Below are 72089 nucleotides of genomic sequence, written 5' to 3'. Positions count from 1 at the left end.
TTTGCGTTGCTCTTCAACAGTAGTATAGCTCCAGCATGTTGTGGTCTTAAGCCACCAGCATCGTTTGCCAAAAGACGACTACTTATCATGCAGGTGGTGTAAGGTGAGCGAGGTGATCTGTAGACGACAATGAAGAAGAAAAAGAAGCAACTAAATATCCATACAAACAATATTCGTGTTGTGCTACTAGTGGAGAGGAATTAAACAAAAAAAAGAAACTAAACATGACATCTTAAAATGTTGTTGAGGTACACGTACCCTCAGCCTTATGGTGTTGGCAGCATTTTATTTTTTTGTTTCTGTTTCGTTTCAGCTGATAACTTTGGTGTTTGTGTTTTTGGTGTATAGTTTTGTTATTTCTAACATGATCATGGCCAAGATGAGCCAGCTTCATCCATTGTATCGTACCATGTACATAGTTATACAATACAATTTTGTTGTTCGGAGTAATGCATGTTTATGTTCACATTTACAAGAGCATGTACTTTGCTGGAGTACGAGCAGTATTCATGCAATTCCAATGATGTTATTGTTAAAACAAATAAAAAAAAACTAACTTTTTTTGTATGTGGTACCAGGACTGAGGTCGTTATTAGATGCTGTTCAAATAGTTAAAATAAAAACAACGGCAACAACAGCAATTTTAACTATTTGTTAGTTTAATGCTTAAAGTAGTGTTCATAAATGGTGACACAAAACATTTATGTCGACATGTAATTCGAGGTGTTCTTTTGACTTTTGTATGTTATACGAATGCATGTTCAATTTTGTTTTGTAGCAGCCACTTGGAGACATGCCATAGTAATGCCACCGCAATACGAAGTGCTGCAAGTTAGACGATGATTTTGTTTGATTATACCCTACGTGATGTAAACACTATTTTATTTAGCTTATTTGTCTGTAATTTGTTTTATTCAGAACTCGAGTAAGGTTCTGGAAAAATTGTTAACTGAGATTTTATTAACATTGTTCAAAGTTGCCCCGTGTTCAAACGAGCCCCTCTCCCATAATGACAATTACTGTCTATAAGAGACAGATTGAACAAATGGACACGATTTGGAACGTGGAATGTCCGTACGCTTTTGGACAAGTGTGTAAATAATTTAAAAAAAATAATCTGCTCTTTATGGGCATTTGCGAAACCAGATGGCCTGAATCTGGGGAGTTTGCCACACCACATGGCCTAATTCTCATATACTCCGGCAGACCAACACATCAACCAAAAATTAGTGGGTTAGGCATTCTCTTATCAAGAAAGGCAAAAGATAATCTACTCCTAGGAGTTGATTAGTCCAGTATTTACAGTAGCCTCTGTAAATACTGGACTTGAGAGGGCAAATGGACAAGGTCATGGTAGAATGACCGAAAATGGAGAGCTCTTCCTGGAAACATTAGTGAAGAATAAATTGGTCATTGGTGGAACGTTATTCACTCACAAAAAGCTGTACAATGTTACCTGGATCTCCCCAGATAACGTCACCGAAAATCAAATCGACCATATTGCCATTAGCCGAAAATGGAGAGGCTAGATGGCCTTAACAAGCCTTAAAGAGCCTACTGCGCAGTGACCATCACCTTTTAATTAGCATAATTCGTTTGAAAGCCCAAAGAAAGTATATCGTCGATAATTTGAAGAACTCAACAATAAAAAATAACTACATAGATTCTCTCTACGAAAATAATGAATCTCTGACAATACTTGGAAACTCATATCCGAAAGAAGTGACACAAAGGGGTTTTTGAATACCGCTAGCACATATAATCTCTCAAGTCATCAATAAAAGGCTATCAGCAGCACTCGATCCGCTTTTTCGCAATGAACAGGTTGATTTTCGTCCCCGCAAATCATGCATTAATCATGTCAACAGTTTACGGATCATAATTGAGCAATCTTGTTGAGTGTAGCATGCCGCTCTACTTGATATTCATCGGCTTTGAGAAAGCATTTGATATGCTTTCCCATTCAGCCATATTGTTAAGGCCCTATATCACAACGCAGACTGTCGAATTCTTAATGGTGGCTGTATTGGTGACTCATTCAGAATTAAAAATGGAGTGAGACAAGACTGTGTTCTGTCGCTCCTACTTTTTAATATCGTCCTGGACAACATAATGAGAAGAGTCTCGTAGGAACAGAGGGGAATAACTTGGGGATTCAACAGAAGGCTAGAAGATCTCGACTATGCCGACGACATATGTCTACTATCCCACAACTTCAATGATATGCAGGTTAAAATCAATGCAGTACAAACTGTAGAATTAATGCTTCTAACAACAGAGCATTCGGAATTGACGAGAAGAATCAAGAAGGCGTATCAACGTTCGGCTATCTCGGAAGTCTTCTGACTATAACAGGTGGTTCTGCAGACGACGTTAGAAAGCGAATTAAAGAGATCAGCACATACATATTTCGAAAAGAACCAAGATAAACATATTAAATTCCTGCATAACATCATCTATTCTTTATGAATGTGAATCGTGAAATGCAGCGCAGAAGCACAGGTCTTCATAAATCGCTGCCTGCGGATAATTTTAAAAATATTCTGACCAGTTACGGTATCAAATGAAATGCTATGGGTGCAAACCTCCCAAAACGCCGAACATGTCGAGATCCGAACAAAAAAATGGTTGACAATGTCATAACACAATCTATCGAATAGAGCCCACAAGGAAGCCGTAGAAAAGGAAGGCCATCACACACCAGCAAAAATCAATTTTGAAATGCCTATAACTCGGAAATTATAAGAGATAAATAGCACATGCAAGCATGTTTTTTCAAGATCGTTTTCCAAAAATATAAAAATGGTTGGTGTTTAAAAGTTTTACATGTCGAAGGTGTCCTACTTTGAGCTCACATAGCGCCGCCCCTGGAGCATTTGTAGGGACCATTTCTAGAATAACAAATCTGATTATTATATTTATCTTAACCTTTACTCTTCTAGCAATACTGTATCCCCTATTCGACTAGAATCTAACCTTTGTTGTCTAAGTTGTTTTATTATTTTTCGTGCTTCTAAAACAGATTTTGTTACCATCTCATGATGTTTGTTTTGTATCTAGTGTTTGTTTTTTTTTTTCATTTTGCCTTCAACTACAATAGTTTGGCATGTTAAATAGTTTCGTTACCATTTGCTACTGCTAGTTTGAACTATGTATTGTTTTTTTTGTTTGCAATTTCTGTTTCTTCTTCTGTTGATTGTTTGTTGTTCGTTACCAAATTGTCATTTTCACACTTAATGAAAATTGTTATAACTTTGTTAAGACATCGGGAATTTGTTTACATGTTTGTTGTTCATTTTTGGTAACTACACACTAATATCTCATTAACACACAGGATAACAAATATATTAGGATACAATTTGTAAAATATAAAATGTAGTAAAAGCGATTTAACCTATTTTATTAAGTGGGTCACTCAGAGAGTCATGCGTTTAAGTTTAGACCTTTTAAGTATAAACTAAAAATTATATTCTTATTCCGCTTCTTGTAAATCCCCTTCACGGTATAATTTTTAGCTTGTATATATCGATCTACAATTCCTAATAGGTTTTCTAAGCCATTGAAACCTGGCGATGGGGCAGGTCACTTCAAAACATGTACCTTAGATCGTACCTCCAAAAAAAATTCTCCGTACACCCCCTAATAAAATGCAGTTCTGCAAGACAGTTTGTAATGTATTTCTGCAAGGCAGTTATGAAATATTTTTTTTGCCGAATGTAGAGGGTCTTTTTACATTTTTCGTTATATCTTTGGCATTTACAGTCGGATTTTCTCTAAGGGCCATTGACCTCAAGTATCCTGTTTTACTATTTATCCACCAGATCTTTGTTCCTAACACCCTAATGTCAAAAAATTAAAGCTCGCAAGAAATCATTAAACTTTTGCTAACGAAGAAATTCAATATTACCTCCAGAAAAGTCTGCATTTGCCGTCGGATGTATAAGTATGATGTAATAGGGTGGTACATTAGGGTGGTAGGAACAAAGATCTGGTGGATAAATATTAGATCGGGATACTTGAGATCAATGGTCATTAGAGAAAAACATTGTTCTACCCGAGACAAAAATCATTGATCACTTTAAGATCCGATTGTAAATTGCAAAGATATAACGAAAACTGTAAAAAGGGGGTGTACGGAGCACTTTTGTTTTTTTCTTGTAAGGTGGTACACTCCAATGTACCTCATTGGATTGCTAATACTCAGTTACAACCCTAAATGTATGTTTTGGATCATTGTCCTGCTAAATCCTGCAAACTAAGGCCATATTTTCCTCAGCGTATTGATACATTACATCGTTTAAAATGTATCTGTATTCCAGTCCAGTCATTGTATATTTTATGATATGAATTGGACCCATATCTTGACCTGAAAAAAAGCGCCACACCATGATATTTCCACCGAGAATCTTGATTGTCGTATTTGTGTACTAGGGGTTCAGTCTCTTTCTCTTCTGTACTGCCTGTTCCACGATGTCGAAAGAAAAATGATCCGAAAAAAATTTGTATGAAAAACCAATTTCGGATACTATGTTCTAAAGTGAAAAAGTATCCCATTCTGCTTCGATCGAAACAGATAGTAGTCGGACGGGGCAAGGTCTGGACTATAAGACGGGTGAGACAAAACTTCCCAACCACTTCTTTCGAAATAGTTTTTAACAGGTATTACAACATGTGGCTTGAGCTATGTATTTACTCTTGTCAGTTAACAACATACTGTTACGTTTTAACCTTTTCAAAACGTTGGTTTATTTCCTTTAAATAAACCGGCTACTTCTGATTGCAAATAAAAGCCGTTTAGTAGTTTAAAAATTGTAACAACTCTTTATTTATTTAAAATGTACAACAACAGAATTAAATACTCACTCAATGTTTTTTTATACACGTTTACAAATTCGCAGAAATACAGACACACTTTATAATGTACACGAATTCACTTTAAAATACAGCACACTTTAAGGCACTCAGTTGATGTTTATTCGAAAGGCGTCTCTGATAAACTCACTAACGACTGCAACCTCTGCCACTATTTATAACACTGCCATCTGCACTCTAGATTGTTCTTTAACTGTCAAAGCTCGTATATTCTAGAGCTTTCTAATACATACGCCTTCTGTGGTGAACTTTTTACAATGTTCTTTAACTGAATATTCGAATTCGAATATACGGTCGCAGCATTTGCAAATCCCGCATTTTTGAGTCATACACCCAATAGGTCGCGTGCATTCCTTCTATATGAAATATTATTGTGTTGAATTTTTTCTGTATACCAAAAATTTTATGAATTTTATGCTCTTTAAAGTAATTTTCGGAAGTGGGCTTTATATGGGAGCTGTGTTCAATATGAATCGATCCGCACAGAATGTTTAGGTGGGATGTATTTGTATATAAAACTTATTTGAGGAGCAATTTGTTTGGATATCTATATTTCGGGAGGACATTTTTATAATGTAGCAGTTGGGACAATTCAGACCCTTCACCAAATTATACTTTGAAATAAAAATTTTAAATATTTTTAAGTAAACAAATATTTTTTTAATTTTCATTTCAAAATATTTTTGAATTTTTTTAGTAAAAAATTTTTTTTTTCAAAATTAATTTTTTAAAGTTTTCTCAAAACTAATTTTTTAAAAAAAATTTTTTATTATTTTTTTAGTGATAATTTTATGCCAAACATTTTTTTCAAAAATTTTTTTTTAAAATTTTTGCAATTTTTTTTTTAATTAAAGTTTTGTAGACATGAACAATTAATTCGGTCTCTATAATTTCTTGTTATAACCGCGTCTTCACTATCGTCGAACAAAAATTCACGACATAACGTTTTAAAAGCTTCACTAGTTATAACAATATGAATTTGTAAGGAGATAGTTTAAATTGTTGACAAGCTTATCAAAATTTGCTTTGTAAAAATAGAATTTACAGTTTTTGTGGAACGAAAGAGCATAATTATTTGCAAAATCTTTGTAAATTACACTTTTCAATATTAACTTTGCACTTTGAACAAATGAACGTACGTTGAACAGAAATTGCAAAGAGAATATAAAATTGCAAAAACTTTGCAAATTACACTTATCAATTTCAACTTATCACTTATCAAATTTTATAGTTCTGAGGAACATAAAGTTTGGCAAATTAACCAAAAATTTGATAAGTGCAAAGTGAAAAGTTGATAAGTTGTTTTATGGAATAGGGCCCAGTACTTTGCTCACATGTTTACAGGAACCAGCCAGAAGAACGTACACCGTTAAACCGACTCAGAAAGTTTGTGAGTAGATCGGTATATTTTAAATGGACAAAAAGGACTACAATGGTATGATGGAGGATTTTATATGCTTAGAAAAAATTAAAAAAAGAACCGAGAAATTGGATATCCTTTATCATGCCTTACTTTCGATTTCTCCAACATCTACAATCAGTGAGACATTTTTTTAAGTCATGTTTTGTTAAAACAAAAACAAAATAGTTTAAAATTAGATCATTTATATTCTTTTTTAAAATATTATTTCAAAAAAAAATTCACATGTGTATATATATTTATTTATTGTTTTGTTGAATTACTATGTTTTGTTTGTTTTTGTTCTTTTTATTAACAAAACGCTTGTGTGTATAAGTACGCAAAATTCGAGTTTTTATTTTCAATTTATTATTAACCGATTAAATCTAGACTCCGATTAATTATTTGCTCGATTAAACCAGAAACCCGATTATTTGAAAACCCTAGTAAGAAGTACTGTTTTGGAAAATTTAAATTACAGAATATAATTTTCAAAAAAGGTATTACATGTATATACACTGTATAGAGTTGTACCAATTTGAATTAAAATTAACTAAAACGCTTTTCACAAAAACTAGAGGTATTTTCTGAATCACTAAAAAATATAGTTTTAAACAAAATTCACATGGATACGGAAACAATGGCTTATTCTATCATTATATTATGCTCCATCTATACGTCAAATTGAAAATCAAAATGTCATGTTGCCACACAAATTAACATAACTTTCGTAAAAAATGTCAAAAATGTGTTAACACAGGGCAATTCACTTAATTTTAAAACAGTAGTCAGTCAGCCATTAATTAATAACGGCCATTTCAAAGAAACCAACTAAAATGACATCATGTTTTTATTATTACACAATTACATAATTTTTGATGAAATCAAACAATTTATTAAACTTTTTCAAAGAATGTTTATAACAAAAAATGTTCTTATATTAAACCTGTATAAGTTCCGTTAATGTTAAATTTTTAATTTATTTTAGATTTAAGTTTATTTTAATATTTTTCCTCTTTAAATATTTTAGCCCCGGAAGCAAAGACAGATTAACATTTATGTTAACACTAATAAATACAAAGAAATATCAATTCCACTTTGAAAGCGTTTTCATTGCGAAAGAAATTTTCGTTTTACTTTTTCTGAAGAAGCAAAATGCGGAATTAATTCTACTTCCGATCGAAATGGAATTCTGTGACAGGACTGTAAATCTTCACCCACTTTATAAAACTCAATTGGTTCGTTATCTTTCATATCGTCAAAATAGTCAGAATCACCTGCCCAGCACAAACCCAATTCGTTTTTCACAACAACTTCTTGCCAAAATTCAAAATATTTTTTTTTCAAAAGTTCATCTCTCACTTTCGGTATCCAATCATTGTAGTCCCAGGGACAATAAAATACAGCATCTCGTTTATACTTTTCTAAAAGTTCGGCTGCCGTCTTACTGTTTTCAACTGTTAATGAGGGTTCACCAAACAAAAGCAGCCACACCATATCTCTTGCCTGTGAAAATGTATCCAAAAAGGAATTTTCATCGTAGTCACCAGCATAGACAGGTGAACTCTCAGTTTTCATATTATATACGTAATCCTCTACTGGAGATCTTAGCGATATTTTCTTTAAAGTTTTAGTTACAGGAACATTGGAAGATTCTACTAATTCTACTGTATTGTTTTGTTGTAATTTCGCTAGATCTTTGGCAACAGTTGTAGCCATTTTTATGATAAATGCCGGTATCAGTTGATGAATTGTTTGGATTATTTTGAATTGCTGAGTATTTCATAAATTATTTCGTTTTGTTACTCAAAAATAAACAAACAAAAATATGGCGAAAACAGAGTGAGTCATAAAATATTTTAATGATATATTTTCTTCAGTGTTGCTTATTATAAGATTTAAATCGCTTAAACTAATACCCTGCCCAATATGGTGGTGTAGGGTATAAAAACGATTAAATTTACTATTTTTTCATAGAAAACCATATAAATTTTAATTTGGCTTATAAATATAAATTTGTATGTATTAAAAAGTGAAATATATTAATCAAAATTCACTTGGATACGGAAACAATGGCTTGTTCTATCATTATATGCTCCATCTATACGTCAAATTGAAAATTAAAATGTCAGGATGTCACACAAATTAACATAACTTTGGAAATAAATGCCAATGTGTTAACACAGGGTAATTCACTTAATTTTAAAACAGTATATTTATATATTTTAAACAGTAGTCAGTCAGCCATTAATTAATAACGGCCATTTCTTAGAAACCAACTAAAATGACATCACTTTGTTTTTATCACATAATTACACAATTTTTTATGAAATCAATCAATTTATTAAACTTTAAGAAAGCAATTTTATTGTTAATCACCCCTATCCTGTAAGTCGTTATCGACACAAAGTCACGTCGACACCAAAAAAATGTCAATGTTTCGTCGATATCGATAAAAAAAAATGGTTACTATTGACAGAATTTTTTAATTTTATATGTAATAGTCATTTTACCCTAGAGCACATCTAACATCTACCATCAATTTGCAAAGATGTTAACATCTTCCCTTAACAATTACACAGGACTTGGAACTCCACATCTTTAAAAAATATTCCATCTCATTTTGCTCCACGTAACATCTTTCTATTATTTTTCAACATCTTTCATACGTAAGTGTAAAAACCCTTTTAGTCGAGTGTACCATTTTTTTGGTGTCGACGTGACTTTGTGCCAACAACGACTTACAAAATAGGTGTAAATATCAGTTGGTAATAAATAAATAAATAAATAAATAAATAAATGTGTATAAATGCAATTGAGATTCTGTATAGCTATGCTTGTAAATAAATATTTTATTTACCTATCTATTGTTTGATTAAATCCTCACCCATTTTATAAAACTCAATTGGTTTGGGATCTTCCATATCGTGAAAATAGTCAGAATCACGTGCCCAGCACAAACCCAATTCATTTTTCACTACAACATTTTGCCAAAATTCAAAATACTTTCTTTTTAAAAGTTCATCTCTCACATTCGGTATCCAATCGTTATAGTCCCAGGGACAATAAAAGACAGCATCTCGTTTATACTTTTCTAAAAGTCCGGCTGCCTTCTTACTGTTTTCAACTGTTAATGAGGGTTCACCAAACAGAAGCAGCCACACCATATCTCTTGCCTGAGAAAATGTTTCCAAATAGGAATTTTCATCGGTGTCGTTATCATCATAGTCAGGTGCACTTTCAGTTTTCATATTATATACGTAATCCTCTACAGGTGTGCTTATGGATATCTTCTTTAAAGTTTTGTTAGTTACAGGAACATTGGAAGATTCTACTAATTCTTCTGTATTGTTAAGTTGTAACTTCGCTAGGACTTCGGTAACAGTTGTAGCCATTTTTATGATAAAAGCCGGTGTCAGTTGATGAATTGTTTGGATTATTTTAAATTGCTGAGTATTTCGTAAATTATTTCGTTTTGTGACTCAGAAATAAACAAACAAAACATATGGCACAGGGTACACTTAGAAAGGTGACTGCATCACTACAACAATACAAAAACAAGTGTGCCCTGATATGGCTAAAACAGAGTGAGTCATAAAATATTGTAATGATATATTTTCTTCAGTGTTGCTTACTATAAGATTTAAATCGCTTAAACTAAATTCCATAGAATTAAACCTTTAAAAATACATTCATAAAATGTGGTTACAGTTCTTGGCAGTTGCAAAACAGTGAAAACTATTAAATTTTACAAGAATGAAGACTAAAGCAGAAAGAATATGTAATTAATTCAATATTTATATTCGAATTTTTTTTCGCTTAATAAGTAAAAATGGTTAGAGTCAAGATTTGCGAAAATTTAGACACCAAATAATTTTAGATTTCCGTACTAGATTAAACAAAAAACTACCTGTCATAAATATTTAATAATAAATCAGCCGTTTCCAAACTTATAAACAAATTTCGTGAGACAGGTACTATATAAACTCAACACTTGGGCAGAAGGAATCGAAAAACTACTATGAGACAAAATAATTTGATAGCAAATCTGACAGACGACTTTTATCGAATTTTCGAATTATAAATAACGTTTTTCCTAACTATAAGTTCATTTCGAATTTGTTAAGCAAAATGTGGACTCTGAAAGGAATTTACCTCAGAAATGACATTTAAAATTATTCATAAACAGGGCGCCACAAAACTGCGTAAAATAACATGAAAAACTCCTCTTAAATAACAGGGCGTCACATACAAAAATTATTTTTAAAACAAAAGCCAAGCTTTCAAATATTAACGGTCACTTAATTTTTACTGCGTAATATGATGTCATATCATTAGTACAAACATACATAATTATTTAAACAACTGAACAATTATTGCTTTATTTTTAAACTATGGGAATTATTCTGAATCATTTGAATTACCAGCAATGAGGAAATTAAATATTTTGTACATAGGTATATTATTAATTAAACAATTTTATTGTTTATTTATTATTAACTGGTGTATAAAATACAGGGATAAATATTTATATGTGTATAACAAAAAGAGATTACTATAGCTAGCCTCGTAAATGAAAAAGCAATTATTTTTTCTGTTTTTTGATAAAATCCTCGCCCACTTTATAAAATTCCTTTGGCTTGGTATCTTCCATATCATCGAAAAAGTCAGAATCTCGAGCCCAGCACAAACCCAATTCCTTCTTCACTATTACGTCTTGCCAAAAATCAAAATACTTTCTTTTTAAAAGTTCATCTCTCACTTTTGGTATCCAATCATTGTAGTCATAGGGTCCATAGAAACATGCGTCTCGCTTATATTCCTCTAAAAGTTCAGCGGCTTTTTTAGCGTTTTCGGCACTTAATTTATTTTCCCCAAACAAAAGCTGCCATACCATATCTCTAGCTTCGGCAAATACTTGCTTGTAGCCATCCTCATCGTCACCATCAATTTCGCCCTGAGCTTCCACATTATGTTTGTAATCGTCTAATGGTGTTTCTGTAGATATTTTTTTTAAGGTCTTGTCAGTTTTTGCCGGCTCTGTGTGTAGCAGTGAAGAAGCTACTAAATCAGCAGCGTTCTGAGCAGCACCCACAGCTTTGTTTTTTAACCAAGGTGCCTCACAATCGCCATACTTGTAAAAGTTAGCTGGTTCAGGATCTTCCACGTCATCAAAAAGATCAGAATCTCTAGCCCAACAGGGTCCCAATTCTTTTTGTACGACTTCATTCTTCCAGAAATCCAACATTTTCCTCTTTAATAATTCATCTCTCACCGTAACAATCCATTTGTTGTATTCGGCAGCTTGATAGAAACAAGCATCCTCCTTGTGCATTTTCAATAATTCCGCAGCTTTTTCCAATTGTTCTTTTTGTGGAGGACTTTTATCATCGAACAGCATTTTCCATACAGTTTCCCTGGTAGCGGCAGATATTTTTTCCCAGCATTCATTGTAGACATCATTGGGCATTATGACATCAGCCTTCATTTTTTCATCCAACAATTTGACATAATCCTCTACGGGATTATTTAGAGATAATTTTGCGTCAAATTTTGCAAATGATGCACCGACTTTTTTGGTAGCCATTATTTTAATTAACGCCGGTCCCACTGGTTCAATTGTTTGGATTACTTTAAATTGCCGATAGATATGTACAAAAGATTTCGGTTTATGACGCAAAAGAAAACAGAACATAAGCACAAAGAGAAACACAAACAAAACAGATGTCCAAAACAGAGTGAGTCATAATATGTTAGCGAGAATTTTGTACCGTGTTGCCAAATAGTGATTTAAACTGGGAGAATATACAATTGATAATATTAAAATATCTTGAGTTAAAGCCCTGCCTATACTTCATCATAACAATAAATAACGTTTGTTGTCAAGACAAAGTAGTCAGAACAAAAGCACTATCAATTTTGTCATAACGAAGCAATAATATTGATAAATGGACTCGCGTGAACAAAACATACCAGAAAACAAACTTTTTACAATATATTTATGAACAGTTGTATAAAACCGTAAACCAGAAAAAAGGCATAAAATACGTATTTTTGCAACCATACATGTAGTATTTGTTATTAAAAAAGTATGTTATTTTTTCCAAAATAAAATTAACATTATATATATAGTTTTTCATTATTAAAACCGATATCTTTCGTGGTGCCAAAAAACGACTAATGCATTTCGATAGGGCAATGTCCTAGGAACCACGCTAAGGTGTTGTCACTTTCGAAAAATTAGCCGTTTACAGGGTATACCATATAAAGTTGTAAAAAGAGTAATATTATATATATATAGTTTTTCATTCCTAAAACCGATATCGTTCGTGGTGCCAAAAAACGACTAATGCATTTCGATAGGGTAATGTCTTAGGAATCACGCTAGGGTGTTGTCACTTTCGAAAAATTAGCCGTTTACAGGGTATACCATATAAAGTTGTAAACAGAGTAACACTATATATATATAGTTTTTCATTCCTAAAACCGATATCGTTCGTGGTGCCAAAAAACGACTAATGCATTTCGATAGGGCAATGTCCTAGGAATCGCGCTAGGGTGTTGTCACTTTCGAAAAATTAGCCGTTTACAGGGTATACCATATAAAGTTGTAAAAAGAGTAATATTATATATATATATTTTTTCATTCCTAATACCGATATCGTTCGTGGTGCCAAAAAAGGCTAATGCACTTCGATAGGGCAATGTCCTACAAATCACGCTAGGGTGTTGTCACTTTCGAAAAATTAGTCGTTTACAGGGTATACCACATAAATGTGTAAAAACCGTAATATTATATATATATAGTGTTTCATTCCTAAAACCGATATCTTTCGTGGTGCCAAAAAAAGACTAAAGCATTTCGATAGGGCAATGTCCTACGAATCACGCTAGGGTGTTGTCACTTTCGAAAAATTAGCCGTTTACAGGGTATACCACATAAATATGTAAAAACCGTAATATTATATATATATAGTGTTTCATTCCTAAAACCGATATCTTTCGTGGTGCCAAAAAAAGACTAAAGCATATCGATAGGGCAATGCCCTAGGAATCGCGCTAGGGTGTTGTCACTTTCGAAAAATTAGCCGTTTACAGGGTATACCACATAAATGTGTAGAAACCGTAATATTATATATATATAGTTTTTCATTCCTAAAACCGATATCGTTCGTGGTGCCAAAAAAAGGCTAATGCACTTCGATAGGGCAATGTCCTACGAATCACGCTAGGATGTTGTTACTTTCGACAAATTAGCCGTTTACAGGGTATACCATATAAAGTTGTAAAAAGAGTAATATTATATATATATATATAGTTTTTCATTCCTAAAACCGATATCGTTCGTGGTGCCAAAAAACGACTAATGCACTTCGATAGAGCAATGTCTTACGAATCACGATAGGGTATTGTCACTTTCAAAAAATTAGCCGTTTACAGGGTATACCACATAAATATGTAAAAACCGTAATATTATATATATATAGTTTTTCATTCCTAAAACCGATATCGTTCGTGGTGCCAAAAAACGACTAATGCATTTCGATAGGGCAATGTCCTAGGAATCGCGCTAGGGTGATGTCACTTTCGAAAAATTAGCCGTTTACAGGGTATATCATATAAAGTTGTCAAAACAGTAACACTATATATGTTATTGTTTTTACAACTTTATATGGTATACCCTGTAAAGGGCTAACTTTTCGAAAGTGACAACACCCCAGCGTGATTCCTAGGACATTGCCCTATCGAAATGCTTTAGTCTTTTTTTGGCACCACGAAAGATATCGGTTTTAGGAATGAAACACTATATATATATAATATTACGGTTTTTACATATTTATGTGGTATACCCTGTAAACGGCTAATTTTTCGAAAGTGACAACACCCTAGCGTGATTCGTAGGACATTGCCCTATCGAAATGCTTTAGTCTTTTTTTGGCACCACGAAAGATATCGGTTTTAGGAATGAAACACTATATATATATAATATTACGGTTTTTACACATTTATGTGGTATACCCTGTAAACGGCTAATTTTTCGAAAGTGACAACACCCTAGCGTGATTCGTAGGACATTGCCCTATCGAAGTGCATTAGCCTTTTTTTGGCACCACGAACGATATCGGTTTTAGGAATGAAAAAATATATATATATAATATTACTCTTTTTACAACTTTATATGGTATACCCTGTAAACGGCTAATTTTTCGAAAGTGACAACACCCTAGCGTGATTCCTAGGACATTACCCTATCGAAATGCATTAGTCGTTTTTTGGCACCACGAACGATATCGGTTTTAGGAATGAAAAACTATATATATATAATATTACTAAATGAATATAATATTATTATATAAAAAACGTTAAGGCCAGGTAACTTATCAAAATTTTAAACATAGTTAAGCTTAATCAATGTTTAAATAATTTTTTTGTATGGAAAAAATATATTTAAACATTAACTATGTTTAAAATATTGATAAGTTATCAGGCCTAAGTGCTATAAAAAATGTTGTGTAATATTGCTTTTTTATTATACAATATTTCATTAATTAATTAAATATCAGAAGTGACTAATATAAAATTAGGTTCCTGAAGTGTTTTTCTATTGATTACCGTTTAAAAAAATTTAATTCGTCCTAAGTTGTCGTGGTGGCAAATGCTGAAAGTTACCTCTATTTTTGTCACGTTTTGTTTACATTTATTGTTATGTATTGTTACGCACGTGTTTTTTGGTAACAACAACAACATGCATTAGTTTACTATACTACACTTTTAAATAGTAGTGGATACAAAAATACTGCTACTATTTTATGCAGCTCTGAAAAAAAGTGTGTTTTAAAAGTATGTTTTGTTCACATCGATGATAAATGGGCACTATACCTGATAATATTTTATCTTGACAACCATTTTGACGTTTATCAAAACAAAACTGTATCAGGTATAGACATATGGTAAAAATGTGATACAATTCGTAAACCTACATTAATTCATATGAGAACGAATAAGTGTGAAGAATAAAAAACAAAAGCTATCCAACAAAAGGTATAAATCAAGTTCGTTCAAACAGCTTGAATTTTAGTAATTTTGTTAGTTTTTATAGCTCTCATAATAATGAGCACAAAAACGTTAACATTTTAGCGCGAGTTTAGGAATTTAAAGTTAAAATGATCTGATCAGTATGGGTATCATTGGATATTGATTTAAAATAATTTTTATAGGTTATATAATATGATACAGTTTAAATACATTGTGAACTAAATACTTCTCTTTGAATTTATATGATAGTACTTTATACAATTTTGATATACAGCAAAAGTGAGTTTAGACCTTTCGTCTGGCCAAAGGCTTGCAATACAAAAAATATGAATTTTTAACAGGAAAAAAAATTATGAAAATATAAACTGTTAATGGGATCTTGATTTGTTTCGTTTTTAAATATACAATAAATCGCTATGTTGGCATATTCAATAGTTGTGTAGCCATCAATTAGGAATTTCTATCCCCGCATTAACAGCTGCATCGTGTTCTACAATCCGGCAACATTACGTTTGTTTAAACAATTGTGCACAATTTCACAATATTATTGTTTATAAATTTTTAAAACAAAGTTTATTTGAAATAAATTTAAAAAATGGCATATAATAAGGTAAATAACATAAATTATTAATAATAAACATGTTTATTGGCTTAAGTTATATTAAAACAATATTTTTGGGTAATGAATAAAAAGATAAAGGGCGGGAACTAATGTTTAATAATTTCTGCATCGTCTATGCGCCGGGAAATGCGTTTTAGGCCAATATTTTTAATTATTTAATAATTTATTATTAGGGAATAGGTATTAGTATTAATATTAACTCTGTACTTGTAAAATTTTAATCTTTCTAAAATCTTTGTATTTTTATTTAAATCTTGTATACTAAACTAACTCCTCTATCTTTCCAGGAATATATGATTTTCGTTCTAGATGTTCGTCAAAGTACTCCAGAGGAATTTAAACAAAAATCAATTAAATGCTGTTCTGAAGTTATTAAACGCAAAGTAAATTAACTACTGAAGTTATTAACAATTTCATGCTAACTTTTAGCTCTTTTCTTTTTAGATCTGTTGTGCTAAGAAAGATTACATGTCTTTTGTATTAGTGGGCACTAAACGTACCTATAATGATGTAAATACCAATGAATCCCACGATGGCTATTTAAATATCGTTCAATATGCTGGGGAAATGGAAATGCCATGTTGGCAGTTGTTAATGAATTTTTATCAATTTGTCAATGAAACGGCGGCGGATAAAGGCGAATGGCTGGATGCCATAGTGGTGGCTTTTAGCATGTTAAAAGCTGGCTCAGAGTAAGTTTTAGATGAATTTATTTGAAAGACAGCTTTGATTTTCCTTATATTAATTACAGATGTAAGAAAGTACAACGCTTGAGAATGGTATTGTTTTATGATTTTAATGACGGTATAAATTCCTATGATTGCTTTGAAGACGTAACTAAAAGTCTATTGGAACACAATATAGACTTAATAGTGGTGTAAGTGTTAAACGAAATTTACAATGATTAATACTAAAAATCTGAATTTTCCCACAGTTCTCCAAATATTGCTTATATTGATAATGAAGCCAATAACTTTTTACCGCAAGCCATATTTAACTCTGACAAAAGAAGCCAACAACAAGTAGAAAATGAAAAATATGCCTTGCGCTTAGTACACGAATGCAATGCTAAATTAAGTAATCCAAAGGAAGCCGAGTTTTTTATATCTAAAAGTGATAACAAACGCCCTTGGACCTGGAACAGCGAACTACGTATTGGTACAAAGATTGCAATTAAAATAACGGGAATTATTGCAGCCAAAAATGAATGCACAATAAAATTGAAAAAAGTCTGGAATGAAGCGGACGAAGTTCTGACACGTGATTGGGCTTACTCTATAGAGGGCAACAGAATAACACCGAATGAGGATGATTTAATGGAAGGCTACATGTTGGGTGGCACCCCAATACCCTATGATGAATCAGCGAATGATGATAAAATAAAACTACCTCCTGGTTTGACATTTATGGGTTTTATACAACGCAAATCCGTATATGATGAATATTACAGTGGTGACACAGTTTATATGGTTTTACATCGACGTGGTGAAACACGATCGGCGAAAATAATCAATGCTTTAGTGCGGGTACTGTTGAAAGCCGATAGAGCTATATTGTGTTGGAAAGTGTACAGTGAAAAGTTCAATAAACCGAGAATGGTGATTTTGATGCCAAATGAGGTAAGTCACAAATTTGTATATTTTTGAAGGTAATTTTAAGTGTGGTTAAACATTAATTTAGGGCTCAATAAAATGACAAATTAATTAAAGAAAATTTAATAATTCATTAAAATCTTAGTTCAGAATTAAAAATTACAGAAATTCATTCCATATAACCATTCCCAACATAACACATTATTTTGCTCCTTTCAAAGCTTTTATTTGAATAGAATTTATTTATTCATTGGAATTTTTAATATTTGTTATTTTAAATCTAATAGAAATTTAATAAAAATATTTTTCTTCATTAAGTTTTGTTTTGATTTTAATCATTTACAATAAGGAATTGAATTTAATATAATTAAAGTATTTACTAGAATTATTACCAGGAATTAGTTCGTAATGATTTCTTTAATGGAATGGTTAAGAGAAAAAATTAATTTGATTTTGAAAATTAAATTAATAATACAATAAATTTGTTAATTTAATTAAAAATTCAATTATATAATTGCACTTAATTTTTTCATAAATGATAAACTGCTCATTTAATTTATTTTCTAAATTTTTCTTATTTTTAGCTCAAAGATGACAGCCCTGCTTCGTTCTACATGTATGAGGTGGCTTACTACGAACAATATCATTTCTTTGAGTTTCCCAAATTAGCTTCTAAAAAAACCGAATGCTCTGAAGAGCAATTAAATGCCATTGATAATCTGATCGATAGCATGGACTTAACACTCGACTCTAATGATCCTCAAAAGCCCAGAGAGACACGTCAAAAAGATTTATTACCATTCGACAATCTTCCCCATATTTTCGAGAAAAACTTTATAGATTTAATGGAACGTAAGATACTTTGCAAGGCCAGTGAAGAGGATGAATTTTTTGATGAAATTTTAAAAGATAAAAATTTTGCCGAAATCTTCTGGAAAGTTCCCGATCAAATTGAGGAACAGGCCAAAGAGGCGGCAAAAGAGGTCAAAAGATTGTTCCCCTTGAAAGTTAGTGATGCTTGGCTGGAAAAAGCTAAAGCTGAAGAAAGAATTAAGATTGCGCGACTAACTCAGACAGTAGATGATATGGCCTCTATATCGGCCAGTCAACTATCATTTGATCATGTTCGTTCTTCGACGCCAGCCGATGACTTTGAGCAATTACTTAAAGCCTGTGTATTCCCAATTAAAAATAGTACACAGCGTGATGTGAAATTTAACCATTATGCTTCACAAATACGTGTGGTAATAAAAGATCTGATATTTAAACCCAAATCATTTGGCGACATAAATTTGGATAAAATCATTTCGGCTTTAACGGTATATCGTAAACGTTGTTTCATCTTTAATGCCTTCGATGATTATAATACTTGGATTTCTTCGATAAAGACCGAAGTTGTAAATCGTCGTATGATAAAGTTTTGGCATGAAGTTATTGTACGTCATGAATTGGGTTTATGCTTTATTGGCGAGCCTTCGTTGGATGAGCAGATTAAGGAAAAAGAATTTTACAGTTTGGAATTTAGCGATAGTGATGTAGCACAAATGGAAATGAATGATTCTGATATGGATAATTTGCTGGCAGATTTACCTTAAATAAGATTTTTTTTAATATACATATTTATCTTTATACATTAAATAAAATTTTATAATTGTTAGTGGTCAGTTTTTTTTAAGGGGATTTTAAAATTACTTTTCCAAATTTGAGACATAATTTCGTCTAAACTAATCTTATGAAATTACCTTTGCCAATGCTACAAAATTCTAGATAACAATTCAATCACAACCATAAATGTGGTAGATGTGTATATGAAAAATCTAAAAATACAGATTTTCACTTTTTTTTACATAAAACTGAATTTGAATATACAAATATTGGTTAAAAACAAGTAAGGAAGTATGGTCGGTCAAGCCCGACCATATAATACCCTACACTAAGTAAAAGAGCAAAAACATTTTTCATTTAAAATTTCAATAATTTATATTTTTGAGTGATTTTCGGAAGTGGGCCTTATATGGGGGCTATGACCAATTATGGACCGACCATGAAATTAGGTCGTGTGATTTATGTCTATATTAAAGTTAACTATGTTGAATTTTGTGTGTATACCAACATTTTTAAGCGATTTATGCACGTTAAAGTGATTTTCGGAAGCGGGTCTATATGGGAGCAATGACTAATTATGGACCGATCGTAACAAAATTTGGTGACATGAATTTTGTGTATATAAAACTTATTTGTTTCAATAGGCTTGGTTCTTGAGCCGAAAAAATAATATGTACCAAATTTCATCGAAATATCTTCAAAATTGCGACCTGTACTTTGCGCACAAGGTTTACATGGACAGCCAATCGACTCAGAAAGTGATTATAAGTCGATCGGTATACTTTAAGGAGGGTGTTAGACTAATATTTTTGGGCGTTACAAACATCTGCACAAACGCATAATACCCTCCCCACTATGGTGGTGTAGGGTATAAATATGTTTGCTTAATTATTACTTACCCCCATTAACAGGAAGTCTAGGTGTTATACTGTCGGTTAAAATTATTTTTGTATGAAAACTGTTAGTTAACACCAGAATTCGTGTTAATGGATGTTACATACTTAAATATCATATACATATATGATAATTTCTTCTTTCTAAATCCGCTGAGTAACTTAAAATCAGTGAATATGACTATATTTTAATAGAAAACCTAGCCATATTTTTTTAAACATTAGTTTACACGGTTTTTGAACATAATGCGAAGCATATATGTGTTTATTATTTTAGCCTATACTTCGGGAAATATATTGAAACAAATTCGCGAAAAAAAACTAAAATTATCATTAAAATTTAAACAAATTATTAAATTATATAATCGTGCACCCTACTTCAGGCAGTGATCGGAAAATACAGATTTTTTTAATTATTATTTCTGTTAATTCCAATAATTTTTGCTCCAAAATGTCTGTCCACTAATTCGATTTAACCGCAATTGTGATGTTCATATTTAACGACCATTTAAATTCCAAACTCTGGCATCATTCATTATTTTAATTTTCAATGTTGCCCTACCGCTAGTTTAACGCATAAAATTGACATTTACAATTTCTTCCCATATGGCAACATTTCACATAATTTTCAAGGTAAATGTAAATTTTTTCCAACAAACACCGTGTGTGCACGGTTCAAGAAAAATACTAAAAAAAATAGAAAAGATATTTCAATAGCTGCTGTTGGTACATTAAATTTAATTAAAAGTGCTAAGTAATAAAGAAAAAGTAATATATTAACTGTTAACTACATAATAGATATAATAAAATTTGCTAACGAAAATAAAAATCTATAAAAACAACAAAGTTAAAGAAAATATACAAGAAAAATCAAAGAAGATAACAGTTAAAAATAAAAAAAATAATTCAATATAAAAACAGCTGTTTTGTTTGTGGTGATTGTACGTGATTACAAAACAAAAACGAAAAAACAAAACTCAACCTCGCGCGTGGCAATAAAATAACAACAATAACCACGAATGTATTGCTGCATAGAAAATGTGTTAGATTATCCAAAAATAACTAAGTTTGTTTGTTTGTTGGTAGTGGGCTGTTGTGTTAAGTAATTTATTATAACAATATAAGAAAAAAAACGGTTTTTCTTATATTGGTTTCTAGCAGACAAGCCATTAGAAAATTGTTTTGCAAAAAGGCTTCATTTCTTCCGCATTCGTACAACTGCCAACAGAAAGAACCTAAGGTTATTTATTGTTAAATTAAATATACAAATACAAAAAATAATAAATTTAACACAAGAAATTTCTTTTCATACAAAGTATTTTTTGGTTTATAAAAATGCCATACATTTAAAGAATTAATAAAAAAGTGTGCAATATTTTTTTTATTTTCATTTCTAAGAATTTAACAAATTTTCAGTCACATGAATTTTTTTCAGACAAATAAAAATACAAAAAAAATCAAAACACAAAACAGTGCTGCTTAATAAATAAATTCACAAAAGAACACACAGCAAAATCAACAATAAACAAAAAGCAAAATAAATATCTATTTTACAACAAAATTATTTTCATTTTATATAGCGTTCGGAAATAAATTTACTTACAAAAACAAAAACTACAACAACTACAAGTCATTGTAAACGAATTTTGTCTTTGTTGTTGCTTTTAATTAGCCACTAAAGTTTATTTTAAATTAACATTTTATTTGCCGCCTTGACGTGTCTGCAATCCTCTTGCCCCACATCCCTTGCCACCTTTACATAAAAGTTCTTATTTGACGAAATAATCAAATAAAATTTTATCTTCGATATACATACATATAGGTATATAAAAGACAATAAAAATATATACAGAAATATTAACACATCTCACATACTTGGGTATATTCTTTTTTAATATATCGCCAAAAAGTCTGTGAATTCAAAAGGAGCAAAGTGCAAAAGCAAATACAAAGAACGAAACAAGCAAAGGAAAACACATCAACTCGCACGTACGTCAAATATATGTAACCGTTATTTTCAACGTGATATCACACAACAAATTGGTAAGTTTTGTAATGACATTATATGATTCATTTTTTATTGTTGTATGTATTACATAGTATAAAAATAGTTGTTGCTGATGTTGTAGTTGTTATTGTTAGCATAAACAACAATTGTTATACCGTTATGTTATTAGTGCTGCCAGACATGCTAAACAATGATTAAAATTATGTTGATTGGATTTACATACAAATTTCGAATTTCTGTCATAAAAATAATAAATATTTTATTTATAGAAAATAAAAAAGCGGAATTCACTATGAAGTGCGAATGGTCTTGCATCATTGCAAAAGTAAAATTGTATAGGTTTTTGTATTTATTTTGTTATTGAATTACTGTTCCATTAGCACTTAATATTGAACTCCCTAATGTATTCCATATTTTGCTTTTTCAGACAATCGCTTTTAATTTGAAGGTATATCATTCACCATGAGTGATAAGGATATTAATTAGTTTCTTCATTTGTGTCCCCATAAAGTATACATATGTATATACAGTATTGGCCATAACTAAAGCACTAAGTAAACTAAGTTTTAAATATCTGTTATGTATTATTTTCATTTGTTAATATGTTTATTATTTATTAAATAAATACTTCCAAAGTTAACCTTTCTATAATAGGTAACTTAAAATCAAAAAATATGTTAAGGTAGAAAATGAAACGGACAAAACTAAAGCACCCCTTCAAGGATATATTATAAAAAAAAATGTTCATTAATTTTTTGTTGCAAATCCTTTGTTTTGGATGGCACAAGAGCATCTCTTAGCATATAAGATATTATATTTTTATGCCGTTTTTCGATATTCCTTTCCAGGCTATTTTAACGGCATGAAATAAATCATGAAAATTGCCGATCCTTATTTCAGCAAATTTCACGATTCATTTTCATATTAACAATGTGTCACAAGTTCTTAATAGGATTGAGATCGGGAGATAGACCTGGCCAATGAAGAACTTGAATCTTATTGCTCTGTATCCAAGTCTTACAATCGTTATCCTATTGGAAGCTCCCTATAAGTGGCATCTCTTCACTGGCATAAGGCAACATTACATCTTTCAATACATCACGGTACATGAACCGATCCATAATCCCATAAATTTTATGATTTGGCCCAAATCCTTGACCATAAAAGCAACCCCAGACCATTACATTGCCTCCTCCATGTTTAATTGTTCCTTTGCAATACTTAGGATTCAGTCTTTCTCCTTTTGGTCTGCGTACACGCCTTATTCCATCGGAACTCTTTAAGTTGTATTTGGATTCGTCAGGGAACAGTACTGTCTTTCATTTTTGAACACTCCAGTCGATGTGGGCTTTGGCAAACTTCAGTCTAGCTTCCTTATTCTTAGCTGATAGAAACGTTTTTTTTGCCGGTCGTCAGCTGAATAATCGGGCTTAGACTTGTTCTTACTTGACTAGCTGATGCTGTAGAATCTTTTTGTATTGCTCTTTTGATCAAGGAATCATCATATCGTGTGGTTTTACGCGAACGATCTCCAGAATGCACCGGTGATATGCGACCAGTCTTAAAAAATTTCGAAACGAGCCTGGAAATAACTGATCTGTTAATTGAATATTTTTACTCAATTCATGAGTCCGTCTTCCAGTCTTCAATAACTTTTATTTAAAAAAAAAATAATTGACTTTTTTGAAAACTGATAAAACTATATGAAAAACTATAGAACGGCGCAGATTTTGCCGATGTGCAAAATCAGTCCAACCAAAATCGAAAAGTTTTCATATAAAAAAGGAAAAAAAGAATATTTTACTTTAACACCTACCCAAATGGTTGACCAGGATGCGTGCCTTATTAGCACAGGCACGGATCCTGGTCAACCATTTGAGTCCAAAAATTAGCAAAATAGCTAAATAGTTTTGGGCAGTAAGTCATATACAAAAACTTTGTTCGGACATCACAATGTAAACTTTTTATACGAAATTTTTGTATAGGGCATATGACTTAAAATGCGGGATTTACAATAGATGGCGTATCTTTTGAACGCGGTTTTTGTTTTGAATAACTTATATGTCTCATTTAATTATTGAACATTAATTATAGTGTAACGTTTTTTTTTCCTTCGAAAATGTCGAATTTTGTATCGTCAATACGGGAAGTTTTGCTTTACTTCTTTTATTTTTTAAAAAAGTACCGCTGAAGCACACCGATTGCTCACGAAAGCTTATTATGAATGTGTTCTATCGGTTTCAACGAGACAAAGATCGCACAGGCCAGCAAAAAAGTTTGAAAAACAACATTTGGTCATCAAAAAGATCTTGTAAAATCATTGGGAGCTACACAATCAGCAATATCAAAACATTTGCAAGCAGCAGGATTCATCCAAAAGCAGGAAAATTGGGTATCATATGAATTTAATTGTCACTATCTTAAAATGTTAATAATCCGAAATTGGAAATTAGCATTAGAACTGTTAGGACCGGGACGTAGGTGTGGAATATAAATATATCAGAATTCATTATTTAAAAGTAACAAAGAACGCTAGCCATATAATTTTTTGTTCATACTTTTTGGCTAGACTGTTTACCAAGTAAATTATATATACATAAGAGGAGTATTAATATTCATTACAAATATACATTTCGACTGTTATTATTTAGTTTGTTTATTAATTTGTTTTATATACTTATCTATTTATTTGTAGATCATAAAGTCTGGTGGTGTCTCTCAGCTAAAGTAACGACATATTAAAATACTCTCGCACTCGCAATCTATACATTACGCTCTATTATCTAGAACAAAATAACAACTACGAAACACACAAAATGCTCTCCATTCAGCAATTGATTAAAGCGCTAAGAAAGCTACAAAATAATACTGTAGCTGGTGGAGACTTGGTGAAGAGTATAAAACATGTGGCGGTGTGTGCGAAAAATACCACCGAAACGAATACAATCATACCAGTGGGAACAACATTAATGACGTCAGTACATAATAATGATGATGAGGGAGATATGAAGACAGCCGAGACGTCATCAATGACTGGTAGTCAATTGTCAGAGCAACAGCAACAAACAAATAATGCCAACAGCAGCAGTACTACTTATACCAGTAACGACACTTCTAGTCAGCTGCCATTGAAGCAGCAAACACAACAAAATTTTCATGCTAGTCACAACAAATGTTTCAGTTTGTATTCGCCTCTGAACGCTGACAGTTCGAAAATTCAATGCAATACAGAAACGGTTGAAGCTACTACGCAGGAGTCAGTTTTTAATAAAGCGACAGTGAATAATACTTCTACCAAAACTTCCCCTCTACAACAGTTAAATCATTTACAGTATCAACATCATCAGACACCTCATCATCATCACCACCAACAGCCACAACGTAGCCAACGCATACAGAATTTCTTTCAACAGCAAATTTTTCATCAATTCCATACACAACATAATCAAAATTTAAATACCAAACAAAAGCAAACACAATTTGCCATGTCTTCTTTAGCCGCAGAACCTTTGACCCTACAAAAAGAAGACGCTCGTAATGGTAAGGAAGATTGTCAAGATAGTGCTCCCTCTTCATCGTCCTCGTCTTCTGAATCATGTCCAGATACTAAACAACAGAATTCCTCAACGGGAAAACCCTGTTTCAATACAGGTTTAGCTGATATTCTACAATTTATGGAGTTAATTGGCAATTTAAAGGTAAGTGTGGTCACAGCCCATAGCTCTGTTAAATGTCTGCCATATAATACTTAGTTGAGTAATACGGTGAAAATGTCATAAACAATATTTGTTGTTGTTTTGAACAGTGATTTCAACGAAATTTCTGTTTTACTTTACTCACATATGTTAGAAAAATCGATTTTTTCATCAGGTTATTACTTGAACGTATGTATTCTTTAATTGTTGGGCAACTTCTTCTACTCGACTTGACCACATGTAATTATTGGTTAGTTTTGTTTTTGTTTATTTAATTCATAGATAGAAATGCAAGTACATACCTTTTTATCTCGCTTGAATTATTACAGTCGTCATTTGTTTTGTGGTTATTATTTTTTGTTTTATAATTATAATAACAAAAATTGATTTATGGAAAACAAAGTTTTCATGGTAATAAGTTTTATATTACATTTTTTTTCAAATTCCGCTATTTTTGTGGTGAAATTATTGACAAATGAATTTTGTTATGTTCGAAAAAGTAAAAATTGTTGGATGTCTTAAATTTCAAAAGGGGTTGTTATTGTAGTGAGTATATTCATGTGTTTTGTAAGGAAGAACAATTTGATTTATACAGAATATGTGGAAAACGTAATTGAATGATTGGAGCAAAAAGTTTACTTGAGAATTTGGGCTGTGTCCCCGTAGAGTAGCTACTTTTACTGTAAAACATGTTATGTAATATATTAGGATGATGGAATATTTTGAAACTCTTGATGCTTCTGTCCTGTTGTTTGAAAATGCGCTTACAAGGGAAAAACATATTTTTTTCAATATTTTTGGGGATTTTCCATATGTAATTGCTGCAATTTCCATTCAATATTCATTACAAGTTGCTATGTAACTACGGTTTCTAATTTCTCAGACTTTTTCCATTCTTCGGTAATAATCAAAAACTTCATTCTCTAAAAAAATTGAACTTTTAATAGCTGATATCTCAGGCACTTTAGATCGTAAAAGGCATCTTTATCCAAAATTCCTGGATTTAGACACTTCTTTTAGAGTTGTCCCTATAATCGAATGAAACTTACTGTATCAGAGGAGATTCGAAAGTGAGAACAAGACCTTTCATTCGCGTAAGAATTGAATAATAGTTTCGATACCACTAACTTCACTGAAATCCAGTTCTCTTATCTGAATTGCTATTCTTCTTAAAACTCATTCAATTAATGAAATTGGTCTACTAGTGACCGCTCAAGTATACAGTTCACATTCTTGGGTATGATTTCCCATCTGATGCTTATGATTTTTCTTAGTTTCCCGTTCAATCGTGTCAGCGTGAAAATGGGAACCTTGTATCTCTTAAAGCATCAACTATTAACTTGTATTATTTTCACCAGACAATGTATCTCGTCTGGTGGAATGACAGAATATCAGATAACAGTACTGGACTGGAGGCAGTACTGTTATCTGATATTCTTTCAAATAGAGAACAGAGTGTCTGCCATTCCACCAGACAATGTATCTCCTTTAAAATAATACAAGTTAATAGTTGATGCTTTATCGACTTAGTGTTTTGAGTTCCGCTTTCAGTCTTTGTGATATCGAGTTGAAGCGAATCCCTGAAACTAAAGTTTTATAGTTCGTGGAACCCCATTTCCAGAACAGACTATTGATTTCCAAATCCCACAGAAGTGGAGATAAGGCACCTGCTTAATGTGCAACGCTTTCGGCTAACCTTGAGATCGAAGACATTCTAACATTTGGTTAATCCAGCCCTAACTCAAAATCCCATCTATATCTAAAAAACCTGTGTGAAATATTCCTGAATATATTCCCTTGAGTAGTCTTTGTTCTACTGATATTCGTATTAATGATTCTTTCCAAAGTTTTCAAATTATCACTTTATAGAAAATGTGACTCTTCTTTTAGCTTTTATGAAAACTATCTGTTAAAATTTTGATTTCAATAATGTTAATGAAACCTTCCTTATTGCCAACATTAATTTACTTCTTTTGATACCATTTATTAAATTAAACATTTTATAATTACACTTCAATATAATTTCTAGCTGATTCATTAACAGACCTGTCATGTTTGTTTCAATGAAAAACCACAATCTGGTGAAATAAACAACACATGTAACTCTCGATTATTTTCAACTGGATGTCCCCAAATACGGTGAATGAACTTTTATTTTATATATAAAAGTTTCTACTTATTACAGCCGATGACTATAAAAATAAACTATTGAAATTTAAGACATATTATTAAGTATTCTGGAACGTCTAAGTCTAGAACGTCGTTTGATAAACTTCTTTGTGTTTAGTTGAGTTTGGAAGGTGGTGTTCTCTGTGTACTTCCACTCGGAGACCATAATGTCAATTGTGATTCCCTTCAAGTGTCAGATTCAGAAAAAGTATGCCATGTCTAAATAAGGAGGTACTAGAAATCTAGTACCTAGTCATTTAAATCAATGACTCTGTAGTCTCGGTCAGAAGCAGATAATGTGATTTACTATCTCCAAAGATCTCTGACGGAAGCCGCTGCATTCGTCAGAGAGTCTATATGATCGTTTAATACTGTTGTCGGCCATATAAACCCCTGCCACTGCACCAGAGTCCATCATGAATCTATCAGTGAAACCTGCATTCACTACTGGGGAACTCTACAATGTGAAATAACTTGGGGTGAGATACCGAAGTTAAAGGTCGTGACCCTATGATGTCAGATTCACGTGCTAATGTTATCCTGGCCGATAAGACCTGCCTCTTACAATATCTTAATGTGACCTTCTCGCAATGGTTTTACTAACGAGAACTCAAACTCTTTGAATAAAACTCTGATCAAAGTTGTTATATATAATTTTCTTTAAATCTGTGCAGTATTAACAACAATACATATTGATATAAACATTAATTATGCAACATTGTTGTATAAACAATAATCGTATATGCCAGAGAAACAAAATAAACAAATTTGTTTATATACTAATTCCTCTTAATATTTGTACAAACAAATATGTTCAATGTGAAATAACTTATTTTTTTCATTTTCTAAAGCCTTTTTCTCTCTCTCTCTGCCTCTTTGGATATATTGATATATACGTTTAAATATATGTATATCTGCATTATACGTAATATTATAATGAGTAATACTTTTTTGTTTGCAAAAATAATATATACTTTTTAAATAAAATCAAAAATTGTATGTGTTTGTTAGCAAATGCCAATGAACGTACTAAATAATGCTAACAAAATTTTAATGAAATAGATAATACTCTTTATTATATTAAAAGTAAATTAAAATAAAATAAAGGTCATTTAAATGAAAATATATTTTAGCAATTTAAAATTTTAAGGTATCCCTAATGGTATTAAATGTAGTAAGAAAATAGCTAATTTTGTTATATTATTTCGAAAGTATTTTTTACATAAATACATTCATCGAAATAAGACAAATCGTCTTAACGTAGACAATACAAATAGGATTTCGAATAAAGATTTTTGATTTTTTCATTAATTTCAAATTATATTTGCTATTTGTTAAACTATTGAAATATATTTTAGATTTGCTCTGTAATTGTAGGCTTTATGTTTTTTTTTTTTTGGTAAATTCTATGATTAGCCGATTTGTATCAAATTTATTTTTGTAAAGTGAGCTTAAAATAAAACTCCTTATCTCTAAAATGTCTATTTAATAATAAAAAAATAGCTCTTTCCATATAGTCACGCTTGTAAAGTCTAAATATACATAAAAGATGGAATATATTTATAGTATAAATATTGTAGATTAATTTGTTGATGAAACAATTTTTAAATTGTAGTGTTTCAATTGGTAGCTTAATGTTTGCTGTTCCAGATCTTAGACTAATTACAAAATAATTGTATCTACTTCAGGATAGTTATTTATTTAGCTTATGTTTATAATTTTATAAGGAAGTTTTGTAAATGAATTTCTTTATAGTTTCATGATAGTTTTATGGTCTTGTAAACTGTAGTATTTTCATTAGACTTGCTATATTTGCAAGATTTGTCATTCTTCATATTTTGCCTTCCTCTACGTATAAGCCTTTATTCTAAGTAGACTTGTTTAAATAGTACAACATTGTGTATGGATTTACACCTCTCAATTCATTATGTTAAACTAGTTTCATATGTTGTCACAAAAATTTGAGGTTAGGAAGTAAATTGGCTTTAAAACACTCTATTTTCTAACAAATTATTTTTTATTGATACCAGTAATGTGGGAATTAATAATGGAATATGATTTAGGGTAAATATACAACTATAGCATTTTCCGCATTTACTGACGAATTGCATATTTCACAGCTACCGGGCCTTTTAAATGGCTGCAGAGAAATTAGGCCAGGGGCATTAAATCCCAAGAATGATTCGGCCAATTGACAACGCCAAATTGAGAAATTACCCACCATCAAAAAATATTGGTGAAATATTCATCGCAGACCCACAAAAGTATATATATTCTGGGCCCTTATGAAATTCTAAGATGATTTGTTTGGTATTGAAAATGGGCAATATCTGTATGTGAGCACAAATTAGTTCTAAGTACTCTGAAATTATATTGTAAAGTACATATATTGAAAATCGGTCAAAATTTGTCCCTAGTCCCTATACAATGTTCGCCTCCGAAAATGATTTGAACATTCAAATTGTCTTATAATCAGGGCTGCCAGATGAATTTGGGAAAAAATCGTCAATATCCCGATAAAAAAGAATAAATTCGTCATTTCGAATTTTAAAAATCGTCAAAAAAATCGAAAATTAAAAAGGTCAAGATTTCTAACAGTAATTTTAAATTTCTATTTAAAAAGTGAACGAAAACATCACATTTATCAAAAAACATTTCTTAAAATTGAAGTTTATAAATAAGGGATCACTAAAATAAAAAAGTAAAGCTCAATTTAATTATAATATAAGGTTTCATTCAGAAGTTTTTTTTAAATAAAACACATAAAATATAATTTAATGTCTAAATCTTTATTATCACCCGAAAGAACAATCTCTGACATTACTTTTTAACGATAATTTCATTAAAATATAGCACCACGCTGTAGGTGATCCATTCGGAAGGTAATAATTTGAGCTTGGCGGCTTCAATTAAATTCTGAATCAATTTTGTCAAAATAGAAAAAGTTGCTTCAGAATTTTTCCGTTTTATTTCAGTAATTTATTTACAAAAATTGATTTAAACTCTAAAAATTTTAATTGACAAAATTCAAAATCTAAATATTCACCAACAAATTGAGAAAATTCTTTAACTATTTCATAAAATAGTACCATATTTTCATAATGCAGAAAATCGTCATTTTCGAGAAAGAAATCGTCAAATCGTCAAATTGCTATTTTTGAAACCAAAAATCGTCAAAATGACGAAAAATCGTCAAATCTGGCAGCTATGCTTATAATAATTAATAACGTGATTAAATTGAACATAAAAATGTTTTATATGAACCTAATTGTGTTTTCTTTTCTGACACAAAATGTTGCCAATATATTTTGTACCATTTATTAAATGTTACCCATACCCTCATAATGTGATGCATTTTTAACGATCACAATAGAACATTACCATTTATGCAATTTTCTTTTATGTAGCTTCGAAATATAAATCTATACTTTTTGCTTACATAAAAAGTGGTGCATTTCTAAACCTTTGAGGGTGAAACATGTACCATATATTCAGGGTTTTAGGGTAACACAAAGAAGCATAAAAGGCAGAAAAAATGCATCATTTATGCCAGAAAAGTAAACACCATAAATCTTTCTAACAACTTTTGTGAGGATCGGTCCGTAATTGGCCCTAGATAATAACCACTATATCAGAAAATATTTTATTGTCACATATTGGTCACTCTCATTTGTTTTTATTAAAAAAAGAGTATTTTTAAATTCATTATCACTTAAACCCATGCTTCCCAATCTATTTGCTGCTATGAGTCAGTTTTTATACCCTTCACCTTCGTGAGAAGGGTATATATCTGTCTGTCTGTTTTTAAAATTAAAAAAGAATTTAAAATATAAATAATTAAAAAATTTAAATTTTAAAATAACAATTCGAAAAAATGTTTTTTCCAAAAAATTAAAAACAGCTTTGGAATACAAATTTTTGTTTATCTAAAAATATTTAAAATTTGTATTTTGAAGTATAATTTGGTGAAGGGTATATAAGATTCGGCACAGCCGAATATAGCTTTTTTACTGGTTTTTTAAATGTCCTCCCAATTATCATATTTTGAATGAATAGTCATTCTTAGAATTAATGTAATCTAAATGGTTTGACGGTAAACGGATTGAGGAGATATTTATAAGCAAACACGTTTGTTGAAATTTGACATTGCCCATCAAAGTTACTGAAGTTGATCCTTGGTGGTGATAGCACCTCACTTTTAGAAGCACTGACTTCATGTTCATAATTTTAAACTGTAGGGCCGCTGATATTGAAGGTTTTACCAGAAAATTTTAACATCTCTGGAAGAAAGGGCAATTAATAAGGTACATTATCTCAGAGAATCTTAATATGCATTAAAATCCTAAAGCTTGCGTTTCTACACAAATACATTTTTTTGTACGTGTGGTGGAAGACTCAGCAGTTAAGCAAGTCGTTAATGTATCCTCTATAGACATTAATTGTCACTAATGTCTGATTACTTGGTTGACCCCAATTTATGTTCTTTATATAGGGTTCCTAATCGAGAAAAATTTCCCGGGAATTCCTGGGAATAATTTGTTGTAAATTTTCAGGAAATGTTTAACGGGAATTTCTTTATAAGAGAGAAGTCAACTGGAAATTCGTACAAACTGGTTTATGCAAATTTTGATGATATAATTCTCAAACAGATTATTTTATTTTTTGTTTAAGTAAACTGAAATCCCTTGTAACCTAGCGTGAAGTCAATTGTCATGTTAATTGTCTTGAGATTTTTTAAGAATGAGTATTGGAAAATATAAAGCAAATTTCATTATATACTAATTTGTGTCTGCAACAAATATATGTGTTACAAACGGAATGACAAAATCAATTTAAACCCATCTTTTTTTTTAAGTTGGGTATAAAAACTGCCTCTATTAGAGAAAATCAACCAATTATAATTACAGGTGCCATAACTTGGCCTTAATGGTCTGACGATTTTGTTATACATATTATGTTTTGTTTTTCATTTATCTATTTTACTTATTTATTTATTTGGCCATTCACTCAGTCAAGGCCAAGATCATTGTCACTCACTACATTAGCAGTCAACTAGTGTTTGTTTATTTTCCTCTAGTATTATGTATTATTTACGAGTATATTATTATGTGTACATCAATAAGAAACGTTTTTGGCTTTTGAATTAAAATATTCACTTTTAAATACTTATGAAATAAATCACAGACAAAAATTTCTTCAGAAACAACCGTTTCACTTTCATTGTAATATTAAATGCATAAGGTTAAACAAATTCCGTACTATTATGAATTTGAAACTTCTGACATAAATCAATCCTGTGCTATCCTTGAATATTTATGAACATGAAGCCTTGAAATCTAGTGAACATTTATTTATTTATTCAAATTATTTGATCAATAAATTATACTTAAATAAGCAGATGTTAAAATATGGGGGAGTGTTTATTAAATTTTAATAGACTCGACATAATGAATTAATGAAATGGCAGGTTTGTGTTTGTTTTATTAGGTAAATATTGAATATAAATATGAACTTATTAAGAGTAGTTATATACGTGGGACACTATGAAAGTTTTGGGCAAATGCACTTCTACAGTTTCAATTTTCTATATTGAAATAGAAAATAATAAATTTTTAGGCAGTTATGAATGTTTAAATTTATTTTAGGGTACTGAAGGTCTTAAACCTTTATATCTTTAAAACTTTTGGAAAATTTCATTGAACTATTTCTTGAATCGAAATAATTGTGAGCTATCCCTCGTATTTCTAATAAATTCACAGAAATTCTGACTAAATTGTTAATCACTACTTTTGAAAGGCATATGCTCCAAATTTTATTTATTTTTCCTAAACAAAATTGTATGTATTTACTTATGCATTTTCAGAAACATTCCATAAAAACAAAAGTTTCCCTTTGTTTTCAATATTGACTATTTAGCTTTGTTTGCATGAACTTTAACTTTGATAGTGATAGATAAGTAAGTTGCAATAAATATTAGCTTAAATATTTCTGTTTTGTACATTGTAAATAAAACGTTTGTATATATTTTATTATCTCTTTCATAGTTTCACTGTCATTGTCATAATTATGATTATATTTTTGTTGGATATCAATCATACTCTTACTTCAACTACAATACTACAGTTGCATTTCACTTGTAATTTATATAGAATTTATCTTTGTTTCAAATCAAAAAAGTTTTGTTGCGTGCTTAACAGTAACAATCTTATCGCTATGACGAAATTAAAATCAAATTTACTGTATTAACCCTGAAATTTTTATTTGATTAGTTACCATGACAAATTGAATTTAAAACTTAAGGTGCGAGACAAATTCGGCAGCTTTTAATTGGAATGGAAATTTATGACAGTCATATAGTTATGGACAAAAATTTGTTCCAACAATTGTTGCAGCAAATCGATTGCTTCTAGTGTTTCTAAACCAAAGGTCGGCACTCGACCTGCGTCGACCATGATCGCTTATTTACATGTGAATAACACCAATGGCAACGAAAATCATAAAAAATATAAAATATCACAATAAATAGCTAGTTAGATTACAGATAAAGAAAGTGGATAACATGTTATTATAATCTATATTCCATGTTCTCTTAATGCCGATCCTGTCGCTAAAACTATCGCAAACAGTCTTAGGTTAGGTTGAAAGAAGATCACACTGTTAGTGTATGTTTAACACAATACCATTATCGTTGATCTATAGTGATTCCTCAGAGATTGATAGCTTCCTTAGTCCTTAGTGCAACTGCATTCGTGTCCACACAGTGAAGTTTTTGATTTTCAGTTTTTAACATTTCTGTACAGAACGAATATGAACGAATAATTGTGGATGACATACTCAAAAAAACTTCATGTACATGAAACAGAGTACCTTTTTCCATTCATCTTTCCCCTTTCTTTAACAAACTCAAATGTTTTGCAGCAAATGTTTCCAAGTATGGATGGGGACTTATCATCAGCAGCTTTCGTTGGTACAGTTTAGCATCATTGGATACTTTCAAAAAATGTAGCTAACTTTGAATATATCACTATTACTAGACGCTTCAAGTCCTCTAGATTCTGAAATTAAAAATAGTAAAATCATTTAAGCCAATTGCGATGACTGAAATGCATTGACAGAGGATGTGAAGGGTGTTCTCTCCTTCCTCACCACAAAATCATAAGATCATTATGACCTGTAATACATCATCAATTCATGTTTACTAATACCTATAGTGCGATTGAATATTCAGTTTCGGAATAGACCAAAAGTACACATAACATCAGTATTAAAGATTTTATAGTGGCTTCGATTAACTTTTTGGGCGAGATGGTCAACTTAAGCTTAAAATCGGACATGTCCTGGGATACATTACCTGTGTTCTTCAATTTTTTTTTTATAAGTGTCCAATATCTTTCTACAGGCCGAAGGTCTGGGTAGTTGGGTGGATTTGCCTCCCGTAGTGCAAAATTTACATTATTACTTGACACACAAGAAATTTCTTGGGGAATTGTTTTTGTTTTTTTTTTGTCCATCAGACACATAAAAATTGTGACCCGGAATTTGTGAAAAGTCTTCCAGTACATAAGTGTCATCATACAACAAGTGTATTTTTTTATAAAATTTTACCTGTATTTTTCGCTTGATCTGGAACTTTCTGAACTTTATACGACTTCATACGCCTACGACAGTTTCGTACTAGATTAAAGAAAAGCATTTTATCTTTAATCTAGTACGAAACAGTCGTAGCCGAAAGACGTTTACGCCAACCATGATAAGGGTGAATATCTGACATATATTTCAAAAGCTAACGTGATTAAAAAAAAATAATAATTTGTTGGACAAACAATGAGTTTGTTATGTATTATCTTCAACTTATCACAGAAAATTATACTTCCCGTGCTATTTGCTTTCTTTGAACCGCTTCAGTATTTTGATTTAAAAACTTCCAGTTATCTCTGGGCCCATGCTTAAGGTAATCTCCTTGTTATTGGTTTTTATATTCTCTAACTGATTGATCGACTTATATTGAGTTGATCATTCTGTTTGAATCTAAATTGAACAGATCGATTTGCAGTATTCTAAACATTGCCTCGGTAGCTAGAACTAGGCGCTCTTGTAATCAGAGTATGAAAACAAACAAAACATTTCGCAAACGTTTGCAAAATGTACAAAACAAACCAAAATTTTTATATTGTATTGTACATGAGCAAAAACAAAACAAAAACTTTTCAAGTGACAAAGAGAGAAAACGAAACGATTAGCTTTTCACTCATCTTCATTATTTAATTTACCGTTACAATCGTACATTTGAGTACAAAACAGATAGAGAAACGTATTTTTTATTCGTTTTGTTTTTTATTGTACTGTGTTCTCTATTATAATGAGTAAATCAATTACCAAACGTTTGTTAAACGTTTTTTATTAGATTTTTTTTTTATAACTGCGTACGTTTATATTAATGTACAGTTTGCGCTCATGAGCAAAAACAATACAAAAAAATGGGACAATCATTCTCATTGTTTTTGTTTGGTTTTAGTTTTATTCACTGCAAAGAACAAAACAAAACGATAGCAAACGTTTCGATTTGTTTATTTCCGTACTCTGCTTGTAATACTCTGAGCCACTATTCTATTCACTATTTCTGAGAATTAAGCATAAGCACGTCTATTGTCGGCCACTATACAAGTGATTTATGCCAGTATTGGCCTATTTATCGCCATATGTATCCTATAAATTATTCTTGATTTAAGTACACACGTTTTAGGTATTAAACCTATTTCACACCTAAAAGCTTCATTTTCTTTGACATATTTAAAGATTTCTCACCCAAGTTTAGGAACTCTTAAGTTCGGTATTATTGTGCTTGTGAATTGAAACATCTTTATTTTTTGATAATTAACATCAAGGTTTATGCTTCATTGACTTAATTACCTGAGAGCACATTTTATTACTTCAGTATATGTTCAGATTGAAAAGGTTTTCATGTATTCGGAACAGAACAACATTGTCATCATATGATATTACGCCCACTTGATTTAGAAGATTTTATACCAGAATCCACAAGGTTGGAGTTATTTCGCTCCCTTGGGGTGTCTTCCTACTTGCAAGTCATCAATGAAACCTCCATCCATTTAATCATGAATTTTCCGTTAGGAGAGTACCTTTCTAATCCATTCATTAACTATTTAAACACTATCAGATTTGCTGATTGCTCTTTCGGGATGAAGATTAAAGAATCTAAAGTGGTTCTGATTACACTCGTTCTAGAACTAGTTGTTTTAGAACAAGTTCTGCATATTTTACTGGGATGCACATATTTAGTAAGAACATTTTCGAATCGAAATATTAACATTCACCCCTATCGCGAATCAATATTTCACATGAAATATTTTTCCTTTTTTCGTTCATCAACTTTGTTCACGTGAAAAAGTTCCCCTTGTTGTGAAATTTTTAGATGAAATTTTGTAAGCAATAAACAGCTGTTACGAACAAAGTTAACTATTGTGAATGAAAAGTTCATGGAAATATCACGATAGCAATTTTCCCTTCGAGGGAAATTGATATTTCATGGGAACAAAATTTCACATGTTATTGCCGATGGGGTGATTATTTTGTTAAAATGTATGATTATTCGACATATTTTGTACTTTGTAATACTATTTATTTATGTGTTAAATAAATATTTCCATTCATTATTATTAAATAATTTATTATTGCGTATATGAAACAAAATTTGCTGAATTTACATAATCGTATAGAATTTTCGTTCAAATAAATAAACTCACGTGAGTGATAATCATTAAAAAAAATGGAAAATATATACACAAGTATGAGTAAATATTCCAATTTGAAAATAATACATAAGCACTTTTTTATTTAAGTTGAACAATAAATGAATTTATATTTTTATATATATTTTTCTTAAAAATGCAATAATTTGTTTTTAACAAAAAATCAGCTAAATATACATTGAAATTTGACTGCAAATTATTGGATTTATTCCAAAGAATTTAAAACCATTAAGTAAAATGTATGAATGAGAAATGAGCAGGTATATACAAAACAATAACATGTGTATATGTACTTGGATTTACAGCTATGAAACAAATTTTAAAGTTCAAAAATATTTATCCCCAGATTCATAAACAATTTTTATATTGATTGATTTTGTCATTCCGTTTATAACATATCGAAATATTGCTCGTAGAACCAAAATGTATATATATTCTGGGTCCTGGCAGCTAGCTGGCTGAAATTTTCCACAATTAATCTGAAAATTTAAAATAACGGTTCATGATTTCACTTAGCCCTCATGCAAAAGTCCCCGGAATACTGTTTGAGCAGTCATAAATATGTTCATTATGAGCCAATCCTGATAAAATTTTGGTTTTCTAAATATCAATTGCGGAATTTACAATAAATGGATTATCTTTTGAACGCGGTTTTTTTCGATGTCGAATATCGAATTTTGTGTCAAGAAAGCGTCATATGCGGGAAGTTTGGCTTTATTTCTTTAATTTGAAAAAAGTGCCGCTGAAGCACACCGATTGCTCACCAACGCATATGGTGCATGTGTTCCATCGGTTTCAATGTGCGACAGATGGTTTGTTCGGTTCAGAAGGTCAGCCAAAAATGTTTGAAGACCAAGAATTGCAGGCATTACTTCATGAAGATTGTTGTAAAACTCAGCAGGATTCTTCCAAAAGCAAGTGAGTGATCAAAAAATATTTACGATATCGAAATTATAATAAAATGTACTAAATATCTTGCTCGATTAATTTTACTCGATATCGAATGCGGTAATTCGGTCCCACGGAAATTGGGTATTGAAGCCGAGATACCTTGAAAGAAGCTACATATATAAACTTTTCAATACCTGTTAAAAAGTATTTAGAATGAAGTGGTTGGGAAGTTTTGCCCCACCCGCTTTATAGTCCAGTCCATGCCCGTTTGACAGAGTATACGATATTGTCTTGATTCGATCTTGGCCTCAAAAGATGATCAGTTCTTTTATCTCGGAATCCATATGTTGCCAGAAAGATGGGAAAATGTCATAGCTAACAATGGCCAAATGTTTCAAAATAAAAGCCAAACATTTGAAAAAATCCGTCTACCAAATTTCAGATGGTGATAAAAATTTATTTTATTGCTTAATTACCGTTACAAAATTACTTAAAATCTAATATATTTTGTCTGTATCATTTCGGTAATCATCCTTAAAATATTGCCAATAAATATAATTCAATTTAGCTGTTGATTTAGCTGAGGTTGTTGTACAGCTTTTATTTTGCAATTGCTGCTAAAACTGTGACGTCAAGTAAACAAAATAAAAGGGAAAAAAAGACATTAAACAATTAAAACGTAATAAAATTGTTTTATCAATTGTCAACACAATTGTATTATATTCGCAAATACTGTGTGAGCTTTCACGTGTTATAATTAAATGAAAATTATAGATAATTCAATAGAAAATGTGGAAGCAACATATAAATCGTCTTGACAAATTCTACCCACAATAGTCGGAAGACAGACATTCAACTAATTAAGATAATTGAATCTAATTTACACTTATAAATATGTATTCGAAGAAAATCCCACAATTAGATGATATAATTCTAAGTAAAGTAATATTTATTTACACATATTTAAAATAATTGCTTTATTTATTTTATGTAATTAAATTTAATAATTTGATTTATTTTTTATTTGCAGCATACAAAACGTACTGGTTGGGTATTGCGCAATGTCAATGATTGTGAGTCCATTTCTGGTCACATGTATCGTATGAGCATTTTAACATTCTTATTGGATGGTTCGGAGGGTCTAAATCAAATCAGATGCATGGAATTGGCTTTGGTTCATGATTTGGCTGAAAGTTTAGTTGGTGATATAACACCCTTCTGTGGTGTATCGAAGGAGGAAAAGAAAAATATGGAATTTAAGGCCATGGAAGATATTTGCAAATTGATTGAACCTAGAGGCAAACGTATGATGGAATTGTTTGAGGTAAGTTGGGTGATGAAGTTTTAATAATATTTGTTTATAATTTAAAAGCCGTTTGTCAATATTTTATGTAATAATTATATTTAAGTATGAAGCAGAAAGATGACTGAAAGATCCAGCAATTGTGAAATCCTGATAATTTACTCATTACGATGGGCTACAAAGAGACATATTTCAGGTTGATTGGTCAAACATTTTTAATAAGAAAGGAAATCTGTTTGCTAATCGATTGAATAATAAACATGTTGAATGGACATAACTTTCCACTGACTAGAAGGATTTTAAATTCAATAAAACACCTGATGTTGACAAAGATATATTCTTGATTAAGGAACTATCAACAAAAACAATACAATTCAAAATAGTCCTACTATCATTAGTCGCAAGCATGAATTGTATTTCGTGGACTTCACAACATTCATGCCATATTACAGCTTCTAACACTTAATGAATACTAAGTTGGATCTGTAATTGAGTGCAAAGTTTAGTCACTAATGCCCGCAAAATGGATCGATTGACGGCGCTGCTCATACTTGAGAATACAAGAAATTCGAAAGACTTCTATATGACGAACTTTCTATAAACTGCTAGGAACGTTATTATTTTTCAAGATATATTGCTCTTCACAATGATCAATAATACGAAGAAATTAATCGTTAATTATCTGAAAGAATAGAGTTAAACAAGGGGATATATAGGGTGAAATTCTGAAGCAATTCTGATTGTAGGTAGAAAACCTTTCTAACACCCACTTTATATTTATCAAGTTTTTTTGAACTTAAAATATTTCGTAATTTTGGCATAGTTTTTAAAAAGGCATCAACTTTGGTGCTGTAATAAATGTCCAATACGTAAGATGAATATTTCGACAATTAAATAAAAAATTGAACTAAAGTGTCTCCTAATGAGAAACATGCCAATATTATTTCCAAAAAGCTCATAAAAATGTTACTTTTGGGTTGTTGAAAAGCTCTTAATCTATCTAGTTGACCTAGAAGGTCAACGTGACAGTTCATTAAACTAATCCAATCGAAGTCTTTTCGTTTAATACTAGTCAGAAAATTAGATTCAATTAATTTATATTTCGGACAATAGAAAGATCAACTATTAAAGGTTTTGTCGAATTATTGTATATAAAGACTTACGATTGAAGCTGATGGTGGGCAATAGAAATACCTATGATTCAAGCTAATATTGTACACTAGAAAGAATCAAATTTTGAACAATGGAAACAAATTTTGGGCACTAGAAAGAAGCATATTTTTGACAATATAAATATGTACCTATGATGGTTGCTAATTTTGGACAGTAGAAAAAGCTAATTTTGGACAATAAGAAAACCTACGATTGAAGTTAATTTTGGACAATAGAAAGACCTACGACAGAAGGTCTTTTGGACAGTAGAAAAGGCTAATTTTGGACAATAAGTAGACCTACGATTGAAGTTAATTTAAGACAATAGAAATATCTGTGATGGAAGCTAATTTTGAAGAGTAAAAATTTTGGACAATAAGAAGACCTACGATTGAAGTTAATTTTGGACAATAAGAAGGAATACGATTGAAGTTAATTTTAGACAACAGAAATACCTATAATGGAAGTTAATTTTGGACAGTAGAAAAAGCAAATTTTGGACAATAAGAAGACCTACGATTGAAGTTAATTTAAGACAATAGAAATATCTGTGATGGAAGCTAATTTTGAACAGTAGAAAAAGCTAATTTTCGACAATAAGAAAACCTAGGATTGAAGTCAATTTTGGACAAAGGAAAGACCTACGATTGAAGTTAATTTTGGACAATAAGAAGCCCTACGATTGAAGTTAATTTTGGATAATAGAAATACCTATGATCGTTGCTAATTTTTGACAGTGTACTTCTATAGAAGACGTAAATTTTGGACAATAAGAAGCCCAACGATTGAAGTTAATTTTGGACAATAAGAAGACCTATGACTGAATTTAATGTTGGACAATAGGTCGAGCTACAATTGAAGCTAATTTTTGACAGTTGAAAGACCGTCGATTAAAGCTACTTTTTGACAAAAGAAAGACCTACGAATGAAGCTAATTTTGGACAATAAGAAGACCTACGATTGAAGCTAATTTCGTACAATAGAAACCCCTAAGATTGAAGCTAATTTTGGACAATAGAAAGACCTACGATTGAAGCTAATCTTGGACAATAGGGAGACCTACGATTGAAGCTAAATTTGGACAATAAAAAGACCTACGATTGAAGCTAATCTTGGACAATAGAAAGACCTACGATTGAAGCTCACATGAGTCGTGTTCAGAAGAGGTTGAATGTGAAAATCAGTTGATGTTTCTAATGCAGGTACTGACCCTATTTGGGTTACTTCAGAAAGACTATGCTCGCTCGTATATAAAATAGCAGTGTCCCTTAACTATTGTCTCATTTACCTAAGGGGCGCTCGTTGTAAGCGTTGAAGATATGGCGGTTAGATTGGTCTAAACATGACCAAATCAAACTACCAAAAGATTTATGGGGTTCATTCGACTTTCTGATATGAGGAAGCTTTAGGAATGCATAAAAAAAATACAGGCACATCGTAGAATACCTCATAGATTTAAGACCCATTAAACACGTTTACGCTATAACTACGTTTGTCTGTAATTTAAGGATGTATATTATTCCTTGACCAGTTCCAATTTAGCAAAATCCTATTATAACTCGTTTTCGGAAATCCTAATTACTGATATATCGGTTGGTAGTGTACTGGATATATTTGTTAGTCTGAATAAAATTCGTATTCTAAACTTCTCAATGTAAACTCCACCTCGTCCTCTCCCTTTAGAAACAATCCATAAAATTACACAGATTCAAAAATAAAGGAGAGAACCTCCAAATGTCTGGTTTCTACGGAGATCGAGAAGCGGAAGTTCCTTAGAAAGAATAGTTTAGATAAGTAATATATCAAAAAGATATTCCATTTCCATCAAATCTACAATAATTATTGAAAGATCAATTGATAATTGAAAGATCAATTGCTAATTGAAAGATCAATTGATAATCATTTAATCGATCATCTTTAAAATTTGATCAAATACTTTATCAATATAAAAACAATTGAGGAATGGCGAATAATTACAAAACAAATATTACTTTTTAAATTTTCTATATTTCATTTGACCCTAATATAAATATTTTTTATTTTCTATTGCAGGAATACGAGCACGGAGAAAGTGCTGAATCTAGATTCGTCAAAGACTTAGATCGTTTGGATATGGTTATGCAAGCATTTGAATATGAGAAAAGAGACGATTGTCTACTCAAACATCAAGAGTTCTTCGATTCTACCGAAGGCAAATTTAAGCATCCATTTGTTAAGAAATTAGTCAATGAAATCTACGAACAACGTGATAAATTGGCTAAGGCTAAAGGAGCTGTGCCACCACCCAAAATTGAGGTACCAAATATGGATGCACCAACAACAAATGGTCACTGTACTAAAACAGAGACTGCAGAAAAGACTATTGAGACAACAAAATCAAGTTGATAAAAAGGAGGCCTTTATTTTTATAAACAAAAAAAGTAAATACAACTAACAAAGAACAACAAAAAAAAAAAACAAAAAAACTAAATAAAAAGTTAGCAAAAATGCCAGAAGACGAGAGAGGTGGAAAGTAAGTGGTTTAGTGTGATCCTAGTTATTCGTTTAGCTATTATCATTTTAAGACTCTAGTTAGTAGTAGATAAATTCTACACCTACACATAATACATATATAAACAATTAAGTTAAACAAAAGAACAACACGTTATAAAACAATTTTATTAATGTAATTATTAAGGCAAGTTTTTAAATTATTTTTTTAAAAATGTTTAATTTACGTTTTTATTTTTTGTTTCGTTCGTTTTTAAGAATTTATTTAAATGTTTTAATTGTATGCTGATTAAAAAATGAAACAATAAGGTTGTTGTTAAATTTATTTAAACAAAAACCTTAGCTAAGAGTTCCACTAAAAAGAAACTAATTTTAATTATTTTAAAACAAAATAGAAAATCAATTATAATTAAAGAGGACAACAAATTTTATGTTGAATTTACTAAAAATTGTTTAATTTCAAAGGATTTGCTTTAAAATTTGTTTCGAAACTGAATATTTACGAATTATACATGAAAATTCGAAAGTGTTAACTTTAAAATCGAATTACTTTGAAGTCTATTCATTGTTTTAAAATTGTTTGTGTTCTATTTAAAAGACCTTTAAGTTTTATTAAATTTTACTCTAAATGTCTAAATAATCCTCAAAACTTCTTGCATTGTAGTGAAAAATTAAATTATAAACCAAATTTTAAACTATTTTATAAGTTTCTTTATCAATCATATTGTTTCCTATTTATGTTCAATCACTATTTGTATTTCTTTAAACAATTATCTCTAAATTGTAAATTTTAAAAGTACAACAACATCTTACCCTATAATAATAAATCATTTACAATTTGGATTTGTGTTGTTTAAAAAAAAATACATAATATTAGTAGTATTTTATTTTCTTGTTGAAAAACAAACACCTCAAGATCATTTAGATCTTATTTGTTTTAATTAGCTTTATTAACAAAACAAAAAAACACTATTCTAACTTTAAGTTTATCTCTATTAGAAAATTATAATATTTTAAAATATTTCGACAAAATCAATCAAACAAATCTATATTTAAAACAAAAATAACTAATAATTAATAAACACACGTGAAATTGTCTTCAAACACCAAAATTAACTAAAATATGTTGTTTTTTTTTAATACCAACATCTATGTAATGAATTAAAAGGTTTTTTTCTGTTTGTAAAATTTAAAATTTTATTGCAAAGATTATTTGTAATATTATTAATATTAAATACCATAAATTAGGTTGAAGAGTTTCCTTGTGGCCGGTTATAAATTCTGTAAATAGTGGGAATATGTTTATATATTTTTTAAAATAATTTATTTATAATCAATTTTACCTTCTATGATTATAAATTGATTGTCTTTGCTATTGGTTTGATATGCATGCTGTTGATTCTTTTTGGCCTTGTCTGAAACAAAAAGAGTTTAAAAGAAATTAAGTTGAAGTGTATAGAGCTTAATATTATAGGAACTAAAATTTTAAAAAAAAAACAAGTAAGAGCCCTTCACCCATAGAGAACATAGAGCAGAAACTCGAAAAAAAACTCAAACAAAAAAAATACTCAAAAAAGTTACACATACGAGTGTTGTTTTTGTTTTCACATAGTTTTTTTTTACTAATACATTCTCACCACTTAGGTTTTTGACAACTGGTCTTTGATAGGAGAGTTTTCGCTCTATGTGTTTTCTCTATGCCTTCAAATATTATACTTCAAAATACAAATTTTAAATATGTTTAGGTAAACAAAATTTAATTTTTTTCCAAAGTTGTTTTTTTAATTTTTTGGAAAAAAAATATTTTCGAATTGTTATTTTAAAATTGTTTAATTCAATTTTTTTTTTTAATTTTAAAATTTTTAAAATTTTTTTTTGTTTTTAAATTTTTTTTGAGAAAAAAAAAATTCGGGTTAAAATTTTTTTTTCCGATTTTGAAGGTCTTTGAAATATTTATCATTCGATATCCATATTGTCTATATTAATGACTTAGTAAGGATATAGGTCAAAAATCGAGGTTGTCCTGGGGCCGAATTACCGCACTCGTGATCGAATTAACTATCGTATCGAAAAATAATTTTGATATCGTAATTATAACAAAATGTACTAAATTTTATGCTCGATATCGAATGCCGTAATCTCAAATAAGAAAATTACGATAGATTTTACTCGATATCGAATGCGGTAATTCGGCCCCTGGTTTTTTTTGTATAATAAATATTTTATTTATTTTTCTTCAATTTATATAACCAAGCCTTAGGGGCCATTAATGGCTAATAAAAGCTACTAAATAAAATAATTAAATATATTAACTTTTAACAAAAATAGTATAAATAAAAATAGTTAAAAACAAGTAATTACAAAATTATTAACATTTTTTTTTCTTTTATGCAAACATTTAAATAAATATAAATGTATATATAATTTAATAAAAAAAATAAAAAATATAGTTATCAGACCCTTTTTTAAATCATTATATAATAATAAAACAAAGAAATTATAATGCATGAAAGTGCATATCTTTTAAATTTTGAGGAATAGTTAAAGAGAAGGAGAAAAAATTATAAATCATGTGTAATTACATAATTCATTAGTTTTCTTCGAAAGGCATAAGGCGAAGATGAGAAACATCTTAGATCCCTAGGTAGTGTATTCCATATTCTTGATAATCTTATCTGGAATGATCTTTCAAATATTGCGGAATGAAAGAGTGGATATAAAAATTGAGGGTTCCTATCAGAGTTTATCAAATGAAAGTTGTCTACTATATAATCAGGGAAACCGTTTACAAAAATCTTGTAAAAAAATATTAATAACCTTATAGCTACATAATTATGAAATGAACATCGAAGGAATCTGTCCACAAAGGGAGTTACATGGTGACGTATTCCCAAATGAAAAACAAATCTCACGATTCTATTGAAAATTATTTTAAATGTAGCAAATTCACGACCCGTAGTACCAGAAAATACTTCTATACAATACAAAATATGTGGCATCAATAAAGCATTAGCGACACGCATTCTAATAGAAAATGGAAGATATATATCAAGTGAATATAACCTTCTCAATAAAAATGATATTCTGGAAGAAATGCTGTTAATATGAGCTTTAAAATTTAAGTGATCATCAATTAAGACACCGAGACATTTCATCCTATTTACAAATTCAATACATGTGCCATCAAGTGTAATATCCATATTATCAGTTCGGAAACCAAATCCCATTAATTTAGTCTTTCTTGAATTAAGTTTAAATCCATTTTCAGAAGACCAAGTTAAAACTCTACTAATAATGTAATTAACTCCTTCCTTTAAGACATCAGGAAACTGTGAGTCTGCATAGTAAAGAAACTGAACGTCATCTGCATAGACAAAAGGCCTACAAGGCAGACCATTTCCTATATTCAGAAGGTCATTCAAGTACAACATAAATAGTAATGGCCCAATAACAGAGCCTTGGGGTACACCACTTACTACACGAAGTATTGGGGAGTTGGAGTCTCCAATCGAGACATACTGGCTTCTACCACATAAATAAGAATATATAAGCTTACAAGCCAAAAACGAAAAATCAAAATGCCGCAATAATTTTACCACAAGTCTTGAATGTATAACCCTCTCAAATGCTTTCGATAAATCAAGAGAAATAAGAACAACATTCTTGCCTTTATCTACAAAATTTCGTATTGAATCCGTTAAACCAACAAGAAGTGCACTGGAACTATAGCCACATCGAAACCCAGATTGGGCTGAATGTAACAATGAGTTACCATCAAGATGAAGCAACATTTGTTTCATAAAAATATGTTCAACAACTTTAGACAGAATCGGAAGGACAGATATCGGACGCAAATTATTAAAAGAAACAGAATCACCTTCTTTCCTTATAGGAACTACTCTAGCCATTTTCCATTCTACGGGAAATACCGATGTAGTAATGATTGTGTTAACTAAATGAAGTATATGGGAAGAAAGAAATGGAAAAATAATTTTTAAGAATTTCAACGACAACCTATCATGACCTGATGCATTCGACTTAATTTTTCCAAAAGCTATATATAGATCCTCAAGATCCACACAATGGAATGAGAAAGCTCCTACAGTGTTATCATTTAGAGAGTCAAGTGAGAAAGGTACATCTTCATTTTGACATGAAACAAAATATTCATTAACTTCACTAGGATTTACAGTAATGAGATCATCTCGAGTCTCTAAACAACCATTATTCCTTAAGAAATTCCACATTTTCTTCGGACCAAAGTTCTGAAACATAGTTGAATAGGCACGCTCCTTAGCTACTTTAATTACTCTCTTAGCTCGATTTCTATATTCACAATATATTGTCCAATTTCTATGATTCCTATTTCGGAGATAATATTTATAGGCTATATCCCGTAACGAGATATGATATAATATATTAGGCGACTTAAACCAATTATCAGTTTTAAAACAAATCTTACGCCGCACAATTGGTACCAAGGAGTGCAAAATATCAACATTCGACATAAAAACTGATAATTGAATATTTACGTCCGCAGTCGAGTACATACCACAAAAATCTAACGAATCCACAGTATGTTCCAATGCTTCCATATTTAGTGCATTATAATCGGGATATGAGACATATTTTGTGAATGATTGAGTAGGAATATCAAGAGAAATATAAATAAAAGAGTGATGAGAAATACCTGGACATTGCATTTGACCAGATGTACCAACAACAAGAGAGGGGCTCAACAGAAAGTAATCGATAAGAGAAGTAGAATTATTATTAATATCATAATGAGTAGGAGCCGAATTATGATGACAAATCAAACCCATACCATGACATATCTGTCTAACTATATTAGAATTTCTAGAACAAAACATATTTATATTAAAATCTCCCATAATACAAACATTAGTATACCTAACAATTATATCACCAACAATTTCATCCATAATATTAAAATCACCCTTAGGTAAATAAACCACACCTATTAGAATCTTTATTCCACGTAAGATTATTTCAATAAATATTGATTCAAATACACCATACCTATCAGATTTAAAAACCACCTTATATTTAATATTCTTAGATATAAGCAAAGCTACTCCCCCAGCCCTTACAGGTCTAGGTCTATCACTTCTACACATATCATAACCAGAAATATTGACAGTTTCAGTCAAAGTTTCCGGCTTAAGCCATGTTTCGCTCAGACCCACAATGTCAAGAACATTACCACTAAGAATGTTTCTTATCTCATTTAATTTAAATGAAGATGAGGATGTACTAAAACTTTGAATATTATAATGACCGATCTTTAAATGTCCCACAAAGTTTAAAAGATTAGTACGAAGCACAGAGTTGTTGCTACATACTGGACCCAAATTAACAAAGGAATCCATAATAAATATATATAAGAAAAAAGCTGATAACTATATGCAAATTAATAATATAATAATCTGACGTTAAAAAAAATGTAACTTCTGAGATGAATAATTAATATAAATTAATAAATAAGAAAAATATATATAAATTGCAAATAAAAGCTGATATACAAAGTTCAATAGAGAGAACATAACATTCTACTATTATATAAAACAATGAAATATATGGATTGAATCATTTATTCAAAATGAAATTCATATATTATCAAAGTTTTATAAAGCAATATTTTCATAAAAAAGAGAGAAAAAAATCATTTTACAAAGCTTCGACAAGATAAAAATTTCATGATGAATATAATGTATGTAAATAAATAGGTATATACTTGAGCTATCTCCAGATTAAAGATTATTTGCAGAAGATAATGAGCAGTCATTCAATTCGTCTCCCTCAAGTAATTTTAAACATTGATCATATGTGAGAGTTTCTTCCGCATTTTCCGTGTTTTTAATTATAACTTTGGGTTTTTTCCTCATATCTCAGCCATTTGTGGACCGATTTTGCTGATTTTAAATAGGAAACTTCTCGAAAGCGTGTTTCGAGAAGATTTGGATCCCGAAGATATCTGGGGTCTTCAGAAAATTGATTTCAACAGACAGACAGACAGACAGACAGACAGACAGACAGACAGACAGACAGACAGACAGACAGACAGACAGACAGACAGACAGACAGACAGACAGACAGACAGACAGACAGACAGACAGACAGACAGACAGACAGACAGACAGACAGACAGACAGACAGACAGACAGACAGACAGACAGACAGACAGACAGACAGACAGACAGACAGACAGACAGACAGACAGACAGACAGACAGACAGACAGACAGACAGACAGACAGACAGACAGACAGACAGACAGACAGACAGACAGACAGACAGACAGACAGACAGACAGACAGACAGACAGACAGACAGACAGACAGACAGACAGACAGACAGACAGACAGACAGACAGACAGACAGACAGACAGACAGACAGACAGACAGACAGACAGACAGACAGACAGACAGACAGACAGACAGACAGACAGACAGACAGACAGACAGACAGACAGACAGACAGACAGACAGACAGACAGACAGACAGACAGACAGACAGACAGACAGACAGACAGACAGACAGACAGACAGACAGACAGACAGACAGACAGACAGACAGACAGACAGACAGACGGACATGGCTTAATCGACTTCGCTATCTATAAGGATCCAGAATATACATATATACTTTATAAGGTCTGGAAATTATATTGTGGAAATTACAAACGGAATGACAAACTTATATATACCCTTCTCACGAAGGTGAAGGGTATAATAATAATGAAATCGCTGCCTTACAAAAGTTATAATAATTTTAGAGAAAAATAAGTAAAATCGAGAGAAAACAGCACTAAATTTGAATGTGACGAATCTTATGACTTAATGTACCAAGTATACATTAAGATATCTGTTAAAAAAAGTTTTGGTTAAAAAATGTTGTTGAAAATCGAGATAATCGTGATTTTTTGATTACATCTCAGCCTGTTGTGGGTCGATTTTCTCGATTTCAAATGGCAATCTAAGTTGGACTATAGCGGATATATTGATGTATCCATTATGTACGATGTTGGGTCATTAAATACTCGACTTTTTGAATTTCCTGTCTCTTAATTTATAGGGCAACACTGCTCCTGTCAACCGGCATCCATCAGTTGACTGCTGCCAAAATTTAAACAAGCTGCGTCATTTAGTTTATGTTTGACAGACTACCTTGTGACTTGAGGAGAAAATGGATAAAAATGTGAACTTCGTGTGTTCACCGTATAAAAAAGGAAGATGTCGAACATTCTGGACGCCAAGTTGAGGTCTGTTGGACGATAGGAGATTAAAAGTGTGAGAGATTGTGTTGGTTTCAATTTTGAAAGCTTTCCGCAAAAATTGGAGAAACGTTGGACAAAGTGCATAGAGCTCAAAGGAGACTATGTTGAAAAATAAAATGATTTAAAATGATTTTTCTTTCTAAAATACTTACGATGCAGTGTTATTCTCTGTTCCATTTCCCCCAACATATTTTTGGCCACACATTTATATTCACCAAAATCGTTAGATTTTGTTGGACGTATAGCCAAGCGCATAACAATTTTATAAATATTATTTTGTAAAACTGTTTCATAGGAACCGCCTTGTAAAAATTCCTTATCCTTGAGCCAATAGTTAACGGAAGTAGGATGTGATTCAGAAATGCACTCTAAAATAACTTTTTGACCAAAGCCCACATAAATGGTGTCATAACGGGTCCAAATAACAGGGGAAACTATAAGAAAGATTTATAAATAATAAAATATTGGGAAAAAATTCAATGAAAATTTTAACTTACAATTAACTATCAAAGATATTCTTTTACTAACGGTAGGCGGCACACCATTAGATGCTATACACAGATAAGCACCCATTGTTTCTCGTGTCACTTGATATAATGTTAAATTGGGACCCTCTGTGCTATAGATATGACGGCCATTTTCTGTATACAAAGGTAAATCCTTTTCTCGGCGCCATGTTATAATGGGTGCTGGCAGTCCCGTAGCTGTACAGGTTAGGCTTATATTTTGTCCTGTCTCCACCACCATATCATTGCTGGTCTGATAGTCTATTATATCGGGCGGCACCACAACATCCAAATAACCTACCTGAGATTTCATAGGATCGGTATTTATTTGACACATATACCAGCCCCGGTCTGACTCTTGAACGTCACGTATACGCAGCTGCCAAATACGATGTTCTGTGTGACTGATACTAATACGATGATTTTTGGTTATAACATGATTCTGTATACTGAGTATGGTTTGGGTGTCGACCCGTAACCAGGCTACCTAAGGAAAAAGAAATGGTAAATATTATTATTGCTTGCAAATTTCAAACTATATTACCTTAAATGCCAATAAATCATGCACTACACAGGTTAATGTTCCATCACGTCCAACCGGAACTGTTACATTATTTATGGGGCCACTAAATTTTGGATCAGCTACAAAGAAAAACAAAACACAAATTTCCATATAAAATATGTTGAAACAAATTCTTTTTGTAACAAAATTGCTGTAAAACTATTGTAGAACAACAACCAATTTCTAGCACCTTTTATAGCCAACATGTTGCTTGTTACCAAATTAAATGAGCCTTAAAAAATAAACAACTAAAATTTCTACCCTTCCGCTTGTTCGTATTTAGCATTGCACAGTGGGACAGAATCAAAATATTTTGGAAATAAATCTGTCATTTAGGGGTTATTGACCGGGAATACTTGTGCTTGGTATCGTCGGAAAGGTAATTAAATGTTATTAAACATATCGCATAGAAATTTTCCTCGTAGATAGACTAAGTAATTCTAAACAGTTATTTGATAAATATATTAACATTTTGTAAAAAAAGTATCCCAAAATTATCAAACTATATAAAAAAAACGAAAAAATGTGAATTCGCGTCATATTTGATCCGTGGTTCGTTAAAGGGTTATAAGCCAAATTCAAAACATACTAAGTTTGCTGCTTATAAAAAAACGATTTTTAAAAAACCGGATTTCACTTAACCGAGAATTTTCACTTTTTAGAGAACTGGTTTTTCTGTTAACAGTTTTCGATGAAGCTGGTTAATCTACATTGAATGGAATTAATTTAGAAATACTTAATATTTATTTCTTAGTATGATTAAACTTATTTTATTTAATTATTGGATGTATGACTTTAAAATTTTATGCATTTATTTTGAAACATTTGTACAATAATATTATTGAAAGTATTGGTCATTGTTAGCTATGACCTTTTCCCATCTTTCTAGCAACATATGGATTCCGAGCCAAAAGAACTGCACATCTTTTGAGCACTCAAACGAATCAAGCCAATTTCGGATATCCAGTTCTGAAGTGAAGCGCATCCCAGACAGAGCATTTTGCATCGATCGATACAAATAGTATTCGGAAGGGGCAAGGTCTGGACTATAAAGAAGGTGATGCAAAACTTCCCAACCACTTCTTTCTAAATAGTTTTTAACAGGTATTGCAACATGTGGCCTAGCATTGTCATGATGGAATATTACGGTTTTATGTCTGGCCGTATGTTCTGGACGTTTTTCGGCTAATGCTGGCTTCAAACGAATCAGTTGCGTTCGTACAGGTTCCCTGTGATGGTCTGACCAGATTTCAGTAGCTCATAATAGATAGGACACTTTTGGTACCACCAAATACGCCATGGATATTTGGCTTTGGTGTCGATTCGTCTGGTTGGCCGGGCTTCACATAAATACGATCTCTTACGCTTCGAGTTATCGTAATGGATCCATTTTCCAAATAATGATTCGGTGCAAAATTTGTTTTCTTTTATAGCGTTCAAACATAATTGCGGACATGCTATATCGTCTTTTAAGGTTTCTCAGCTTCCATTCGTATGGTACCCAATTTTCCTATAGCGTTCAACAACACGTGGAAATGATAAAATCGTTTTATCAAATGAGGCCCATTACAGGATGACCACATGTCGGCTTCAGGACATCACCGACATGTGGTTTCAACAGTACGTCGCAGACGTGCCACATACATAGCTCATGTTGCTGATGTGAACTGGCCATCGAGATCATGCGATTTGACCCCCTTTAGACTTATTCTTGTGGGGTTTTCTTAAGCGGCCCACTATGGTGGTGTAGGTTATAAAAATCAATTTGGATTGTATGGGCAGTGGGAGTTGGGAGTGGACGATTTTGATAAAATTAAATTTTTATCCCACCTTAAAGTAACCGATCGACTTAGAATCACTTTCTGAGTGGCTGAAATCGGTCCATTATTTCACCTAGCCCCCATACAAATGTCCTTCTGAAATTGGACTTTAAATGTTTAATTTATAAATGTATCTCCACAAATTGCGCTCCAAATAAGTTTTATATATACAAAATTCATGTCACCAAATTTTGTTACGATCGGTCCATAATTAGTCATAGCTCCCATATAGACCCGCTTCCGAAAATCACTTTAACGTGTATAAATCGCTTAAAAATGTTGGTATACACACAAAATTCAACATAGTTAACTTTAATATAGACATAAATCACACGACCTTATTTCATGGTGATCGGTCCATAATTGGTCATAGCCCCCATATAAGGCCCACTTCCGAAAATCACTAAAAAATATAAATTATTGAAATTTTAAAAGAAAAATGTTTTTGCTCTTTTACTTAGTGTAGGGTATTATATGGTCGGGCTTGACCGATCATACTTTCTTACTTGTTTTTCTTAACTTAGTCCATATAACCACTCCTTGTAATTTTTGCACAAAAATGCATGGGCGGTATGCGGTGGGCATGGCCGATTTTAATAAAACTTAGCATACGTTCTTCTTTTGTTTCAGGAAATATATATAGCAAATTTCTAGACTTTTACTTGGATAGGAAAAATGTTATGCGAAAAAATCTATTTGGATTGTATGGGCAGTGGGCGTGGTCGATTTTGATAAAATTTTATTTTTTTCTTAGTTTGGTCCATATAATTCTCGGTGTCAAATTTCAGCTCTCTACGACCACTACTTATATTTTTTGCCAAAAAATGTATGAAGCCATCCCTCTGTGCAATGTATTGTGAAAAATGAATTTTCAAATGAATATAACTTGCTAACTACAAGATATTACAAAAGAGAATAGCTCACATATTTATAAGCATAATCGAGGATTTTAAGAAAATAATATTTGATTTTGAATAAAGTCCAACCAATTCGAAAGCGTTTAAAAATGTACCATATCTGAGGTGCGCTTTGAGATCGCACGGAGTTCCTGAGAGGTCTATTCGGTGCGTCGTTAAAACATAGAGTTTACTGATATGTTACGCCTACGGGATTTCAAAATATTTTTATTCTGCCCTACTGTGCACTATAAGAGGGTTGGTTTATTTAAACGCTGTTAATAGTTTTAAGGAATTTTATTGCAGTACAAGTAAGTTTTATGACACCATTATAGTATGAAGCCAGTTTTGTTGAAATTCAATCAACTTCAACCAACTTTTCTTTTAAAATATTCCCAGCGGTCAAGTAAAAATGTTTATAGATTTGTTAATAGATAATAAATTATATACAAATTATATTAATTTGTTGAAATATATAACATGGGTACAAAAATGTCAATTATTTTATGGTATGCAATTTTATACATCGAATGATTTATAATGAAAATTTATAGTTTGGCCTTTCATTTGCCATAACGAAAATGTGGTTGGGTAAAAGGAAGTTCAAATAAAATTACTAAAAATGTCACAATACAAAATTAGATAATTGTTTGATGATCTAAAAATGCAGTTGTTACAACAAATTTTTGCTAGAATATTTACAAATTGTAAATCATTTTAATTTACTTCTTTTAATTTATAGTAGGCAAAATGCATGCAACCAGCACTTCGTGTTAATTAATTCAATTTGAGCTTAAATCTCTAAAATCTTATTTCTTTAGCTTCATTCAAAGGCTTTTATTTAAAAATAATTAATTCATCCTTCAATTAATTTATAAGGAAATTAATTAACAATGAATTCATTAACCAAATGGTTAAGAATTAATTCTTTCGAACCTTAGATGCCTACGAATACAATCCTTTATTAGTTTTTAACTTTAAAACTGTAGTAGCTCGCGAACAAATTAAAATCGAGCATTACTCAATATAAATTAAATTAATTAAGTAAAAGTATAAACAATTATTTATCAACTTAAATATTGGCCACTTGACTTCTACATACATATATTTACAATTACCAACTGTAATATTCTTCAAATTTAATTAAATAAGGTATGAACACAATTTATTTTTCTTTATTACAAAAAAATATTCCCATTAGCATCCGCTAACAATAATTTAACAAAAACCACATGGCCCTATTAAAAAATAAGCCCAAAAACATTAAAACGCATTAAAAAATATACACTAAACAGTTTCAAAATTAAATATTAAACATATTTCAGCATTTAGATAAATTAACAAAGTACAAATATTGTTAAGGCTTTTTTACCCTGTAGAATGTTATGAACATTCGTAATAAATTAACAGATTAACACTTAAATTAATAAGCTGTATCTTTGTTAAAAAATGAACTGGGCCCTTGAAAATGTGTCTAATCAACAAAAATTAAATGAACAGTGCTTGGTGACAAATTATAACAAAATATTACAAATAAGGGATACTTTGGTTGGTAGAAGGACATTTAACAAATAAATAGGAATAGTCAATGAATGTTCACTATAATAATTGAAAATAGAGAAAGTTTTTATAAACTTTCATTTAATAATATGTGACACTAAAATCTAATATATAAAAATCTCATGTTACAATGTTAGTGTTTGAACTCCTCCGAAACGGCTCAACCGATTTTAATGAAATTTTGTATGTATGTTTGGTAGGTATGAGAATAGGTCGTAAAGTATATTTCATACCGCTAGATCATTAGGGTTACCCTATCCAGAATTTATTTTTACCACTTTTTGGCCAAAAGCTTTTTTTCGCATTTTATTTATTTGGCATTAAAAAATACCTATAACCCCGTTTTTTAGCCGATATATTAGTATTTTGTATGAGCAATATCCAAATATCAATATTTAACTATTTTTATGAAATTTTGTATATATTTTTGGTAGGTACGAGAATATTAAATATAATACCGCTAGAACATTTTTGTTATTTTTTGTGTTTCAATTACGAAAATTATCTATTCAATAATTTTTGTATTTGAAATTAAACCAATAACGAAAATTGTATATTCAATTGTCAAAATAATAAAATTCAAAACTCAAAATTCAATAGAAAATATCAAGAAATTTAGTTTTTGAGCAAATGAATACTTGATTTAATTATGAAATAATTGAAACCAGTTCAATATGGGATAAATGTTTGAATTGAAATATAATTTTTTCTGTGTATGCATGTATTTGATAAATTTTTATTAGTTTGCAGTAGGCTTTATCTGGATTCTACAATTAGCCACGAACAGTTTCAATGCAATCACGATTGAACATGAATAATACTTTTAAAAGCAACATCTAAATAGGGGTTCTAGAAGATTTTACCGTCCAACATTAGTAATTTCATTCTAACCTATGGGAAGACTAAAGAAGTGTTCAATATTTTTTAAAAGTATATAAAACTTTTGCTTTTCGAAATTTTTTAATGCCCATCCGACTTCGAGGAAAAAAATATATTGTATTTAATTTAATTGTTCCCAACTTATTTCATTGTAATTTGTAGCATAATCACAATATTGATAGCCATAAAAATATTGATAAAAACAAATTATCTTAAGCGCGATAAATTATGCATCAGCATTGAAATCGATCACTTTGCTTTAATCCTCCGTTAGTTGCAATCATTTATAATCGAAACTAGTCGCAATGTATCAAATTGATATCAATAAAAGAAAGGCGCGTTTGAGAATAATCTCTTCGCTTTTTATTTCGGAAACATAAAAACTATATTAAATTTAAAGTATTTAAAAGAATAATAAAAACAAAATTGCAGTAAAAATATATTTTTATCTTAAAACTTAAGGTGTTTAAAAAATTTACAATAAACAAATTTTTGTCAGTATCAACTAGATAAAAATTGTAAGTTTCAAGTTTAGAAAAATTATTATGACTTAAAAAGGCCGGATTTTCTTTAAATTTTTATCTTTTATTTTGAAACATTTGTACAATATACATTTATTCAAGGTATTGGTCATTCTTAGCTATGACCTTTTCCCATCTTTCTGGGAATATATGGATTCTGCACCAAAAGATATGCTCATCATTTGAGGCCAAGAACGAATCAAGCCAATTTCGGATACTCTGTTCCGAAGTGGAGCGTATCTCAGAGAGAGCGTTCTGCATCGATCGAAACAAATGGTAGTTGGTCGGAACAAGGTCCCACCAAATACAGAGCATCACCTTAGCGCCACGTACGATCTCTTACGCTTCAGGTTATCGTAATGGGTCCATTTTTCATTGCAAGTAATGATTCGTAATGGAATGATTTTATTTTATAGCGTTCAAGCCTAATTTCGGATATGCAAAATCGACTTTTAAGGTCTCTCGGCTTTAATTCGTATGGTACACAATTTCCCTGCTTTTGGATGAATCCGAGTTTTGAAATGATTGAGTTCTACAACAATCTTCATGGAGTAATGCCTCTAATTCTTGGGCTTTAAATTTGTTTGGCCTGCCTGGGCGATTTTTGTCTTCCGTGTCATAATCACCACTTCTGAACCGTATAAACCATCCCTCACACGTTAAAACCGATGGAACACATTCAACATAAGCTTTGGTGAGCAATCGGTGTGCTTCAGCGGCACATTTTTTTTCAAATTAAGTCCCCATCCATACTCTGAAACATTTTATGAAAGGGGAAAGAGGAATGGAAAAAGGGTACTCTGTTTCATGTACATGAAGTTTTTGTTGAGTATGTCATCCACATTTATTCGTTAATATTCCTTCTGTACAGAAATGTCAAAAATTGAAAAGCAAAAACTTCTGTGTGTGGACACGAATGCAGTTTCAAAGGAGAATTTAAAAATGTTTTGCAACAAATGTTTCACAGTGTGGACCGGGAATATGATTCGTTGGTACAAAATTTGACATTTTCGAAGCAAAAAAAAACATTATTGTTTACACTATAATGGTTATTAACTATAATGTTGACACGGCTTCAGGGAATCCACCGATTGAACGAAGTAGATAGTTCATTCCTGCTGGCCGAATATCTGTTGTGCGGTCTGGCAGGTGCGGCATGACTCGCAGTTCGTGCTCTCTCTCTAACTCGACTAAGAAGGACGAAGAGTCGCGATTTATGGACCATCAATGATGCTCATGTGCCTTTTGTCGTCTTTTCATTAAGCATACCGTGAGACAAAGTGTAACAAAAGTGCTGCTGAGAAAACCCAATCCTCAAACCTGAAAATGAGATAAAAATGCTCAAAACCTTGTAGAATTGTCGCTACTCCTATATAATTACTACCTCTATGCGGCTTGCTGAATGGTTATCTCAGAGAAATAAATAATTTCTTCACTGCGCGTAATCTGCAACTATCACTAGAGAAGTCTTCGGTAACATTCTTCACCATCTGGACGTACATAAGAAGCTTAATCCTGGAGTCCTACTGAAAATCATCCATAAATATTGGGGATCAGTGGACAATTACGATGCTCCAGTGTGGTAAACTTCATGATACCTAATTGAAAAATATTCAAAACCAAAAGCTGTCACGGGCTTAATGTTAATAACCTTGGAACACCATGCCCACTATGAGATGTAAGTTATGCCAGTCATGTAACACTAGGTCATGCTAACGAAACAGTTCGCCCTGGAATATCATCGAACGAGTCATTCCAGCTTCGACATAACATAGTAGGAGACTTCCCAGAAGGATGTTTGTAAGGACCTTCGAGAACATGCAGATGTATTTGTAGGATTTATTGGTTCGAAGTCTTTTAACGACATTCATAGAGACAACAACAATACCATGGTCGATGGCTACCTCAAGAATATACACTTAAACTGAAATTGCTATGAGAATACCCACATATAATTTGAGATTTGATCATTAGTTAAAAATGTTCATTAATAGAAATAAAACGAATTCAAAATACATGTTATTCTTGTTGAGGCTCATTATACATATGGGGGACTTCATCCCAATAAGCGACCAAAAAGGTCTTCAAGGAAAAGATCTAAGCTTTCTTTTGAGAGAAATATGTCAACAATTTTGGTTCACTTAATATGAAATCACCCATATAAGAAATACATATCCAAGGAATAAAGTTTTGAAGTTTTCGGGTGTTTCTATACACTTTTGTAAAATAAAATTAAACTCTTTATACCGTCCCCTCAATAAAATAATAGTGTATAATCATATACACCATACCTGATTCTATATGTGGTCAAAATTTGGTGAAATTCTATTTCCACAAAGTGGGTCAAAAGATCAATTGAAATATTACTTTTGTTCTAGATGTCTACTAACGCAAAAATTTTAAACTCAATTATTTCGAAATGGTAAAAATTATACACTATTGTTTTATTAAGGGGACGATATATATAATCCTGGTCGATTATTATATATTAAAGACAGAGATTGATAAAAGTGTTTGTGCAGAATTTCATCTTTAATCTCTGTGTGTTTAAGATATTTAGGATCCTTAGAAATCTTCAGAAAAATAACTTGGGATAGGAGCATTAAGAACCTATTATGATATAATTTTGTTTTCAAGAAGATGGATATAATGATTAGGAACAACAATTATTTTTATCACAATAACATCAGTTTACACTTAGCTAACAAGCCTTAATCCAATGATGTTCATTTCATTGTGCTTTCGCGCTATGTAACAACACACATATTCTTATTCTCTTTAAAAGAGCATAACAAATGTCTCATTTTTTTCAGAAATTCATTAAGCATTGTTGTTGATTGGTTTTTGGACGAAGCATAGCAAACACACGCGTTTCAATTACAATTGAACACAAAACAACAAAGTCAGAAATAAATAAAAAATTTGAGAGAATTTCGGCCGTATAATGTATATTCTTTTATTTCCTTAAAATTTAAATTACATTCATTTAATAAATTGGTTATATCTGGCAAAATTTCTAAATCTAAACATTCTTTATTTTGTTCTTATTTTAAGTGTTTGACATTATGTTTGCTGGGTAGCTCTCTCACCAATACATCTTCATTTTTATTTTTGAACATCACTGCCTTAATCATTACCTTTCTTTTTAAACCTCTTCGTATTCCCTTTAAATGGAAGAAACTAATAATTGTCATAATTTCAAATAATGGAAATGGGTCTATTGAGGAATTACTTACTTGAACAAGCTGCGTCATTTATTTTTTGTTTGACAGCCATTGATAGCAGACTACCTCATGACTTAAGGATAAATTGAAAAATGTGAATTTCGTCTTCTCAAAACATGACTAAAAACAATGCTTAGCTTTATAAATACTACGGGAACTCTGCACCATCAATTTCAATGGTAACAAGTAAGAAAGTATGGTCGGTCAAGCCCGACCATATAATACCCTACACTAAGTGAATGAGCAAAATAATTTTTCTTTTAAAATTTCAATAATTTATTTTAGTGAATGAATTTCGGAAGAGTGCTATGATTGGAGCTATGACTAATTATGGACCGATCGCCATGAAATTATATCATGTTATTTATGTCTATATGAAAGCTATTCGTGTTTAATTTTATGTGTATACCAACATTTTTAAGAGATTTACGCTCGTTAAAGTGATTTTCGGAAATGGGCCTTATATGGGAGCTATGACCAATTATGATCCGATCGCCATGAAATTTGGTTGTGTTATTTATGTCTATATGAAGTTATTTGTGTTGAATTTTATGTATATACCAACACTTTTAAGAGATTTATACCCGTTAAAGATATTTGCGGAAGTGGGCCTTATATGGGAGCTATGACCAATTATGGACCGATCACCATGAAATTAGGTCGTATGATTCGTGTCTGTATTGAAGTTATTTATGTTGAATTTTATGTGTATTCCAACATTTTTAGGTGATTTATGCACGTTAAAGTGATTTTCGGATGCGGGTCTTTTATGGGAACTATGACTAATTATGAGCCGATCATAATAAAATTTTTGACATGAATTTTGTATATATAAAACTTATTTGGAGCAAAATTTGTGTAGATACCTATTTAAATTAAACATTTATGACCGATAAAGTCCAATTTCGGGAGGACATTTGTATGGGGGCTAGGTGAAATAATGGACCGATTTCTGCCAATTTCAATAGGCTTCGTCCTTAGGGCAAAACAATTATATGTTCCAAATTTTATCCAAATATCTTCAAAATTGTACTCCTGTACCTGCGCACAAGGTTTACATGGACAGCCAGCCAGACGGACATCGTTTAATCGACTCAGAAAGTGATTCTAAGTCGATCGGGTGGATGTTAGACTAATATTTTTTGGCGTTACAAACATCTGCACAAACGCAGATGTTTTGTTATACCCTACACCCACTTTGGTGGTGTAGGGTATAAAAAGGGTTTTATTGAATTTCGTTTTGGCCGTACAATCATGGATGCTTTCGAACGTTCTGGATACCCAGTTGAGGTCTCTAGTATTGGTAGATCTGAGATTGAAAGTTGTGGAAGCCATAGGCATCTCACATGGCTCAGTGGTTTCAATTTTGATTCATTGATCAATTGTTAATTACAACAATGAAAACAAAATTTGAGTTTATGTTAAGGTTTATAAAACAATGTATTTAATATATCGAGCCCTTAGCGCCAAATTATCGTAAGCGACAAAACACAAATTTTACAGGAGAAGGTTTTTTTTGATTATTTTGAAATTTATACATAGAATTAAAAATGTTATGATGCAATATAATATAATTTCGTTCAAGCTATTTGTCTATTTTTCAAAAATATTTATAACTTTTGACAATTAAAAATTCATTGAATATTTTATAGAAAAATATGCCAACAAATCTTGTTTGTTGAATTTTTGCATAGATAAAAATTTTTCGAATTGCAATTAAATTTTTATTTATAAATAGTTTTTAATGAAATTTCAAAGTTATGTAGATTTTTCTATTTAAAATGGCAAAATAAAAACGAAATTTGAAATTTATTATCAGTAATCCCGCAATTCCCAAAAAAGTGTTGAAAAATTCCAAAAATGGTAATTTTTAGTATTTTCGCTATAATATCCATATCGGGACCCTTTACAAAATAATTATAAACATATTGAGCCACCTATAATCGGTTACTATATTTTGATATCGGATACGCGATTTGAGAATTTTTGCCCTAAAGTTTTATTTTATATAAAAAATGGGTGCTTTTTGAAAGGACCTGATCCCCTCGGTAACAACAATTATGAAATTGGTTTTCCTTTAAAATATTTTATGAAAACTTAGCTTTCAGAAAGTAGAAATTCCTTATACATCCTCTTAGAAATTTTTTGCGATAACTTAAAAAGAAAAAAAGTTCTTTTTTCCCAAAAAATTAGCTAAAAATCGCTTTTTAAAAATTTCTTAAATTCAAATGCATATAACTTTGGACTTACTCATTATTTTTAAACAATTATTTTTCCATTTGACACATACATGTGTTGTTAGTCCAATAAAGGAAAACTGTAGAAAATCGGGAAGTATTTGGATAGGCTGTTATCAAAAAACTGGAGTAGGGAGAGTAAAAATTTTGAAAATTTAATTTTCAAATGCGAATATCTTCTAAGCTATAATAGATTATTGATAGCTACGACGAGGTTTTTTGTAGTGCTCGATGAGAAGATTCTACATGTATAATGTTTTTGAAATCGGAACTCAAACCAAGAAATAATATCGTTTTAAAAATGTAACATACCCGAGGTGTCCTACTTTGAGGACCCTTGGTCGCGACCCTGGTGGGCCCATGAGGTCCACGTTCAAAACTTAAACTCGACAACACTTCTTCTTTGCACATGTGAAATTTCATTAAAACCAATCTAACCATTTAGAAGTTACAGATTTATTTCCCTCTTTTTTTTCTATACCACTGTGTGTCGCTTACGATAAAATTTGTTTACTGTAAAATATAAACATTGACTTACGATAAAATCTTACCACCTATATTTTTGATGTTATTAACAATTTTGATATTCTGAGAACGCTAAAACATCAGTCGGTTCATAAAATTTTAGTTTCTGCAATAAAACAAAAATTTTAAAAATGTCGCTTACGATAATTTGGCGTTAAGGGCTCGATATGTTGCTGGCTTTTATTAAACAATGATGTATCACGAAGATTTTTATTTATATCATGACGAATTGCAACCCATTCTTAAAAATAAAAAAACCTCAACGAAAACTTAAATTCTAACTATAATTTTAATGCAGCACACAAAGACAATGACAAACTAAGTATATCCTCCTACAGCAGAAAACTTTATAAAAAGATGGTTTTGGATATCATGCAATAAACAAATTATAAAATATTTTTCTACATACTCATAAAATGCAACAAAAACAACTAATGGTAGTAAATATAATAAATACATGATCCTAAATTACCCGTCTATTGTACATAAATATTTTGGCATTGTTGGAACAATGTTTGTATGAGGTAAAAATTATTTGAATGTTATAAAATTAGTTATGTTATGATGCAGTTAGTTTCCATACCACCCTACCAAATTCTTACTTTTGTGGTTTGCTAAATATTTTGTGTGATTATTATGTGTATTATTGAAGTGTACAGGAAATGTGAAATTTTTATAAACAAGAAACAAAAAAATATTTAGTCAAATATTTCATTTATTTATGTTGCTGTTGGTTATTTAATGTTTTGTTCTGCCTCATAATAATTATACATATTTGGAAAAGTTTGAATTTCTTAAGTCTAGACAGAGGGTGGTATGTTCCACTGAGCATTCCGGACGCCAAAGAGTTTGTAAGTTAGTTAAAAACACCCACTGAACATAATAAATATGTCCACACAAGTGGGAGATAGAAATCTGTCAAAGGTGTTTTTTTTTTAGATTTAGGTTGTAGGCAATATTTAGCTGCAGTTTTATTATACTTTATTACGTAAATTGTTATATTAGAAAGACCAATCGACAACATATTAATTTGGAAAATAATTTTATCTATAAAAATCAAATTATACCATTGAGTTTGCATACTATTATTTGTATAAACTTAGTTGTCCTTATAACTTTAATATTTTATATCACAGTTCCTTAAATTTTCCAATCTTTTATTATTTATTTTGTTTTAATTTATAATTATTTAACACTTTATAAATTGAAACTCTTCTTATCAATTTCCATAAAAACCACAACAAAATACACAAATTTATTATTTTAAAATTGGCTTTTAAACGGAAGTTGTTAAACGGTCTGGAGAAAAATTAAAAAAAACCCTTAAACAAGTGTTGTCGAACTTCCGTTTGTGTTTAGGTGTAGGAGAAAAAAACATGATGGTTAAATGCTGATACAATGCAAAAAAGTACCAAAAAAACTATGGAATATCACTTGATTGCCTATAAACATGCATTATTTGGCTACATAAAGAAAACAGTCTGTTACAGTTACAAAAGAAATTTAGTAAAAAAGTTGGGTGTTGGTCAAGCCCGATAATTATTTATGAATTACTTTGGAAAAAAGTACCCGGATATTAATTTTTTCCTCATCATTGATACTTAACTGTATCATGTAACATCACCTGAGATGCTACCGTCCACAGGTTGCGGATTGTTTAACGCCCAGTAGATATGCTGGTTTGCTACGAATAAATTGAGCAATCGCGGACAAAATTTTAGCTGAGGGATGATCCCATCAAGTATTCGAGTTCCCAATAATCCTTAGAATGACGTGGCGCTTTTAAATAACCTCTTTCATAATTCATATCTGAATACTGGCAGGCCCGTTACCAGAATTGGATGACTAATCCCCAATTCATCTTAAATTTAACTGATTGCAGAAACCATAAAACTTCAAATCAAAATGATGCCCAACTGTGGGACGATATTTCCGAATAGGAGAGTATATAAGGTAATCTGTGTTTCCCCTGATCACCGAACAGAGACCCAAAATTGACCACATTGCCATAAGTAGGAAATGGAGAGGCTTTCTGGATGTTCGCAACAGACGAGGGGCTGACGGATCATCCGACCATCACTTACTTGTTATAGTTATGAGACTAAAAATATCAGCAATTTGGCGACAGATATGGGCAAACTCCAGCATGTTATTCTATAAGAAATTCTCGTGGGAACTATAAGGAGACGATATAAAGAAGTATTGGAATATGAACGTGTGCAATGGAGTGTGGTAAAGAGTATACTCATGGAATAAGCTAGACAGCAAATCGGTTATATACAAAATAAGCGCAAAATATGGATTACGGCTGAGACCTGGCTACTCATTGATGAGAGTGAATGACTCAAGAATGATATAAATGCGGCAAGAGCAAGAATATCGAGAACACGCTTGCAGATCTTAAATTCGCCTATGGACTGCATGGTTAAACGCAGTGCTCGACTGGATAAGCGATCTTGGGCGGAAAATATGGCCTCAGACGCTCAAGCTGCGGCGCATACGCATAGAATAGATTCCTGAAGGACCCGATGGGTGTCATTACTTCATCTGTGAACCGGTAATTGGGAATATAGTCCAGCTACTTCGTCGACATATTGTCAGTAGCGGAACAAACCACAACGCTTAAATGTCAGTGTGTAACTCCACATGTTGCAGCTGACATAAATACGGGTTGCTCAGAAGTGGTGAAAATAGCTAATGCTATAAAAGCAGTCAAGAAAGGTAAAGCTTAAAGTCGATACCCATCTTGGTGCTACGATAATACGACCCATTATCGAAATCTTCTGGACTTCACATGCACTTTCCCTGAGCTCAATATTGGGGTAATAATAAAGGTACCAAAAAGGAGTGACCTGACAGAGTATCGAAATTGGAAATTGGGGCATAACCTTATTGCCAATGATTAAGAAAGTACTAGCACATATCCTTCATGAAAGATCATCCTCTTCACTGTCTCCCTAACTTTGATCTGAGCAAGCACGGATTACGTGAACAGCCTTCGTATTATTGTCGAACAATCGGTCTTTACTAATGGCTTCGATACCGTTCACCAGGGTTAGTAGCTCCACATGAATTGATTGATCTAATGTGCCTTATACCGGGATTCAACATGTATGGTGCTACGTAAATACAATCTGGGAAGACTATTTGAGGAGCCGCATAACAAAAGGTACTTTTTTGAAAATTTAAAAATTTTGGGAAATTGATTTTTTCTAGAAAATTTCAATGCAAATATTATAAAAATACTAAAAAATCTATTTGTAAAAAAATTCGAAAAAGTACCTTTTGTTCTGTTGCTCCTCATTTAGAGTTAACGCAGCTGTACGATAAGGCTGTGTTTTATTTCCATTGCTGTTCAATATAGTACTTGACGTTATAATCCTTAGGGCAACAACCAATAAAATAAAAGGCATCACTTGTGGCCTAACTGGACGCCTCAAATATCTTGATTACGCCGACAACATATGTCTCCTAGCCAACACATTCAACGATATGGCAAACAAACTAGAAGAAATAGAGACCACGGCAAGTAATGCTGGTTTACATATTAACATAGCAAAGATCAAAGTCTTGCGTTTAAATACCACCAACTTTCAAAAGTTCCAAATAAACAATGTAGATCTCGAAGATGTCCAATTGTTTATATATCTGGCGGCTCGTGAAAAGATATTGCAAATCTCATCAAAAAGGCAAATCAAGCATTTGGGGCACTACAAAAAGTATGGAAATCATGCCATATTCATCTGAGAACCAAGCTACAATTCTTTTCATTTAACGTGCACGCAGAGAAAAAACATGGTTGTGGTAACCATAAACTAAGAGCAACATATTATGATCAGATTTTTGCTTGTAGTCCAAAACATATTATGATCATTATTAGTATCATAAAATATCATAATATGTTCTGAAATAATCAAATTATGATAAAAATCAATCATAATATGTTTTGAAATAATTATATTATGATAAAAAACAATCATAATATGACCCAGAGTCATCGTATTTATGACCCAGTTAAATCATATTATGATCCAAAACAATCATATTATGATCCAAAATAATCATATTATTATTAAAATTTATTTTTGGAAATACAAAATTTTAATAGGATTTAGTTTTAAAGTACTAAATTCACAATTAAAATATTATTGATAAAATCAAATTTATTGTTATTCGCTCTAGGAAAGTTAAAGATAATATACAAATAAAACTATAGAGCGAATGGGAATTACAGACACTCAAAATTTATTTGTAAAAACAACACAGCTTAGACAAACACCAGCACTCACAAATGGTTGGAAAAAAGACTATTAAAAATAAACATATTTTGTTTGCATCTTAAACATATTATGACTACATAATATAATATGTTTACCTATTTATCATTATATAGTTGTTGTAAACATATTTTGTTTGCATCTTAAACATATTATGACTACGCGTATATAAACTTAACATTTAATGGTTGTATATAAAAATAATATGTTTACCTAATTATCATTATTTAGTTGTTCGAAAACCATATTCATATTTATAATTGCGATGAAAATATAAACGTTTACAGTAACTATAATATTGTTGAAATTAAATTAAAACAATAATTATATGTTTACGACAACAATATATTGTTACAGAGAACATAGTATAGTTGTCGTAACCATGACCAACCATGTTTTTTCTCTGCGTGTGCATTCCGTCTGGTTGTATGGCTGTAAATCCTGGAACAACACAGTTAGCCACTTGCAATCCTTGCAGGTATTCATTAATCGCTCGTCACGAAAACTACTCAATATATTTTCAAACAGAGACCTGTGGGAAAGAGCCCTGTGAAACATCAATACAGATCATCAATCGTAAATGGAGTTTGATGGGCCATTTTATCAGATGCACCATCGACAATATAACCAAGATGGCACTTGAATGGAACCCCCAAGTCGGTGCAAGGAGTTAATGTATTTTTCGGATGAGGGCCTAATGAGATCTGTAGCCTATTAAGTGTGATCGCGATAAATCATTGCGCATTGATACGGTTTTATGAACCACAATTTACTCATATCAGTTATCTGAGTATTTCGGTATATATTTGCATTATTGATATTAGGAAGTGGACTTTATATGGGGAATATTATCAATTATGGGCCGATCTCGGTACGGCGATTAAATATAAAAATCAGTTTGATTTTCTACATAATTCACATTTACACAAAAATCACCTTACCTAATTTGATTAAGATCGGCTTATAATTGGTTATAGCTCCCATATAAGGATCACTTTAGAAAAACTCTTTAACCAACATAAATGTCGAAGTAAAATTTTACACAGAGCAAAATTCATTCTGGAGTTTGTGACTATCAGTCCATAAATGGCCATAGCTCCCACATAATATCAACTTCCTAGAATAACTTTATAACGAAAGATCCTAGAAGAGCTTAGGGGATAAAATTTGTATACATATGAGTATGTTTTGAAAAAGTCTGCACTTTTTATCCACAAAATGTGTTTTGAATTTTGTTTATTTTCTTGTTTGATTTATCTTTATTTTACAAATAAAAGCTACAAATAGATTTTCGGTTGGAAATAACACTTTACGAGGTTCTCGTATATTCTTTAATTTAATAATTTTGTTCTTTCCTTTTGCTTCACTGTTCAACATTACTACTGACAGACAAAAATCACAATATGCAATAATATTTTTTACTATCCACATCTTTTTGTGCTTTTTTTTAAATAAATTGTCTCTAAATATTGGCTGGAGTTGTTGGCTGTTATTTTTGTTTTACATATTTTTTTTCAGCACTTCATAGCTGGAAGTAGACAATATAGACTTCCGTTTGTTTCTTTAACCACATGCAGACAGAGTTAGTTGCATTGTGGAGACATGCAAACATAAATGTACAGGAAAAGCACTTTCAATTTCATTACGGCAAAAATATATTTTGTGGTATGAGTATAATAGACAGGGAGGAAATAAGCAAACAAAAATAAATAAAATCAAATGAAATAAACATATTACATTTTACAATAAATAAATACTATGAATATTTGATTGTAATCACTTATATTTAGATTATTTATGATTTTATCAGTTATTTAAAGCAATTGAAAGTGGTATATTGTAGGTAAATAGTTTTGTAATAATGTTTAGAAAAATGTTGTTGTAGTAGTGATTGGAAATGAGGCACGAAGAGGCAACGAAGCTAATAATATGCTGCAATTATTTTAAATAAATTTATTGCTATTATTTATCATAGCCATTTAAGGTTATAAATAATATTTTTAACGTTTTCAAAACTTCAAAACTTAAATTGTGTATACTCAATATTAATTTGAACTAAATCTATGACACTCATACGCATAGTTTATCGGTTACTTTTATTTTACATTTTCAAAATAATGGCAAAATTTATTCACTTGCGTATACTTAATATTAATTAGAATGAAATCTATAACGCTCATAAGCAGAGTTAATCAAATACTTTTACCAAATAAAATATTTAAATGCGAGTTAATCGTATAATAACTGGAAAACGATTAATGATAAGAAGTGTATTAATCTATTGATAATAACCAGGGCAACCAAAAAAATGCTGTAAAAAAGTGTTTTATGCACATAAAATATGCTCTTATAAACGAAAAATATGCTCTTAAAATATAACAAATATGCACTTAAAAATAGTTTGTTACTGTTTGAATTCAACGTTTTATTAAAAAAATATATAAGAAGTAAAGAAAATATTGAGCTGATTAATCAAAATTGTTTATTTTTTTTTGCACTACATGAAAATAGTTTGATTCAATTTATTTTATTGTATTTAGCAATAAATTACTATATGTTTTCTTAAGTTTTAAATGTTCAAACTAAATCGTTGTTTTAGATTTCCGTAGAGTTGATTTGTCTCATCTTTTAAACTGCCTTATACTTCAAACTTTGTTTTTGTAAGTAGTGGCATAATATTTTACTTGCTCGAAATATTTCTATTCTACATAAAGCTTTAAAAATCACTTTTATATCATTTGAATTATGTTTCAAAACTCTCTTGCAATCGATTTTTTTTAATTCGGCTTCCAAAATTTAAATAGAATTATAAAAAGCTTTACAATAGTGGAATGATTTGATCTAGTTAAAACTGCGACAATTAAAGAAATCATTTTATGATTGGCACTCAAAATGCTATGACATTTCCTATTTTCTTCCTTTCTCATCCATTGTTTTATTTAATTTTATATTAGTGGTAAAGTTTTTCTTTTTAAATGTTTTGTTAAGAAGTTACCCATAATAACACAATTTAGAAATTTACATTTAATTTTTTATGAATTTTTATTATTTGTTCAATTTTAATAATTGTGTGAAACTAAGCTTATGGGTACTCTCATTTTTTCTTTAAGTAGCCTAGGCCAATTATCATTGGACCTTAACAAAAAGTAAAAAAGTAAAATAAAATTGTATTCAGAAAACAAACTAATGAAAAAAAGAAGATATGCAACAAAAATATGGAGTTATGAGTCAAATATGCAAAAATATGCTATAAAATGCAAAATATGATAAAATATGCAGTAAGGAGCAAAATATGCAAAAATATGCATTAACAAATCGATGCCAAAATACTTAAAATTTTCTGAAACGGATAAATATAAATGGGTTTTTCAATTGGACATTTCGTTTTCTAGAAGCGCCAGAAGTTCAAACAATTTTGAATCATATTTTCGTTAATTTTTTTAAATATTTTACTGCTTTACTAAATTACATAAATCTCAATTGTTTTACCATTTAGAAATTCATACTTCAAAACATACATAAACATTGATATAGGCTTTTATTAAGTGTATATCTTATATTCATGGGCCTCTCCATTTTCCTGTTATAGTCCTTTAAACTTTGGTCTCAAATATACTGATATTTTTTTTCTAAGAATGTTATATAACTTGGCAAAAAAAAACCATCGAAGCACGTCCAATGACTATATACTAGGGTATTCAATCAATTAACCGTTAATCGGTTAACCGATTAATTTTGGACGGTTAACTGTTCGAATAATTTAAAATTGCCGATTTTAAAATAACAAATAAACCGATTAGTTTGTGTCGATTAACCGAAATTTTTTTTTTGCACTTTAAATTTTGTTTGTATTTATTTTTGTCTTTCAATTCAAATACAAATTTCAAATTAAAATTAAAATTATATATTTTTTGAACATCCAATAAACATGATTAGTGAGTATGTATAACAACTGACATACATATTTAATTTACATGTCTTTGAAACTTTGTTTGTATTTACATTTTTTGACATGAGTCTTTTATCATAACTAAACGAAACTAATCAATATCTAAAACAATCCAAAAAAGAATATTCTTTATCATGCTTTTGATTTCTTAAACATATACAATCAGCGAGAGAGTTTTTTTCCAAGAAAAGTTTTATTTAATCTAAAGGAAAAAAGCGTTTAAATTATATTCTTTTTATAAAAGTTTATTTTAACCCAAATTTTTACTTATCAAATATACATTCTCATACAAAAAATAATTGACTTTTTTGAAAACTGATAAAACTATATGAAAGATTA

At 30.9% G+C, this 72089-nt stretch overlaps 5 protein-coding genes across 5 annotated transcripts; 2 read left to right on the top strand and 3 right to left on the bottom strand.

The window, feature by feature from the left end:
- Window positions 1–7118: 7118 nt before the first annotated feature.
- LOC135950791 (uncharacterized) lies at window positions 7119–9759 on the bottom strand. Its single transcript, XM_065500318.1, has 2 exons — window positions 9139–9759; window positions 7119–8044 (listed from the first exon to the last, which is right to left on the bottom strand). Exons 1-2 carry the CDS (start codon window positions 9664–9666, stop codon window positions 7382–7384), a joined length of 1191 nt encoding a protein of 396 aa, XP_065356390.1. The 5' UTR covers window positions 9667–9759; the 3' UTR covers window positions 7119–7381.
- A 970-nt stretch (window positions 9760–10729) lies between these two features.
- On the bottom strand, window positions 10730–11950 carry LOC135951914 (uncharacterized). The gene has a single exon (XM_065501662.1). It carries the CDS (start codon window positions 11856–11858, stop codon window positions 10857–10859), a length of 1002 nt encoding a protein of 333 aa, XP_065357734.1. The 5' UTR covers window positions 11859–11950; the 3' UTR covers window positions 10730–10856.
- A 3850-nt stretch (window positions 11951–15800) lies between these two features.
- Window positions 15801–19178, top strand: Ku80. The gene is made up of 6 exons (XM_065500994.1): window positions 15801–15917; window positions 16217–16312; window positions 16374–16621; window positions 16681–16806; window positions 16864–17548; window positions 18106–19178. Exons 1-6 carry the CDS (start codon window positions 15903–15905, stop codon window positions 19114–19116), a joined length of 2181 nt encoding a protein of 726 aa, XP_065357066.1. The 5' UTR covers window positions 15801–15902; the 3' UTR covers window positions 19117–19178.
- Window positions 19179–21824: 2646 nt separating this feature from the next.
- LOC135950237 (uncharacterized) lies at window positions 21825–43445 on the top strand. The gene is made up of 4 exons (XM_065499771.1): window positions 21825–22062; window positions 24723–25725; window positions 39583–39876; window positions 43060–43445. Exons 2-4 carry the CDS (start codon window positions 24844–24846, stop codon window positions 43390–43392), a joined length of 1509 nt encoding a protein of 502 aa, XP_065355843.1. The 5' UTR covers window positions 21825–22062; window positions 24723–24843; the 3' UTR covers window positions 43393–43445.
- Window positions 43446–44666: 1221 nt separating this feature from the next.
- On the bottom strand, window positions 44667–65672 carry DIP-iota (Dpr-interacting protein iota). Its single transcript, XM_065500317.1, has 6 exons — window positions 65609–65672; window positions 51845–51942; window positions 51292–51787; window positions 50947–51228; window positions 44841–44912; window positions 44667–44778 (listed from the first exon to the last, which is right to left on the bottom strand). Exons 1-6 carry the CDS (start codon window positions 65670–65672, stop codon window positions 44687–44689), a joined length of 1104 nt encoding a protein of 367 aa, XP_065356389.1. The 3' UTR covers window positions 44667–44686.
- Window positions 65673–72089: the final 6417 nt, after the last annotated feature.

This window comes from Calliphora vicina, chromosome 2 (assembly GCF_958450345.1).
Source record: "Calliphora vicina chromosome 2, idCalVici1.1, whole genome shotgun sequence".
Taxonomy (NCBI): Eukaryota; Metazoa; Arthropoda; class Insecta; order Diptera; family Calliphoridae; genus Calliphora; species Calliphora vicina.
The sequence above is the reverse complement of the archived record's forward strand: the minus strand, read 5'-3'. Positions and strand labels throughout refer to the sequence as shown.

What these genes read in the sequence shown, in the direction of transcription:
- Ku80 (XM_065500994.1), top strand. An exon ending in ATGTTAAAAGCTGGCTCAGA is followed by an intron (nt 16,622 to 16,680) that starts GTAAGTTTTAGA and finishes TATTAATTACAG; the next exon opens with ATGTAAGAAAGTACAACGCT. An exon ending in AATATAGACTTAATAGTGGT is followed by an intron (nt 16,807 to 16,863) that starts GTAAGTGTTAAA and finishes ATTTTCCCACAG; the next exon opens with TTCTCCAAATATTGCTTATA.
- LOC135950791 (XM_065500318.1), bottom strand. Translation starts at nt 9,666, where the DNA reads ATGGCTACAACTGTTACCGAAGTCCTAGCGAAGTTACAACTTAACAAT. An exon ending in GTGAGGATTTAATCAAACAA is followed by an intron (nt 8,045 to 9,138) that starts TAGATAGGTAAA and finishes TGAAATACTCAG; the next exon opens with CAATTCAAAATAATCCAAAC.
- LOC135950237 (XM_065499771.1), top strand. Translation starts at nt 24,844, where the DNA reads ATGCTCTCCATTCAGCAATTGATTAAAGCGCTAAGAAAGCTACAAAAT. An exon ending in AGTTAATTGGCAATTTAAAG is followed by an intron (nt 25,726 to 39,582) that starts GTAAGTGTGGTC and finishes TTTTATTTGCAG; the next exon opens with CATACAAAACGTACTGGTTG. An exon ending in GTATGATGGAATTGTTTGAG is followed by an intron (nt 39,877 to 43,059) that starts GTAAGTTGGGTG and finishes TTTCTATTGCAG; the next exon opens with GAATACGAGCACGGAGAAAG.
- LOC135951914 (XM_065501662.1), bottom strand. Translation starts at nt 11,858, where the DNA reads ATGGCTACCAAAAAAGTCGGTGCATCATTTGCAAAATTTGACGCAAAA.
- DIP-iota (XM_065500317.1), bottom strand. Translation starts at nt 65,672, where the DNA reads ATGCTGGAGTTTGCCCATATCTGTCGCCAAATTGCTGATATTTTTAGT. An exon ending in AATATCTTTGATAGTTAATT is followed by an intron (nt 51,229 to 51,291) that starts GTAAGTTAAAAT and finishes TCTTTCTTATAG; the next exon opens with TTTCCCCTGTTATTTGGACC. An exon ending in TCAATTTATAATCATAGAAG is followed by an intron (nt 44,779 to 44,840) that starts GTAAAATTGATT and finishes CACTATTTACAG; the next exon opens with AATTTATAACCGGCCACAAG.